Below are 72,089 nucleotides of genomic sequence, written 5' to 3' on the forward strand. Positions count from 1 at the left end.
AGAGAGCTGAGTTAGGAGACCTATCATCTGTTGCATTCAAAAATAAAAATAGATGAAAAATTCTTTACTGTGAAATCTGTAGGGAAGCAAATGAAAACAGAGGGGAACGTTGGGAGGAGAACATGCATATGCGTGTGTCTGTGTGTGTTTGTTTATATAGCACGGACTACAAGCTATGATCTTCTCCAGAACAGAAGATAAAATGGCAAATGAAATATAGGGCAATAATTCTGAGACTAAGGCAAAGTTGCTAGTTTTAATATATGCCTCTTTGCAAGGAGATAGGCCATAACACAACAATAATGAAATATAAATGACCTACATAAAAAAAGATAAAATCAAGTAATTACTGAAGCGTCAGTTCTTTACAAAATAATTGGTAATGACCTTTTGATAAAGAAATCACTTTTGTGATATTGCTGACAGTACAATTTTCATCTCTGAGACAACATAGCAGCTGGCCCTAAACCAGGCAAAGCCCTGTTGGAATTCTGGAACTGAGATCTGAAGAAATTTGTTAGTATTGGCAGAATGTGAAAGGTGGCTGGGGTCATATGACACAAGCCTACTCTGAAGAATGCTATCATTTGTCAGCCACTCATACCCACCACTCTGATTCTGCTGTTTGTAGTTAATGCATGGACACAGCTGATCAGCACATCTTCAGAAAGATATTTACACTAACACAAATAGATTTTGTACAACCAGTCTTTCTACGATCAGAGTTAAGGAAAGATGCAATTGTAGGAGCTCTGGACACTGAAATTCCAGAGAACAGTCCTTGACAGAGCCATCTTCTCCATCCCACTCTGCCAGTATGCCTCAGTCAGCTCTGACCACACATAGGCATGAGATGGCAGTTCATCCACTATACCCATTCAGTCTTTGACCTCTCTGCTGGGACCGTCATTTACACCACCTGTTTGAATTGTAGCTTTTGTCATGTTGGCCAGCCTGTGTGCAGTTAGGAACTGTGTTGAGATCATCAGTTCATTTCCAGTAGGCCACTGGACAAGCGTGAGAGGTAAACAACTTTGTTTATTACCTATCTAGCCTGGATTTAAAATTAAAGGGTTCAAAATATCATGGCCAATGTCCTTAGGTGTACTGTCCTCTATGAAAACTTCTGAAGAGTCTGAATGGGGGAAGAAGAAAAGGGCAAATGTATTTAATGAGAACCACATAATGCCAAATGGCAGGAACAATCCCATACAAACAGCACTTATATTCCTCCCCCACATTCAGTGAAGGTATCTCCGTCACCATTGGAAAGCTATTCCTCATTCTCATAACTACTCTTCTGTTTGTCTCACCAGAAGAAACCAACATGCAGAGCTTTTCTGTTGGTGATGGTACTTCACAAGAACATAAGCTATTCAAGGAACTTAGTGAGAATGGCATTTTACTTTTGAGACATGGTATGGCTCAAATTCTGTTTTGCAATTCACATGTGCAACTGCAGCTGAAATCAACTTGGTTGTGCTGAAGTCAAATAGGTTGTACTCCAGTGGGGTCGAATTTGCCTTTATGTAACATTAAGTCTGGTTCTTCTGACTTGATAAATCACTTTGTTTCATAGAAGATTTTTTTCATAGGCCATGATTTACATTCAAGATGCCAGACACTTCCATGAGAATTGTAGGTACTCAGCACCTTTCAAAATTAGCCACTTATTTCTGTGCCTAAATACGGATTTTAGGTACCTAACTCTAGGCACCCAAGTCTGAAAATTTTAGCTCTGCTGTACTGCACATGAGGTTTAAGATCCCTTCACTTCTTACTAACTTGTATCATTATGAACAACCAGAATAAGCTAACATCATCAGTGAACCATTCCAAGGAATTAGCAAGTGTTCTTGCAGGAAATTGTTTTCTGTAGCTTTAACCATGAGTATATAGTATACATAGTCTTCTTTCGCAGACATTGACCTGTTTTCAAACATCTGCTTTATTATAGGCAGAGCTAATAGCAACACCTATAGTTAAGGTTGCCTGACACTTCCCCTTATAAGATCCTGTTTTCAGTTGCTTATAACAGTGCCAAACTTTAACCCTGGAAGCTGACATCATCCATGTTGGGTGTCGCCCTCAGGCTGAATTTTCTTTTATAAAGTTCCAGCTAAAACAGTTCAGCTGATTCTGAGAATGAGATTAGGGATTATGTAAAAATGATGTTAAAAATATCTCACAACTGTTTCATTGAGAAACCTTGATGCTTTGGAGCAGAAAAATGAAATTTGGGAGAGGGGTTGCCCTTCCATCAAGGATATGCCTTTTGCTGTCCCTATGAAAAATCACCCAGTTTTGGCCAGGTTATCGGCCTTTGAACAATCTCAGTTGGCACATGCTCACTAGAGACTTGCAAAGAGCTTGGCACCTGAATTCTCAGAAGGTTCCATCTATATTAAGTATACTCCACCCCAGGGCTGTAGAGACTGAGCAAACTTTTTCCAGCAATGGTTACACTGTGGCACTGGACACCCACTGGAAGGCTCGCTCCCAGACAGCCTGGAAGAGAAAGCTGCCTGGCTCACATGCAGAGGAGAAAAGAGCCAGACCCTGGGGGTAAAGGGGACGGCAGAGGGAATAGATTGGGTCAAGGAGCTTGGGGCTGGAGACTGGGACAAGGAGCTGGGCGGGGGGTGTGGGAGCCGAATCTGGGACTGGGAGTTGGCGCAGAGAGACTGGGGCTGTCTGGGCAAGGAGACTGAGAGCCAGTCAAGGATGGAGGGAAGACAAACGGGAAGGGAAGCCAGTGGATGAAATGGGACTGGCTGGGTACAGAGACTGTGGCAAGGAGCCTGAAAGTGGTACTGGAATGAGGAGCAGGAGGGAGAATGGCACTGGGAGCCGTGGTGAGATTCAGACTAGGAACTGGACAGAGAATCCAGATGGGGAGACTAGGACTAGCTGGAAAAGGAGACTGGGATTGAGATGAGAATCTGGGCCGAGGGAAAGATGCAGGATTTGGACAGTGACCAGCTGGCGAGAACAAGGGAGTACACCTGCTTTACACATCTTTATCAGGTGCAGCATACTCCTCTGGGTGCCAATGTATTGGGTGCAGGGCCTTGACCTTGTTTCCATCACACCTTCTTTGGAATAGGGACAGCAATTTATCCCTGGCCCCTAAGCAAGCATAGAAGACACTTTGAATGCATCCCTCCAGCCCCCACAACTACTGTGCACCCAACTAAAGGCTAAGGCACAGAATGGCACTCAGTGTTCCAAATGATCACTTTTACTGAGCTTTTGTGGAAAGCTGATAAATCCCCTGGCACATCTCCTGAACACACCGGCTCGCTCTCGCTTGAAGAGAAGGAAGACAGGAACATACTTCACAGTGTAACTCCCTTTTCCCACTGGCAGTCCCAGTTGTGAAGGTTTACAAAATGCAAATATGCCACAAGGTTTAATAACAGCTGCCAACCAAATAGGTGCCATGGTATCAGCAGATTTCATGAAGCACGTTAGAGAGAAAAAAATCCATCTCAGCTCAACTAAAAACATATTAACAACAACAAAATCTATCCATTTCACGCAACAGACCTTTAAATACACCCACAAACTCTCCATCCCTCCCCTTCCCCTAAAGAAAAAAAGATCTTCACACTTCCTCTAATACCAGCTGGTTCATATAAATTGCAGAAGTTGCACAAAAACAGTTACTGACAGTGATACACTAAACATAGGTTAAACCCACTATGATCACTGTCTGTAGGTATCTAGAAAGTTATAATATGTATAAAATAAGAGAGGCACTTAGTTTTATAATGCAACTATGGAAGACAGTTACATTGACATATTGGCCAAGAATCAGGACGTCTGTTACGAATGCAACTATTTCCTAAGCCAGAGCTGAACTATGCACAATTCTAGAAATTTTTGCCCCAACTGTCTTGATAAGATTGTGCTTCTGAAAAAAATTCCTCCTGAATGTTGTTAAGCACCCTCAATTACTTTGACTACCAGATGGTGTTTGGGTCCTTAGAGGATTGGGTCCTTTAGCACTGAGGATTGTATTTACCACTGTGCACATTGACAACATGGCACAAAGCTCTTCAGGACAGAAACCATAGTGAAGGGTTAATGTCTAGCTATTCCACCTGGAAGCAGGCGGGGCACACCCTGACTGTTTCCTAGGAGCAATGCACACATTGCTCTATCCAAGGACAAGGGCTAGATATGAACCCTGAGTACTTGATTGTTTGGACAGCAACTGTGGGAGGTTTCTTTAGCCTGGGCTCAAGGCCTGAGAACCAGGATTGTAGTAGATAGAGGATGGTAACTAAGCATATGAATCAACGTCATACATTCCTTTGTGTAGCAGTGTGTAATGCTTAGGGGGAGAAATATAATAAAAGGAGAAGGTGGAAGGCAGGGGGGGCAGAACAGCCCATCTCCGCTGACCAGCCTGTTTGCTTGCATAAAGCTGTGTTCTGTCTCATCACTGAACCGCAACACCATAGCTTTTGATATCTTTGTACAATACCTAGCGCATGTTGTGTACTGCTCCAATATAAATAATAGTATAAAGGAAGATGTGGAGATCTACATGCAAGGAAGATCACAAAGTTTTGCCTGTGTCCAATAGCCTATTCCCACTGATGAAAATGCCAAGTTATAATTATAATAGTAAAGATTTAAAATCTTCCCATACTTCTGTGAATAAATCAACCTCTAATTTATGTGGGTTAAGAAGAAATTTTCCCCATGGGCAGATTATTCCATAATTGCAGGGTTTCTTGTACCTCTTTCTGAAGAATCAGTTACCAGCCTTTGCCAGAGACAGGATTCCAAACTAAGGATCATTTGTTTGATCCAGTCTGGCAATTTCTCTGTTCCTATAAAGTCACAAGTGTTTGTGCATATTTGAATTTCCCGGTATTCAGAATTTAGGGTGGCATTTTCAAAAGCTCTTATTGACTTCCACGGGAAAAGAGTTAGATTATTGCTAAGCACTTTGGAAAATCATATCCTTATTTTTTAAAATTAAGTAACTCTATTGAGGTTGTTTTCCTCTTTAAATTATCAATACATATTTTCAGTACAACCTTAGCCCTAGCTTCACAGGGGGAAAATACTATGAAAAAAATTCAGAAATGCAGGAAAACACTGAAAAATGATGATGATCTTTTTATTGCATTTTATTTTTAAAAAGAAAATCACTTTTGGGCTGAGAACTTGCGCATGGTATCCACCTTCTTCCCAGATTAAATTATTCTGTAAAACTATGACCCAGGAGAAAAAAAAGAAAGAAAAAAGGTTTGTCGTGAGCAACTTTCAGTGATACGCCCTGCTATTCTGGTAATAATGTGCTCTGAAGCCCAGTTTAAATAAATATCTGATGTAAGATATTAAATGAATTAAATGAATACATTTCACTATATAACCATCTACAGAACCAACATTTAAGAATAAAACCCTTCTTAAATGAAAAAGAACTAATGATACCAGAGGTCTATGTCTATAAATGGAGACAACATGGCAAATTATGATAATAATGAAGAACATTACAATAAATGTGCTGTGTATGTACCAACTAGTGTTAACATTATGAAACCCATCTTCTCTGAGTGCTAAGTATGAGAAAGGGATGGAGTCCTCAAAAGAAGGTGCTTCCCAGCAACTGCATCATACACACAAAGACAGCAGTAAGTCTTGGTTCCAGGAGGAGGTGAGGAAATGTAGGTGGGACAGCATAGAGGAGTTTGCATGAAAATACTGCCCTTGCTCTTCCTGCTCTGTGGGTAAAACAGACGACTTCGCCCTCTGGCAACACCTTTTATGAGTACAACTGTCACATACTATTTAAATAAGTGTACTTCACTCAGACACCAAAATGTGTTTGCGTACGGCACGGATGAGTGAGGCTACTCTTCCCCATTTGCATTGAATTTGCTCTGTTATGTTGAACTTGTTTGTCCAGCTCTCCAGAATGTCCTCAACATCCATTGACTTTCAGGTAGTTGAGGCCAAACATCACCTGTTGTGAGGTGTTTGGCACCTGTCAAGATTTGTGTGTGTACTCACCAGTTTGAGAAGTAGGAAAGGTTTAAGAGTAGCAGCCGTGTTAGTCTGTATTCGCAAAAAGAAAAGGAGTACTAGTGGCACCTTAGAGACTAAAGACTCTTGTTTCTTAATGGTGGGGAGGGAAAGAATAACCCCCTTTTTTGATTTCTTATCCCTCTTCTGAATGCCAGTGAAACCTTCTTGAGAGTTCAGCATTGCTTCTCTTTTTGTTTAGAACCATTGGCTTCCAGGCCCAGGGATAAAAAAGTTCCAGGAAAATCAGGTTTGCAGATGGGTGCTCTTTAGTTCATAGAATCATAGAATATCAGGGTTGGAAGGGACCCCAGAAGGTCATCTAGTCCAACCCCCTGCTCAAAGCAGGACCAATTCCCAGTTAAATCATCCCAGCCAGGGCTTTGTCAAGCCTGACCTTAAAAACCTCTAAGGAAGGAGATTCTACCACCTCCCTAGGTAACGCATTCCAGTGTTTCACCACCCTCTTAGTGAAAAAGTTTTTCCTAATATCCAATCTAAACCTCCCCCACTGCAACTTGAGACCATTACTCCTCGTTCTGTCATCTGCTACCATTGAGAACAGTCTAGAGCCATCCTCTTTGGAACCCCCTTTCAGGTAGTTGAAAGCAGCTATCAAATCCCCCCTCATTCTTCTCTTCTGCAGGCTAAACAATCCCAGCTCCCTCAGCCTCTCCTCATAACTCATGTGTTCCAGTCCCCTAATCATTTTTGTTGCCCTTCGCTGGACTCTCTCCAATTTATCCACATCCTTCTTGTAGTGTGGGGCCCAAAACTGGACACAGTACTCCAGATGAGGCCTCACCAATGTCGAATAGAGGGGAACGATCACGTCCCTCGATCTGCTCGCTATGCCCCTACTTATACATCCCAAAATGCCATTGGCCTTCTTGGCAACAAGGGCACACTGGTGACTCATATCCAGCTTCTCGTCCACTGTCACCCCTAGGTCCTTTTCTGCAGAACTGCTGCCTAGTCATTCGGTCCCTAGTCTGTAGCTGTGCATTGGGTTCTTCCGTCCTAAGTGCAGGACCCTGCACTTATCCTTATTGAACCTCATCAGATTCCTTTTGGCCCAATCTTCCAATTGGTCTAGGTCCTTCTGTATCCTATCCCTCCCCTCCAGCGTATCTACCACTCCTCCCAGTTTAGTATCATCCGCAAATTTGCTGAGAGTGCAATCCACACCATCCTCCAGATCATTTATGAAGATATTGAATAAAACCGGCCCCAGGACCGACCCTTGGGGCACTCCACTTGATACCGGCTGCCAACTAGACATGGAGCCATTGATCACTACCCGTTGACCCCGACAATTTAGCCAGCTTTCTACCCACCTTATAGTGCATTCATCCAGCCCATACTTCCTTAACTTGCTGACAAGAATACTATGGGAGACCGTGTCAAAAGCTTTGCTAAAGTCAAGAAACAATACATCCACTGCTTTCCCTTCATCCACAGAACCAGTAATCTCATCATAAAAGGCGATTAGATTAGTCAGGCATGACCTTCCCTTGGTGAATCCATGCTGGCTGTTCCTGATCACTTTCCTCTCATGCAAGTGCTTCAGGATTGATTCTTTGAGGACCTGCTCCATGATTTTTCCAGGGACTGAGGTGAGGCTGACTGGCCTGTAGTTCCCAGGATCTTCCTTCTTCCCTTTTTTAAAGATTGGCACTACATTAGCCTTTTTCCAGTCATCCGGGACTTCCCCGGTTCGCCACGAGTTTTCAAAGATAATGGCCAGTGGCTCTGCAATCACAGCCGCCAATTCCTTCAGCACTCTCGGATGCAACTCGTCCGGCCCCATGGACTTGTGCACGTCCAGCTTTTCTAAATAGTCCCTAACCGCCTCTATCTCCACAGAGGGCTGGCCATCTCTTCCGCATTTTGTGATGCCCAGCGCAGCAGTCTGGGAGCTGACCTTGTTAGTGAAAACAGAGGCAAAAAAAGCATTGAGTACATTAGCTTTTTCCACATCCTCTGTCACTAGGTTGCCTCCCTCATTCAGTAAGGGGCCCACACATTCCTTGGCTTTCTTCTTGTTGCCAACATACCTGAAGAAACCCTTCTTGTTACTCTTGACATCTCTGGCTAGCTGCAGCTCCAGGTGCGATTTGGCCCTCCTGATAACATTCCTACATGCCCGAGCAATATTTTTATCCTCTTCTCTGGTCATATGTCCAACCTTCCACTTCTTGTAAGCTTCTTTTTTATGTTTAAGATCCGCTAGGATTTCACCATTAAGCCAAGCTGGTCGCCTGCCATATTTACTATTTTTTCGACTCATCGGGATGGTTTGTCCCTGTAACCTCAACAGGGATTCCTTGAAATACAGCCAGCTCTAAGTTGTACTTAGAGATGGTCCCTGTTCCCTACATGTATGTTATCTACAGGTTAAAGAGCAGGAGCACTTAGCCATTCCAACAGGTGTTTTAAAATGATCTATGTTTATTGATCTACAAGCTTTACATACAGACCCATTCCATAATGCTGTAATTTGCATGTTAATATAGAAGTTCATGCCATTCCTGCAGGTGGAATGATGCTCTGGGTTCCAAAGCAGTGTTCTCTAACTCAGTGATACTTTACTGACAAACAGCTCGACTTCTTTCAGTGCTGGATCCAGAACATTGCTTCATCAGCCCAGGGATCAATCAGACAAGAGTTTGGTGGAGGTTAATGTCAACAACAGAGAGCTCTCTTTCTCAGATTCTGCATTGTTTTCCTTAAGCCTCAGTACTTCTGAATATCTTTGGAAACTGGCGGGAATCCTTACTCCGCTGTTTAGCATTATGTGCTATTTGTTTTTTGCAGAAATAGCTGCTAATGCCATGGCATGAAGTTCTCATCTACATGTGGCAGGTCCCTGCAGGTGCTACATTAAAGGGGCAGCTGGAAATCAGTTTTCCAAAGGATTAAAACTCTAAATCTGTGATGAAGGGAGAGTACTTTTAAATCAGCCAGTGATCAGATCTGAGGGCCAAATCCAATTTTCATTCACATCCATGGGACTTTTTCAACTGATTCCAGTAGCAAGTGGACCACACCTCGTATTAGAGTATTGCTAAAATTTCTTATTGGGCAGGCTTCTTTTGCTAAGACACTGAGAAAGCAAGATGGGACAGGTTATTGACGGGTAATCCCATGTGTTCCCTTATTCCGAAGCAAGATGTACCATGTTGGCCAACCCACTAGGGACTAAACCAGGGACCTCCAGAGGTGCTGTCACTTGAGCTGCAGCTCTCTGTGGTTGTAATACATTCATCTCCTCTGTGGACCAGGCACCAAGGGGAACCTGTAAAACACACTCACCAGTGGGTTACAGTAGCATCAAGGGTATCCGAAGGAGCGAGTTAAATGTGGGAGTTAAATGCAGCCAGAATCCTCATACAACGGTGCCTGCCTCCCTTAGAGTTAGCCACCAGTGGCCCTACTCTCCAGAAGAACACTTTCATTTTCTATTCCACCAGCCTTGCTCAACCCATATCCTCCTACGACCCCAGTTACTGGGAGAGGGGAATCCCATTCCCGTCAAGATGTAAAGTATTATCTATGCCTTTATTGTTCTTGATCATTTAAACTGCAGTAGCAAATCAGGATTGGGGCCCCACTGTATTGGGTGCCGTACAAACACACTGTGGCTAACTCTGGCCATCAGCAGAGCCCGCTCTACCACTTTTGCCTCCCCAAGCGGCGAAGCAAAGAAAAAAATAAAAAAGGAGCCGCCGAGAATCCGAGTACCGCCCCTTCAGATTTGCCGCCCCGGGCACCTGCTTCCTGAGCTGGTGCCTAGAGCCGGCCCTGGCGCTCATATCCACCAGTCTTGAGGTATTTAGTGTCTTTCTTAAAGAGCCTGCAATCAAATGATTTTTTTAAAGCCTTTATTTTTTTTTAAGTACATCTCTAGCTCTGAAGGTGGCAGAGAAAAGCTTGGAAATGTGAACCCTGCATCCAGGGACAACAGCAGAAGACAAATAAGACCCCAAAGGGTATTTTTTAAAATCTTATGATTTTTTTCACCCCTTCTCGTGATTTTGGAGGGCCTGATTCATTGTTTTTTGAAATGCTCAGTGTTGGCAATACTGCAAACATGCATTTAGAAACAGTCCCTGCTCAGAGTTCTTAAATGCATCCAGGCTTTATGAATATTATTGCCCACTTTCTCTGCCTAAAGAATTAACTTTTTAATACCTTTCAATTTAATTATACTTTTTAAAGCGCAAACTGTTTTTATTCTAATTCCTATTCCCAACTGTGTACAGAAATTAAAACGCTAGTAAGATCCTCAGCTTTATGTATAGTAGCTTGATTCAAAAAGCATTCAAGGGAAGGAATGGGTAGTTCACAGTCTTCTTCCAGGGGAAAAAAAAGATGCTTTAATATTTTCAAGGTGGAAACTAAATTACAAGATGCCCAGGAGTGTGCAATAGCATTTCATTGTTTGAGTTTGGAATAAAAGACAGATAATTAGGAAATTGGGAGTCTATTAATTTTCCAAATTTACTCATGCAAGAAGCACTGAGCTATGGTGATATTTGCTTACCTCGTCATTATGCAAAAATATATTAGCTAATTATTTTGACTAATGCAATTAAGATATGCATATTTAGCATAAACTATACAATAGAAATGTTACAGTCAGCAATTGCTGGGTTGCACTCATGGGCAGCAGAGAGGCAAAAGTCTCGGCATAGTCTCTGATGGTAAACCATAAGATTGCTACAACTCTGCCTGAACTGTTGTTATTAGTTCTGTTGCGCTAATTAATTTACTTTACAGCATGACTAGGTGGCACAGCTAGCAGTGGTATTAATTTTTGTTATGAGACACCTGAAGATGTCAGCTTTGGGCAACGGTGTCTGCACCTTTAATTGCCTTAATCAGTGGAAATGCAGTATTTTTTGCAGGGATCCAATTAAGACACTCAGTAGCTCCTTTCTGTGCACTTTATTTTTATGAATATTCCAACTTGTAAGAGTTAAGGAAGTAGTAACCCCAGAAAAACTTTCCTCTCTTCCAACACCAGTGTCAAAACTGTCCCCTTCTTGGGATGAAAGATCACAACCGTTCCTCCCCCTACCTTTTCCATTGTTTCATAATTGTGATGGGAGGAACAAGGGGAGCACTTTTTCAAAGATAAATGCTTTTTAACATGTTTGACTGAAAAATCCTTCTAATTATCTATGGATCCTACTAATTAGCTGCCTTAACAGCTCAGTTTTGCTACCCTTATTCATGTTAGAAGTACCTCATTCCACAAGCAGTGCCATTAACATCAGTGGCACTAACTTGCAAAATAAGGTGTTTCTTAACATGAGTTAAAGGTGGCAGGATCTGCCCTTTACAAGTACTTTCGCTTGGCTTTTTTTTCCCCCCTGGGCTGGGGAATAGTCCTTCAATACACAAAATTGGAAAGAGCCTGTTCTTTCATTCCGGTCCTGCCACTTTCCCCCCAAAGTAACCTTACCTGCTACAATATCTATCACACCATGCCTTCTCTACCGCTGGGAGGGAATTGCACATTCCCCTCCCAAGCCATCATTAGTGCTCTTCCCAGGAACAGCCAGCAGGGAATGAATGAATAGCGATGGACTCTCTCCAGAGACCAAGTGTATGTCTAAGATCAATTATACATAGAGCTGATGGAATAATTGTGGTTTTGGCTCATTGGCCAAACTAAAAAAATCCAAAAAATATTTCATTTCAGGTCAACCAAACTGAAAATTTTCATTGTTTCTTGCCAGAAACAAAATATCGTTTCAGAGTGAACAAAACATTTAATTCAATCTGAAGCCATGTTTTTTTCAGGTTTTGCATTTCATTTTAAATGTTTTTTTACCCTTTTTTTGTTTTTATTTTAAATAAACCTAGCTAAATTTCTAAACAAAGTGTCATTTTGAAACAAAGTCAGAACATTTCATTTCAAAACTGTTGAAACAAAATGTTTCTTTTAAAAAAAAAAAAAAAAAACCCTTTTTTTTCCCATCCAAAACTATTCACTGAATTCGACCCAAATTCACAGATTGTTTTGGTCAGCCTGGAACTGCCTTGTTTGTCGAGTAAATTATTTGTCCAAAAAAAATTCACCCAGCGCTAATTAAACATACTTATCGAGCTAGATTATGACGTTAAGTACAACCCTGGATCACACTGCTGTCCTGAGTCCCTGCTCCTCGGAGTTAGTAATTTGCTACTGTGTCATATCAGCAGTAAATTGCAGTACCTAACATGCTGGCTCAACAGTGCAGGACAATGACCAGGGGAAGATGAAATCAATTCTCTACCCATTCCCTGCCTACATTCTCTGAGGAAGGAGTAAGCAGGTGCCCAGGCCCACTTACTCCTGCATGGCTGGACCCAAGGTCTGGATAGTTGTGAAGGGGTTCACTCACTGTTAGTGCCTCCTTGTGGCTGGACATGGCATAGTCACTCATCCCGTTGGGTACCTCTTGACAATGGTCACTATACCTGTGTAGGTCTTCCTTTACCTGCAACTTGGCCCTGCAGCCAGATCACTTTAAAGTCTCTCTCCTTCTGGAGTAATTAATCCATGAACAAAAAAGCAAGGGGAATTAACACAGTTCAGAGAAAATAGAGGGGAATTAATCCTTCTCAAGGTGCATCAGAATCCGACCTTCTGTTCCTCACGGAGGTGCCACTGGGCAGTGGGCATCTGAGAAGCTCCTACCTTCAGTCATCCCTTTCCTCGAGAGCTGAAGGTCTGGTCTCTTCCATGGTCTGCAAACAAGTGAGCTACTCAGCTGCCTTTTTAAGATGCTCATCCAGCCTGTGTATGCACTGCAGTGGTGATAAGTTGAGCCTGGAGCACCTCTGGAAGCCCTTGTTTTCCAGTGTGGGATCATCACAGTAGCCCATGCCATGGTATGAGAGGGGGTTTTTACAACCACTTTGCTCCACAGATTCATTGTCTAAATTGCAAGTGGCTATTGGTGATAAGTGGTACCCAGGGCTCAACGTACCAGTCTCTTCACACCTTGCAAACTTTTAAACTCTAAAACACAATTGCTTGGAATTTTTGTGCAATTCTGGAGCTTCCTTTGTGTTGTGGATATGTTGCTTTGTGATAGGTGATTTCATGAGTTCCACCCAAGATCCACAAAAGAACGCAACCCATGGGACTCTCTAAATGAGAAGGGTTTCAACTAAAGACGGATAGTCCAAACTGTACATGAGCCCATTTTAATGGGGGTGAGATGTGAACTATGACCCACTGCCCCTCAATGCTCTTTTTATATTCCACTTCCTCTATTCCCTGCTTTCCCCACCTCAGCACTATCCCTTAGCCTATATCAGCTGAGTCCCTACATTCTCTATCCTCTGCATATGTGTTTTTTCCTGTATATCTCCTCTTCTTTGAGTTCCCCCATGGCTTGAGCTCTGTTTTTAATTATTTATTATTATTATTATTATTACTATTTGTATTATTGTAGCACCTAGGAGCCCCAGTCATGGACCACGACCCCATTGTGCTGTACAAACAGAGAACAAAAAGATGGTCCCTGCCCCCAAAGAACTTATAATCTAAGTATAACACAAGAGGTATCACGTGGATACAGACAGACCAACAGGGGAATACAAGAAAACAATGAGACACTACTGGTCAGCATGCTAGCCTGTGATCTTGGCGCACCAGCAGCCTAACCGTTGTCAAGATTTTTACAGGCTTTGTAGCAAATATGAGTTTTAAGGAGGGTTTTCAAGGAGGACAATGAGTTTTGCAGATGTTTATGGGGAGCTTCTCCCATGCTGGAGTGGCAGCGTGGGGGAAAGCACAGAGGTATTTGTTAGAAATTTGAACAAATGGGCAATGGAGGCTGAGATCATGGGTGACTGGAGGTGAGAATCAACCTTTCAGTATGGAATGAGAGGTAGGATGGAGATAGGCCATGATGAAGGGCCTTGAAAGTGAAGACAAGTAGCTTATGTTTGCTACGATAGAGAAGAGGGAGCCAGTGAAGGGATGCAAAGAGCCATAACAGTCCCTCCTACATTTACTGATATTACAGCATGTTGCGTCTGGGTCTTAGCAGTTCTGGCTGCCTCTGCTTAGCCTAGACTAGTTTCCATATTTAGATTGTGTGTACCATGAAGCCTCCCTGTGCAATGCATTTTATTAAAACTGTGAAGGAAAACCTGGCAGCATATAATATTTGAAAACATCAGCCATTCAATCCCAGCAAAGCCTGCCAGCCTTTCTTCTATGCATAGGCCAATCTCCCATTACCACAACCTAGAAATGGTTGGACTAGCAATGGTACTGGGCATTGGGGAAAAAGAGTTCTTAATGACATGGAAGGAGAGAAACCCCTGATGGATTGAAAAATGTGTAGGTAGGAGGATAATTAGGTTGTACTTAAAGGAGGGGAGAGGCCAAGGGTCAAGTCGGGAGGGATGAGTATGTACCTAGGATTTTGCTTACTGTGCACTGAGACCAATGAAGGTTGGGACAGGACTGTGAAAATTCTGGAGTGCTGTGTGGACACCCATGTAACGCAAATATGATCAATGCAGCTCAGATATGTACCTCATTACTGAGTCTGAGTGTTTCAATTTAAAGATCTTCCAGTAACCTGAGCCATAACAGTAAAGAGGAAAGATGGGATGGACAAAAGAAAGGTGAGAAAAAGACAGGATGTAAAGAAGAGGGGTGAGAAAAAGAAGACCTCAAGTCTTATATAAACATACAAAGGTCTGAGGGCTTAACTGAGCTGAACCTTTTTAGGTTTGCTCATCACTCGTTGTGATGCCCATGGAGTCCTTTTGGCTAATTTTGCACTAACCATGTGGACTGTCAAATGGCTCCTGCTGTATTTTGTTGCCCTTTCAAATATTTCTCAAAGAGTAGGCTGTACCATCTGGTGGACAATCTGCCTGTGTGCTACAGCATCATACCTATCACAGTGTAGATGGGCCCAAAGTAACTGTCAGCTCTGCTAAATGCATCTACAGTAAACAGGCAGCTACACAGCATGACTAAGGGCTACTCTATTAGTGGGCAAAGGAGGGATGGGAGCAAAGAGCATTGTCCCTGCATCTCACCCCGTAAAAGGGCTGAACACAACGGGAGTCATTGCATTCCGCAGGGCCAATGCCATGGCCAGTAGTAGCATCTCTAAACAGGACGAAGAACCATGAGACATGAGCAGGACTCTTCTCACCAGCAGAGCTGGCAAGGCATAGAAGGGAGACGAAGCTGAAATCTGTGCTGCACTTGTGCTCCCCAGAGCTCGAGGAGTGCTGGGGGCAAATGGCTTTCAGAGCTCCCAGTGAGGCAGTGGGTTCATGTTGTCTCCACCTGGGCCTGCAGTAACATGCTGCAAACCAGATCCCTGCCCCAGAGTACACAGGACCCAGTGTCACATCTGGGGATGATTCATCTTGAGTTGTTTCAAGAGCCTGGGCAGCGATCTGCTGGGGATCTCCACAGGATGTTGCACTCGTGTGACTGGACAGATGTTTGGCTTTCTTTTGTTTCAGGATATGTAAAAAAAAAAATCCTGCTATAACGTACACTTTGAGCCCTCCTGCTGCGGCTTTCCCAGCCAATCAGCAGGCTGTTCTGCTGAATTCACACATATAGCCACACCCTCATCATTGATACAACAATAATAATTAACAATTCGATCCTAATTTTACAAATGAGGACTCAGACACAGAGAAATGAGGTGCCAGATTGTTCAACAGAACTCAGGCTCACATTTTTAAGTGCTCAGCACCCACAATTGGAACCAGATTTTTGAAAGTACTCAGCTGCCATTTAGGCATCTGAAGAAGGGCCAGATTCTCAAAGCAGCTCAACACCCAACACATTGAGCTTGTCTGGAAATCTAGCCCTACACGATTAGTCAAGGTCACAGACTGAGTCTGTGGCAGAGACAGGAATTGAACCTACCTTACCTTGCAGCAGCATCTCCTATGCCCCTGTCCAATAGTGCTATCATGTGACTGACACCCAATGGCAATCTAGTCAGCCATGCTGTCACTGCTGGCGAGGGGGGCCCTGAGACAAACACAGAAGAACAGTCTCTTCATATGCTTTCTGGGACCCCTGTTCTCCATAGATGTGTTGGCCCTTCACCTTGTCTTCACCGTTCAATCCTCGTAAAGCTTGTCCCATGGCATCAAGGGAAGATGTCTTTAAATAGCTATTAACTATTTCCCCCTCTTCATGATTTTATACAAGAGTGGGAAATAGGGTCTTTATTCCTAAGTGTTTACCACATTCACCTGCTCTGGAGCTACATGTGGAGTTTGGTGTAATCTTTCCTTTATCGTGTCTCTTTGCATTGCTTTTCTTTTAATTTTTTTTTTTTTTACATATTGCACATCCCAGCACACCAGCACTGCTGACTCTGCAACCGTCACCTTCCCCCAATGTCCCCTTTCCTAAGAACTGTGTGTGAACTTGCCAGACAGCGAAAGGAAGGTTTTTTATACACTGAAGAGAGTAAATGAATAAATAAATAAATAGATATATTCTGACTTTTGTATCTTTTGAGCATAGAGAGGCTAGGATAGTCATCTGGAAAGAATTCAAACATCATTTTATGGATTGGGCTCTAATTCTTTAACATTATAACTGCAAGCTAAATGGCTCAGGAGTTATAAGAGAAAATCAATATGTATCACTACTGAACTCCAAAAAAAACTGTATCAGTTTCATGTGTGCGATCCCAGTGCCAAAAGGATTAATTTGTCCACAGCTCTCTCATTTCTCAACAGAATTATATCTAGTTATATAATAAATTGTAAAGGGTGTGTAAGTCTGGGATGTTAAGATTCAGCCTCTGTGTTGGATTGATTGAAAAGAGCACTGCACCAGGAAGGATACCTGGATTTGGGTTTTGCTTTTACATATTCATTCCCTAGTCCCAACAGACTCAAGTGTATCAAAGGGGCAACAGGTTTAATTCAGGGTTTGGGAATTGGGAGGAGATTGAAATTGGGTGGTGACTGTCGGTTCTACAAAACACCTTGTGCCGGTTTATTTATTTATCTGGAGCAAATTAGAATTGTCTCCAATTCCCAAATCCCCTCACATTCTCTTTTGAGGAGAATGCACACTGAAAGGCTATTTCTTAGTCACAGGTTCAGGGTTTAGAGAATGGACTTGCAGGGGGCCCACTGCCAAATGGAATTCAGAGCTCTAAAACTTCTTAACAGCATGTAAAACAAGAGTGCCCATGCTCTGAGATATCCATGGTTACATGTATCCCACTGAATTGTAAAACATGGACTATGACTACTTTCTCCATGTAAAATTCTCCCTCTTCTTCGCATATATCCATGATATTTTTCTTCCTCCACAACAATTAAAAACTCTTGCCCTATCTACACTTACTGGGTATCGATGCTGCTGTTTCCCGTCGACGCAGCACAGTGTAGACACTGCAGTAAGTTGACCTAAGCTATGTCTACTCCAGCTACTTTATTCACATAGCTGGAGTAGCGTAACTTTGGTCAACTTACCACGGTAGTGTAGACAAGTCCTCTGACCCCTCCTCCCCTAAAGTACTCATCCATGTTTTGATTGCATCTCCTCACAATTACTATATCTTTCTCTTCTCTAACCTCCCTGACACTCACATCACCTGCCCCAGTCTGTCCAAAGCATGAACATTAAAATGATCTACCTCATCATCAGTCTGACCATGTCCCCTCTTTGAACCCCTTCAGTAGATCTCCCTTGTCCACCATATAAAGATTTAATTTAAATCCTCACCTTCAAGGCCCTGAACAACTGTACTCCATCTAAGACCTTGTCTCTCATCAGATTCCCTCATGCCCTCTACTCAGCCAACAATGCCAGCTTTGGCATCCTGGTTATTTCTTTATCCCACTGCTAGTTCTCTATCTTTTTCACCTGTCCCTTATGCATGGAAGATCGTTCCAACTCCAGTTTGCCAAATCACTGCCATTTCCTCATTCAAATGCTTCTTAAAGACCCTTTTATGATGCCGCTGAGAAGTAGATTGAAAATATTTTGGAAAAAAAAATCTTCCTTTGGGTATCCTACTGTATTCCGTCTTCAATGTATCCATCTTTTAGACTGTAAGCTTTTTAGGGTCTTCGCTGTGCCTCGTACAATGCCAATCACATTTTTACTGCCTAACAACTAGTAAATATTAATTAATAATGATAAAATGGAGGATGAGGGCTAAGCCCACCGACGGCAAATTATTACTGTTGATGTATTCAACCAAGTATTTTCTATTCATCTATCACAGAACAATACAAATTAGAGTAGAGAGTATAAAAACCCATTCTGTCTCCTTGCTAGTGGAGGATTCTCTATATAATCCATGGATTGTCCCTTATTCTACGTCTTGCACATCTATTGTGGAAGATAGAAGTAAACATGATAGCTATGTTATTGCAGACTTTAAAATTATGTCGAGCTGCCAGTGTTGTTACTCAGTGCCACAAAGCTTGTATGATATAAAAAAGGCGTCTGTCAAAGGAACAACCTTCCATTTAATTTCTGCTCTCTGTAGCCAAGCAGATGACTTTTGGGGGGAAGATATATCAGATTCAATTAACAATGTGAGCTGCTTGCCTCACTGATTTGTCCTGTCCTCTTCCTTCATCTTATTCACTTACCCTTGCAGTGTGTCTACTTCTCAATGTATTACAAAGCCAATTCATCAAAGACAGAATTTTTTAGCCTCAGGAGGGTTCCTAATAGTAGTGCTGTTTTTGCTGGGAGGAACTGATGCAGGATAAGGGTTGCTTCCTCCTGCCAAATTGATTGAGCTCTTACGTCTTTATTAGCCCAATGGTAAGGAGGCGCACTCACGCATTAATATGCACACTGGTTGGTGCAATAGCTTGAGGGGTTTTTTTGCAGGTATTCCTAGAACTCAAATCAGAGTTTGATAAATTTAGGGAAAAAATAGCACTACTGTGAGGAAGATTCATTAGGCAGCAAAATGTTGGTTTTGATAGATTTCCATTTAAATATAAAAACCTGCAAATCCGGTTGTGATCTCAGAGTGCGTGTGTAGCACATCACATATGTCAGCTCCTATATCTTCCAGTTAGATAAAGTACTTAAGTACTTGGGAACAACTAGATTTTGACCGTATCTAGGTTTACAGCATTTTTACTCTACAACAATATAAAAATTCTGAAAACAAAAGATTGTTATAAAAATATCAGGCTACATTCCAACAAATGGGAGGAGAATCTCCTAGCCACCACTAGTTTCTGCTCCCAGAGAACTCAGTGCCATGACTTTTGAAACAACTCTTTCATTTTAGTTTTGTTGAAACATTCACATGGCAATTAGCCTATTGTTAATAATCTTCCTAATATTAAACTAGAGAGAAGCCTGAACAAAATCCTGGATCTGAACTCCTCCAGATGGATGCCTGGATCTTGATCAAGATCCTGAAGAAGCTCAGACCCATCTTTATTAACTGATACTTCAGGTTATGCAGTGGCTTCTTTGTCTGTAGCTCGACAAGTATACCACACATTTCAGTGGAGCACTGTATTTCAAGAGCATAGTTCCACTATAAGAAGATGCCATCTGGACAGAAAAGTGCTTCCTGAAGTCAAGGACCACATCTCAGGAGTGCAAATAGAAAAAGGCCAGTCAACCTGACAGCAAGTATGCCGAAAGAGATAGGGATAAGGGCAACTTTGGAAGAAGAGACGAGACATCCACTTTACAGACAGAGGAGGGAGTTTGCCCAATAAATATTTCACCTTGTTTGCAGTGATATAGAGATCAACATAACTCCACACACACACACACAATAGAACAAAATAAATTGGGCCAGATTCTTAGCTGGTATAATTCAGTGCAACTCCATTGGAGATGATGGATTTATACCAGCTGAGAATCTGGCTCTCTCTATTCATTTTTTAATGTATGTTTAATATGTATGATCTTAAAAATGTTGGGGGCTGATCATCTTAACAATTGCAAGCATGTAAATCCCATTAGATTCAACAGGAGTTGCGCCACACATCTGACAAAAATATCTAACCATAAATCTCTTTCTCATGCTTGCACTCAAGTAACTGATGTCTTCTTCCCTGGTTGCAGGAGTGCGACTTTATAGGGAATTATGCAATATGAATACATACCAAGGAAAGACAAGATGTCTAAAATGGCTGTGTTATCCAAAAGCAGTTAAACTTTTAAGCAATGATGAAAAATGCAGGGAGGCTAATAATGTAACTCGCTGAGGGGGTAGGAAAAAGCTACAGTAAGTGGATGGCTTGAGTGAGACTTAGCAGGTCATCAGTTTGTCCTGTTATTAAATGTAATAGAGTTCTACAAGCGCTACTAACTTTCATAAAAGCACACCCCCATGTAAAAACAACCTAACACTGAGAAATGAGGCGAAACTCACGTAGGTAGAAAGCAGAGAACGCCGTTTTGCTTCTTTTCCCTTTAATTCTGAGAAGAAAACAGGATACAGGAAATCTGGAGTGTCCATGCAAAGCAACAGGCATATTGTGTCAAATGATACAGATCAATGAATATTTGCCATTAGGAGACTCCAGTGGTATTTCTGATTAGAGACTGCCTCGGTTTTTCTCCAGCACAAAAGGGCATCTATGGGGACATTACTGAATAAGGGGCAGTGCCAAGCATGAAGCTTACAGGAGAACAGGACAGGATTTCTCAGCAGCCCTTTCACCGAACAACCCCGGGTTTTGTCACTGGCAGAGTGAACTGGACTCATATCCATGAGCTTTCCCACAATAACAACCCTAAAGAAAGCTTCCGCTTTCCTGAAGATAGTAAATAATATATCTTTTTAATAAGCCATGCACATTCTCACCACATAATACAAGGAAAGTGGGTATATCACCGTTTTCAGAGTGATTTCAGAGTGGGTGGGTGAGATTCTGTGGCCTGCGTTGTGCAGGAGGTCAGACTAGACGATCATAATGGTCCCTTCTGACCTTAAAGTCTATGATTTTATGATTGTTTGTACCACATCATTTTGTGTATGCTCAGTTAGCACAGTAAAGGGCAGATAAGCAACAGGCAGATGGACAGAGATATGTCTGCTTGTCCCAATAGATTATATGGGCTCCAAACCAGCAAAGCACTTAAGCATGGCATAATCCTATTGATGACCTAAAGATCCATCTCTAACAATTCATGTAAGCAGCAATATTTGCTTCCCAAGTCCCCAGGAAAGCACATAAGCACATGCCTGATTTCCATAGGACTACTCCCATGCTTAAAGTTAAGCCTGTGCTTAAGTGCTTTGCTGGATTGGGGTCTTGGGGAGCAAGTAATGATGCTTATCAGAAATGTTAGGCATTGATCTGTGGGTAACAGAGAGGTTGCAGATATCACATACCTTCAGCACAAGTCACAATCCCTTATGCCCACTTTCTCTGACGTAACATCACATGTATGGCTGGATGCAGACTGTTTAGCTCTGTGTCCTGCATTCCACGCTGTCCATTTGGCACCACCCAGTTGTGTGGGGAAAACACAGCTCCTGCCCACACGGATCTGTAACAGCCATATGACACATAAGCTTGTTTCTCTGTCTGTGAAGTCTGAATCATTTAAACTCCCTTAGCAAATGCAGAGCAGATGATCAGCAATCAGATTCGCTAGTAGAGTTTCCATTTCTATAATCACCTCAAAACCAATCATTAGCATGTGTAATCAATTACAATAACTATGATAGCAATAATAATTAGTAATTAGTAATAATGTTTAGTATGTGGCTGTCACAGAGTAGCCAGCCCCTGTGAGTAGACCAGCTCCCCTTAGTCAGAGTAAATGAGCCCAATAGGGCCAATTAAGGGGGGCAGGACTATAACAACCGTATGCTTAGACAGCGAGGGTGCATAGTGCTGAATGTGCATGCCCATATTGTGTGGCTTTATGCCAGGCATATGAAAGGACAGGCTGTGCCTGAAGAGGAGAGTGGAGCTAACTCCTGTGGTGGGTCCCTGGTGCAAGGGGCCAGGTGCCCAGTGCCAAGGAAGATTGGCCTGGACCTGCTGTAACTGACGAGTAACAGAGCTAGAGGAGAGCAGAACTGGCTGAATAAGGACTGGCTGAGAAGGGTCAGCTGAGGAACTGTGTTTGTTTTGCTTATGTTTGGACAATAAACCTATTGAAAGGGGACCAGTTGGAAGCTGGGAGAAGCCCTGCCGTGACATGTCTGTAGCACCTTTCATCCAGTTATCTCAGAACATTTTATAAGCATCAAATGATTAATTCTCATAATATCCTTATAATATGTGTTTATGTAGCTATAGTTACCACTGTGGTGGGTTGGACCCCCCTTCTGCGGTACCACCTGATGTGCTGGGGTCCCACTGAGCCCACCTGTTCCACCAGCCTGGGCTCCCTCACCCTGTCCTGCTGTGCCAGGTACACACACACACAGGTAGGGACACGCCCAGCTGTAGAATCACACAGACACTGCAATCAGCTCTGTGTGGGAAGACTCAGATCGGGGATTGCCCAGCACTCAAGTGCACACACCCTCTGGAGTGTAAACCCAAAATGATATTGTATTGTGCTATATAGAGATCTATACAGTGTAAGCTCATGGAATTGGCTCCTTCCCTGGATGTGGAGGAAGATATGCACAGCCTTTTGCCCTCTCCCCCAGTTATGAATTGCATAAACTGGGTTTTAGAATAAACAAAAAACAACTTTATTAATTGCAAAAGGTAAATTTTAAGTGATAAGGGATAGCAAACAGAATAAAGCAGATTACTGAGCAAATCAAACACGCAAACTAGGTTTAATACATTAAAGAAATTGGCTACAAATAGTAATTTCTCACCCTAAACGTTGTTTTATGCAGGTTGCAGAGTTTCTTGAAGGTAAACTGCCTGATTGCAGCCTAAATTTCCAGGTATTCCTTTCACAGGCTGACCTTTCTCACCTGGGCTCAGCCCCTGCTTCCCCCCACACCCAGTTTAGTTTCTTTGTTTCTTCAGGTGTTTTCAGCAGTCTTCCTTCTTGGGCAGGGAGCCAGCGGAGAATAATCAAGATTAACTCACTTCCCAGCCTTAAATAGGATTTTCATATGGTGTGAATCCTTTGTTTCCCAGTTTGACCCCCCCACCCGCTCTTAATGGAAAAACACTAGAAGTCCAATATGGTGTCCAGTACCAGGTGACATGATCACCTGACCCTGCCGTGGTCAAAGCAGCATCCCAGTAAACTTCTCAGGAAGGAAGGAGATTAGCATCTTCAAAGTCCTATTGTACTTCCTAATGGTCCATCCAGGCTGTTTGCATACTGTCTGGTGGATGTACCCCAGGTGAAAACACAGTTGTAATTATTACATAGTCAACACTCCTAACTTCAGATGCAGAAATGATATATGCATATATATTGGATAATTACATTCAGTAAATCATAACCTTGCCAATGATACCTCTCATGATCCATCTTACATAAAACATATCTTAGTTATGCCCTATCCATATCATAAGCATATCTCTATGAAGAATACGGGGTGTAGGCTCACAATCAGTTTAACTGGCACTGAAATGCAGCTACCGCTTTGGGGTGTGCAACATCCATTTGACAGCTCACAACAACTACAAAACAATTTAGGCCAGAAGGTGCAGAATTATATATCGTATTACAAGTATAACTAACTCTATTTAAGGGTTTGTCTACACTATGAGTTTATGTCGGATTTAGCAGTGTTAAATTGAATTAACCGCGCACCCGTCCACACAACAAAGCCACTTTTTCGACATAAAGGGCTCTTAAAACCGATTTCTGTACTCCTCCCCAACGAGGGGATTAGCGCTGAAATTGACATCGCCGTTTCGAATTAGGGTTAGTGTGGAAGCAATTGGAAGGTATTGGCCTCCGGGAGCTATCCCACAGTGCACCATTTTGACCACTCTGGACAGCACTCTGAACTCGGATGCACTGGCCAGGTGTACAGGAAAAGCTCCAGGGAACTTTTGAATCTCATTTCCTGTTTGGCCAGGCAAGCACATCATCACAGGTGACCATGCAGAGCTCATCAGCACAGGTGACCATGCAGTCCAGAATAGAAAAAGAGCTCCAGCATGGGCTGAACAGGAGGTACTGGATCTGATCACTGTATGGGGAGAGGAATCTGTGCTATCAGAACTACGTTCCAAAAGACAAAATGCCAAAACTTTTCAAAAAATCTCCAAGGCCATGAGGGCCAGAGGCTACAGAAGGGACACAACACAGTGCCACGTGAAATGTAAGAAGCTCAGACAAGCGAACCAGAAAACCAAAGAATCAAACAGATGCTCCGGGACAGAGCCCCAGACATGCCGCTTCTATGCTGAGCTGCATGCAATTCTAGGGGGGCTGCCACCACTACCCCACCCCTGTCCGTGGATTCCGATGATGGGGTACTCTCCACCATGCCTGAGGATTTTGCGGACGGGGAAGATGAGGAGGAGGATGAGTTTGAGGAGAGCACAAGGCACACCATTCTCCCTGACAGCCAGGATCTTTTTATCACCCTGACTGAAATACCCTCCCAACCCAACGACTCTGGAGAAGAGACCTCTGGTGAGTGTACCTTTTTAAATATAATACATGTTATAAAAGTAAGTGTTTTTTAATGATTAAGTAGCCCTGAGGACTTGGGATGCATTCGTGGCCAGTACAGCTACTGGAAAAGTCTGTTAACGTGTCTGGGGATGGAGCGGAAATCCTCCAGGGACATCTCCATGAAGCTCTCCTGGAGGTACTCTAAAAGCCTTTGCAGAAGGTTTCTGGGGAGAGCAGCTTTATTCCATCCTCCATGGTAGGACACTTTACCACACCATGCTAGTAGCAAGTAATCTGGTATCATTGCATGACAAAGCCTGGCAGCGTATGGTCCTGGTATTTGCTGGCATTCAAGCAACATCCGTTCTTTATATCTCTGTGTTATCCTCAGGAGAGTGATATTGTTCATGGTAACCCGGTTGAAATGGGGGAATTTAATTAAGGGGACATTCAGAGGTGGCCATTCCTACTGGGCTGTTTGCCTGTGGCTGAAAAGAAATCCTCCCCGCAGTTAGCCACGCATAGGGGGTGGGGGGCATTGGTGCTGAGCTGTTCATGTTTGGCTAGCAGGAATCTTCCCTGATACCACCCATGCAGTGGGGTGAGGGGTAAAGCAATCATCCCAGAGAATTGGATGGGGAGGGGGGTTGGTTTGGTTTCTGCTGCTGCATGTTAACAGGAAAAACCACAGCACTAAGTGGCCAACTCATGGCCAACGTGCTTTGCTTGGTATGGGAGAGGAGGGCACTGCTGTTATGAAGGTTGCAGAAGCCGAAAGACTATGGCTTACCATGGCCGCCTGCATTCTGCATCTTATATTGAGTGCCTGCGGCTTTGGTGTTAGAGATCACACAAGCCAAATTCTGTTGCCCAGCCCTGCGTGTGTGATCTCTAACACCAAAGCCGCAGGCACTCAATATAAGATGCAAAATGCGACCTTGTACCAAAATCACTATGTGCTATGTAATGTGAATAGTGTTGTTCACCGAGTATAGCCATTGTTCTATAAAATTTATCTTTTTAAATACTTCACTCCCTTTTTTTCCTCCAGCAGCTGCAAATGTTTCAAGCCTCCCTCCTCCGTCTTTATCTCAGATAAGGCGGCGAAAAAAAACGCCCGCGCAATGACATGTTCTCTGAGCTCTTGCAGTCGTCCGGCACTGACAGAGCTCAGCAGAATGTGTGGAGGGACACAATAGTAGCGTACAGGACAGTGGCCAATGAACGTAAGGAGAGGTGGTGGCAGGAAGATCAGAGGAGGCATGAGGCAACGCTGGGGCTACTGCGGGATCAAACGGACATGGTCCGGCATCTGGTGGAGGTTCATGAACGTTAGCAGGATCACAGACTGCCGCTGCAGCCCCTGTTTAACCGCCCTCCCTCCTCCCCAAGTTCCATGGCCTCCTCACCCAGATGCCCACGAATGCGGGGGGGAGTCTCCAGGTACCCATCCACTCCATCCCAGTGGACAGCCCAAGCAACAGAAGGCTGTCATTCAACAAATTTTAAAGTGGCCTTTTCTTTCCCTCCTACCCTCCTCCCACACCCTACCCGGGCTACCTTGTGAGTTATCTCCCTATTTTTATAATCAATTAATAAAGAATACATGTTTTTTAAATGATAGTGACTTTATTTCCTTTGCAAGCAAGCTGTGATCGAAGTGGGGAGAGCGGGTGGCTTACAGGGAATTTAGAGGCAACCAAGGGGGAGGGTTTTCATCAAGGAGAAACACACAGAAGTGTCACACGGTACCCTGGCCAGTCATGAAACTGGTTTTGAAAGATTCTCTGATGCGCAGCGCTTCCTACTGTGCTATTCTAACCGCTCTGGTGTCTGGCTGTGCGTATTCAGCGGCCAGGCGATTTGCATCAACCTCTCACCCCACCATAAACGTCTCCCCCTTACTCTCACAGAGATTGTGGAGCACACAGCAAGCAGCAATAACAATGGGAATATTGGTTTCGCTGAGGTCCGAGCGAGTCAGTAAACTGCGCCAGTGACCCTTTAAACATCCAAATGCACATTCTACCACCATTCTGCACTTGATCAGCCTGTAGTTGAACAGCTCCTGACTACTGTCCAGGCTGCCTGTGTACGGCTTCATGAGCCATGGCATTAAGGGGTAGGCTGGGTCCCCAAGGATAACTGTAGGCATTTCAACATCCCCAATGGTTATTTTCTGGTCTGGGAAGTGAATCCCTTCCTGCAGCCGTTTAAACAGACCAGAGTTCCTGAAGACACGAGCATCATGAACCTTTTCTGGCCATCCCACGTTGATGTTGGTGAAATGTCCCTTGTGAGCCACCAGTGCTTGCAGCAACATTGAAAAGTATCCCTTGCGGTTTATGTACTGGCTGCCCTGGTGGTCTGGTCCCGAGATAGGGATATCCGTTCCGTCTATAGCCCCACCACAGTTAGGGAATCCCATTGCAGCAAAGCCATCTAGTATGACCTGCACATTTCCCAGAGTCACTACCTTTGATAGCAGCAGCTCAATGATTGCATTGGCTACTTGCATCACAGCAACCCCCACAGTAGATTTGCCCACTCCAAATTGATTACCGACTGACCGGTAGCTCTCTGGCGTTGCAAGCTTCCACAGGGCTATTGCCACTTGCTTGTGAACCGTGAGGGCTGTTCTCATCTTGGTATTCTTGTGCTTCAGGGCAGGGGAAAGCAAGTCACAAAGTTCCATGAAAGTGCCCTTACGCATGCAAAAGTTTTGGAGCCACTGGGAATCATCCTAAACCTGCAACATTATGCGGTCCCACCACTCTGTGCTTGTTTTCCGGGCCCAGAATCAGCGTGCAATGGCATGAGCCTGCCCCAGTAACATCACAATCTCCAAATTGCCGGGGACCATGATTTTAGAGAAATCTGTGTTCATGTCCTCATCACTGCGCTGCCATCGCCTCCTTGCCTGGTTTTTCAGGTGCTGGTTCTGCATAAACTGAACGATAATGCACGAGGTATTTACAATGGTCATAACTGCTGCGGTGAGCTGAACGGGCTCCATGCTTACCATGCTATGGCATCTGCTCAGTCAATCCAGGGGAAAGGGCGCAAAATGATTGTCTCCTGTTGCTTTCATCGAGGGAGGGATGGTTGACTGACGACATTTACCCATAACCACCCGTGACAATTTTTTGGCCTCATCAGGCATTGGGAACTCAGCCCAGAATTCCAGTGGGCAGCGGGGACTGCAGGAACTGTGGGATGGCTACCCACAGTGCACTGCTTGGAATGTCGACGCTTGCCACGGTACTGTGGACGCACACCACCGAATTAATGTGCTGGGTGTGAACACATGCACTTGACTTTATACAATCTATTCCCAAAAATCAACTTCTGTAAAATCGGAGTACTTTCGTAGTGTAGACATGGCCTTAGGGCAGGTCTGCACTAGAAGCACTACATAGGGCCGGTCTGAACAGCGCTTAGGTTGCTGTAACTTGCATCTCTCAGGGGAGTGTCTTTTTCACACCCCTGACCAGTGTAAGTTAGATCGACTTAAACAGTAAGGTAGACCTGCCATTAGTGTGCAGCAAGAGTGTCCACATGAGGAGTTAGGTCTGGTCTATATCACTGGCCTATGTCAGTATTGTTGGAGAGGTTTGTTTTATCACCTTTTGCCCTACATGGCCATTTTGTTTTTACCATGCTGTTGTTGGCCTCCATATTGGGTATTCTCCTTCCCAAAGGTGGGAAAGGTGCAGGTCAGGTGACCACCTGATCTGCCCAGTAACAGCAGAGTATAAAAGGGTGGAGTGCCCAACTCCCCGGGCTGTCCATCTGAGATGCAGGCAGTGTGCCCACATGCGTGGTGGCAGCCACCCCAGAGAGGTAGGCCTAATCTATCTTACGTCTGTACAACCTTCTATTCCCTACTATTCTATTCTATTCCCTTGGACTTGGGTGCCATCTGTTTGTCATCTGTACTGCTTGCACACAGGATACCCATCATCTGCTATCCCTTAAGATCAGAGTCCGCATACTTGCTCCCAGGACAGCATGTCAAGTCGAGAAGACTGAAAGAAAGAAGACCTCAAGATAGTTTACCTGCTGTGTATCCTTCTGTCCCCTGGTTCCAGTCCTGCTCCTGGTGTTCCAGTCCGTCATTCCCTTCCAGTGTCTGCATGTCCCTTTGTCCTATGGAAATGGTGATGTGTTAACCCTTTCATTATCTTTACCTTCCCACCGTGTATTTCAGTTCTGCGGTTCTGGGCTTCAGGCCCACTGTTGTGTAATAACAACCAAGCTGTTATATTCTGTTTAAATCTTACTGTCCCTATGCTGGGGGTTCTAGTTAATAAACACTGCTTGTTTGCACCTTATCTACATGCAAGTCATCCAGCACTAATAAACCCTAATGATAGAAGCAGGGTAAGGGAGCCGACACTTGCATCTTAACTTTAGCCCATCCCTTAAGGCTAACAGAAACAGTTTTGGGCTAACAGGTATAACTACGACACTCAAGGGTGTGAAAAATCCACACCCCCTGAGCGATGTCATTATACCAACCTAACCCCCTGTGTATACAGCGCTATCTTGGCAGAAGAGCTTCTCAGGGAGGTGGATTAACTATGCTGATGGAAGAGCTCTGTCCCATAGGCTTGGTGAGTAGTCATTAAAGCATCACAGCGGCACAGCTGCATCAGTGAAGATGCACCAGTGCAGCGTTTTAAGTGTAGACGTGCCCTCAGTGGGGAGTAGCTGGTGAGCATCAGCTGCTGTGGGCTTTTTCTCCATGTAGACAAGCCCTCCGTGTAATTATTGTTATTTTATTTATTTTCTTGTCTTGTGATAGAGGCGAGAGTCCTCAGTGGGAGACTGGCTTCCCATTGTACTATGTACCGTACACACATTGAATAAAAAGACAATCTTTGTCCCTACCTGAACTTGCAAATAAGGTATATGATGAGAAACAATAGTCAATTATTTTATTATTTGACGCTGCAATCTTTTCAAGCCAGATTACAAAACTAGTGTTAGTGTCAACAAACAGACCTAGGACTGAATGTGCATAGAAATTGCACTGCCTTCTCAATTCTAGATGTGGTGTTGAATGTACAAACAGGATATGCAAAAGATATTCAGCCAAATCATGATCTGGGCATTTTGATGGGACAGGGCAGGGAAGTTGGTATGGTTTTGTGGATAAATAAATTATATCATTCTCCAGGGTCAACCTGGAACCTTGTCTGATCATTAATATTATTGCTTAGCAAAACAGTAGTGATTATAAACAGACTGCCACAAAGATAAGAAATTCTCAAGTTTTTGCAACATAAATAATGAGTTCAGAAGCAGAAAGCATTTTTTTGCACATTTAGGATTCTGTTCCCCCTCAGTATCTTTGCACGACTGTAAATCAGGGGTAGGCAACCTATGGCACGTGAGCTGATTTTCAGTCCTGGCCACTGGTCCAGCGGGCTCTGCATTTTAATTTAATTTTAAATGAAGCTTCTTAAACATTTTAAAAACCTTGTTTACTTTACATACAACAATAGTTTAGTTATATATTATAGACATAGAAAGAGACCTTTTAAAAACGTTAAAATGTATTACTGACACGCAAAACCTTAAATTAGAGTGAATATATGAACACCACTTCTGAAAGGTTGCCAATCCCTGCTGTAAATCCTACTAACAAATGTTTATCACAAGGAGAATAAGCATCATAATTAGAACTTTCTGCTATTAAGAAATTTTGGATCTAATGATATAGGAAGGGGTGTTTATGGTCATTGAATCATTAAATCGGTACTTGATTTTGAGTGAGCGATTAATAAACCATGGAAACAGTGTGTTAAAGTGCATTGTTAATACCAGAGTTGCCCTCCACCAATGAAATTCTAGCGTTAGTAGTATAATTATTTAGATCACTATTTCACTATTATAGTAATAACTATAGATAATTGCACAATATTATCTTTCACAAGAGCATCTTCTCTGCATAAATTAAAGGGTTCAAAAATGCAATGTTTCAAGGCAAAACCCTCCCAGAAAATCCATGGGGAGGATCTGAGATAAACAGCAGAAATGATGACTTATCTTGGTTGCAGCACAGACATGTGGCTTCTTCATCTGTTTCTTGCATAAGGTGATATCTATGCTTAATTGGCCTAGAGGGACAGAGCATACCAGGGCTCCAAAGGAAAAACAAATTGTATGGATGTGTGACCAAAGCTATAGCTGGAGTCCAATAGAATTACATTTGGGTTACAAATAAAAGGAATGTTTACATGACTTCTTTGGTTCTATTTTCATTAACTACAAATAAAGTTAAAAAGTGATTATCATTTGTCCTAAACTCAGATCCTAAGGTTTAATTATGTTTATTATCATTATTATTACTTATTTATCTTCTGTCAACAACTGGTGTAGAACACAGGAAAATACAATATCTGATTCCCCCAGAGCTAATGTAAAAAAAAGGATGGAAAAATAAGAGTACGGGGTGGGAATATATGACAGATCTGTGCTTTATATATCACATCCATTCCATATTGGCAGTAAGGGATCTTCTTTCTTCTCATGCAGCTGCAGTCTCTTTTGCCGCACTGCCTTAGAACATTGAGGAATATCATTGTGGCATATCGTTTTTAGGTCTGATTAAAAGCTATCACATTCCATAAGTTTGGTGTTCTTTTGCACTCAGAGACAAGGTGCTGGGACTTAGACATTCATTCCATTCTAATATGATTAGCTTAATAAAGAGACAAGGTGGGTACATTAATATCTTTTATTGGACCCAACTTCTGTTGGTGAGAGAGACAAACTTTTGAGTTTATGCAGAGCTCTTCTTCAGGTCTGGGAAATGTACTCAGAGTGTCACACCTAAATAGGAGGTGGAATATAATTGTGTAGCACAAATAGTTAACACATATTTCAAGGGACCATTCAAGGTGAAGTAGCCAGTTAACACCTCTCCAGTCCTAGTGGGGAAAGGAGAAAGAGGGGGGGAACCTAGTGGGAGGGGAGTTAGTGGGTTATAGAGTGTGGTAATATGGCATAAATCCAGTGTCTTTGCTCAGTCCATGAGTTTTACTGTCTAGCGAAGTTATGAATTTACAAGCTCATCTTGTAAAGGTGTTGTGTGGGTTTCCTTTGAGGTTGAGGACTGAAGTCAGATATGGAGTGATCACTTTCTGAAAAGTTTCAGAGTAACAGCCGTGTTAGTCTGTATTCGCAAAAAGAAAAGGAGTACCTGTGGCACCTTAGAGACTAACCAATTTATTAGAGCATAAGCTTTCGAGCTCACGAAAGCTTATGCTCTAATAAATTGGTTAGTCTCTAAGGTGCCACAAGTACTCCTTTTCTTTTTTCTGAAAAGTGTTCACCCACTGGTGACATGGTGTTTTTGGGTTTTTTTATCATTTTTCTGTGTGAGTTCATTTGAGAGCATAATGATTGTCTGGTTTCACCGACGATTGTTATCGGGGTATTTAGTGCACTGAATGAAGTTCAACACATGTGGTGATAGGCACATGTAGGATGCATAGATCTTGAAAGGTATGTTCAGGGGGTATTGATCATCATAGCAATGGAGCTATATCTACAAGTTTTCAATCTGTTGTTCTGGCAGGTTCTGGTGACACTGTCAGTTGGTGTGTTCTTGTCTGTGGGAAACTTGCTTCTGATGATGAGCTTGGAGAGGTTGGGAGGACTGTTTGAAGGCCAAAAGAGGGTGTTCAGCAAAGATTTCTTTCAGGATGTGGTCCCCATCAAGTAGGGGTAGGGCCCTACCAAATTCACAGTTCATTTTGGTCAATTTCACGAATATAGGATTTTTAAAATAGTAAATTTCATTATTTCAACTATTTAAATCTGAAATTTCACAGTGTTGTAATTGTAGGGTTCCAGACCCAAAAAGGAGTGTGGGGGGTGGGGGGTTGGAAGGTTATTGTAGGGGAGGTTCTGGTACTGCCCGTACTTCTGTGGTGAGGGCCTGCTGCTGGCTGGGAGCCCAGCTCTGAAGGCAGAGCTGCCACCAGCAGCGCAGAGGTAAGAATGGCAGGATGTGGTATTGCCACCCTTCCTTCTGCGCTGATGCTGGCAGGGAGCTGGCTTCAGAGCTGGGCTCAGGCCAACAACTGCTGCTCTCCAGCCGCCCAGCTCTGAAGGCAGCGCAGAAGTAAGGGTGGCAAAACCATGAACCACCCCTAAAATAACCTTGCGACCCCCTCCCCGCAACTCCCTTTTGGGTCAGGACCCCCAGTTTGAGAAATCCGCCTGTGAAATCTGTATAGTATAAGGTAAAAGTACACAAAACACCAGACTTCACAAGGGGTAGAGAGGGAAACCAGATTTCATGACCAAGAATTTGGTAGGGGCCTAAGTATGGTTGTAATTGTTTGATGCCCTGTATGGGTGCCAGTGTGGAGAGATAGGTGAAAACTAGGGGCATGCAGTCAGATGGGGTTTTATTTCCATATTTGAGCTTAAGAAGTCATTGTAATAAACATCTTCTGTGAGGCAATGTTTTGTTGTGTATATAAAGAGTACATTTCACATCTCTTCTACCATATAAAACAGTGAGGGCTGTACACATGAATGGATAACAGTAACTTGCAGAACAGTTTGCTGAATTAAATTTGAGTGTTTCCAAGTCACAATCAGTGTAACACTCAACATTAACCACTCTTTTAGTCTCTATTTTCATTTTCTTTCCACTTCTAATGGAAATCCCTGCCAGGACCAACAGAAAAGCAGCGACAATTGGAACATTTAAACTAGACCTGAATTTAAACTGCACTAGAAAGAATATTATTGGTTACAAGTAAATTTTTGTTCACTTAGATTTGACTAGCGCTTTGTGTTCTTTTCTTTCTGTCTAAAACAATGAATTTCAGAAAGTCTTTTTAAGTGCTTTGGCTTAAAGAAAATAATAAATAAATTCTGGTCCTAAAATTAAAAATAGAACAAATAAATAGCATGTGTGGCATAGCACACTCTGGGCCTTTATATTTCCATAACTTCTTTCATCTGATTTCAAAGCAAGTTACATACATTGGCTCCCATCCTGCAAACATGTACATATGTGCTGAAAGTTAGGCATGTGTATAAGGTCTGGTCTACATGAGAAAATTAAGTGGGCTTAACTAAATCACTCAGGGGTGTAAAAAAAAATCAGAGGGAAAGAAAAAATTTGAAGGAGAGTGCTCTAACTGCCGAGCTATAGGATATTCTGAAGCAGGGCTCCCTCATGTTTGTTTGGAGTAGGGGGACTAAAACCTGGGTGTCCTTGGTAGGGGCTGGAATCACTGGCCGAGAGTCATTTCCACTTGCTTGCTCTTGTGTGCTTACTCTCTGGCCCAATCGCTCTTCCATTATTTAATCCCGAGTGGAACAGCTTCAACAGGAGAGATTGAGGGGGTCCTACACCATAATATACTATAGCTTAGTAGTTAGAAAGAGTCTAGTTTCTGGAAGACCCCCTGTTCCAATCAAGCAGAGAAGGAAATTGAACCAGGGCCTCTCACATGAGTGCTCTAACCACTGGGCTAAAAGTTAGAAGTTTGGTACCACCTCCATTTTGCGTGGAGTGGTGGTGCCCAATTTATAACTTATAACTCATTCCTGAAAGAAATGCCTTAGGTGCCTAAGTTGCTGGATTCCAAGAGACGGGTTCCTGTTTGTGGACTGTGTGACAGATATGGCAATTTCCTGCAACATCCTTGAAAAACCGGAGTGAATTAAGTTTAAATATTTTTGGAGTCCGCTGTATTAAATGCAAAGGTTATGTATTAATGTGATCTCTGGGAAGTTGTATGAACTTCAGAGGACTATATTGAACAATGGGCCAGACAAGAATGGACTTTTGAGCACACAGTGTCAAGTGGTTTGCCCGTGGAAATTCTGGGAGGTGTGTGTTGGGGAGGGGGTGGAGGGAAATGCAAATTTCTACCACCAGTTATGCAAAACCCAGACTTGTGAAGCTACATCCTGAGAAAGGACCATTGTCTACTTATTACCTGTTCCTAGAATCAGAAGATAAAAGGCCCAACCTGTATAAAGGAAAGGCTGTACTATTCCGGGGTTTCAGAGTAACAGCCGTGTTAGTCTGTATTCGGAAAAAGAAAAGGAGTACTTGTGGCACCTTAGAGACTAACCAATTTATTTGAGCATAAGCTTTCGTGAGCTACAGCTCACTTCATCGGATGCATACCGTGGAAACTGCAGCAGACTTTATATACACACAGAGAATATGAAACAATACCTCCTCCCACCCCACTGTCCTGCTGGTAATAGCTTATCTAAAGTGATCATCAAGTTGGGCCATTTCCAGCACAAATCCAGGTTTTCTCACCCTCCACCCCACCACACAAATTCACTCTCCTGCTGGTGATAGCCCATCCAAAGTGACAACTCTCTACACAATGTGCATGATAATCAAGTTGGGCCATTTCCTGCACAAATCCAGGTTCTCTCACCCCCTCACCCTCCTCCCAAAAACCACACACACAAACTCACTATCCTGCTGGTAATAGCTCATCCAAAGTGACCACTCTCCCTACAATGTGCATGATAATCAAGGTGGGCCATTTCCAGCACAAATCCAGGTTTTCTCACCCCCCCACCCCCATACACACACAAACTCACTCTCCTGCTGGTAATAGCTCATCCAAACTGACCACTCTCCAAGTTTAAATTCCTGGGTGTTTGTTCTCAGCTAAGGCTGCTATGAACTTATAACCACAAGAAAAACCGTTTGGTGGGGTTTGAAGAACTGACTCCTACCAGAGCCCTTGCTGGATTTGGGGATTTGGATTTTGGTAAGCTTATTAGCATGTGTGTAGGTTCTCTTATTGTTTTTAATATGTTTTCTCTGTAATGCTTTCATGTTAAGAATAAAGGTAATTGCTTAGAAAGAGCTGTGTGGTAACTTGTAACTATTGGCAATTACGTTGTTCACAGCCTTCTAAGAGAAAGCAAAGTGCAGATGCTGGCCTGTTTAGACAGTCTGGATCGCTGGGAATATCAGAATGTAGGTGAGGAACTGTGCAACCTGGAAAAAACCCTGGTCAGGAGATAGAGGCATAGGTCTCTGTCCAGAAGAGGTGACAGCTGAGGAACCAGAAGCCTAGAATGTGTGCCCTTGGTGGACCACAGAGGAAGAATACAGGTGTGGTTTCCCAGAACTGTGACAGAGTACTAAGCAGGGATAGGTACCTCCCTGCAAGTACCTCCCTGCAGCCCAGACTTAGGTGCCTATTTCAAAGAGAGGAACAGGGATTAGCGCACTACCCCTCTCATCAGCATCTGCCATTGGCTAGTTTAGTGTGGAGCCACCTACCATGCTGGCTTTTCTGGATCACATTCTAAGGTGTTTATCTCTCCTTATGTATTGCATAGGGAGTCTAGGCATCTAACTCAGGCTTTGTGGAGCACAGTGTTATTCCTGTGATTTTTCTAGGCACCTAAAAGTTAGGCACTGTGACATTCAGCATTGCAGCACCTAAGGCTCTTTGTGGATCTGGGCCTCAGGTATGATCCACAGAGGGGCCATACAAGTACCATAGATGAGTAAGTATCCAAGTGTGTGTTTGCTGGGAGGGCAGTGTGAAAGCCTGAGCGAGTGCCTGATTGGTTGGTAGCCTGCAGGGGGCGGGCATTGGGGCTGTCTGTTTGTTTGTTTCAGGGAAGCCTGGCTGTTTAAAAATAGCCAGAGCTCCGCGAACCAGCTGAGCAGCGGCGAACCAGCTGAGCAGTGGGGAACAGCAGAGCAGCACACAGCAGGACTTTGCCTGGGAGTTCACCTGGAGTGAGCCCAGTGAGGCTTACGTCTTGCCAACTTCTCTGAGGAAGCTCATAGTAGGAAGGTGATATGGAAGGGGTGGGGTTCAGCTGTTGTAACCTGCACTGTATGTGCCATGTTTGTCTTTCTTCCACAGGACAGAAGCGACTTTGTCTGTACAAAGTGCAAGCTGGTCTCCATATTGGAAGAGAAGATTGAAGGTCTGGAGCAACAGATAACGACGCTGCATTGCATACAAGAATCTGAGGATTTTCTGGACAAAAGTCAGGATATGCTTCTACGGGCACAAAGCTCTAAAGATTTAGAGCAGGGTGCACAGCGGAGCCAAGAGGCCAGTGAAGAAGCTTGGCAACATGTGACCTCCAGAAGAAGAAGGGGGAATGTCCGGGTTCCAGCAACGCAAACACAGGTAACTAACCGCTTTCACGTTCTCTCCACAGGCACCATTGTGGAGAGTGGACCAGATGATACGTCTGGGGGGAGAAAGCAGAAGGAGACTCCGCTGGTTGGAAGGCATGAGATGCACTGTCCTGAGATTGGGGGTTCCACGACCACCACTCCCAAGAGAAGGAGGCGGGTGGTGGTGGTCGGGGACTCTCTCCTCCGGGGGACTGAGTCATCTATCTGCCGCCCTGACTGGGAAAACCGAGAAGTCTGCTGCTTGCCAGGGGCTAAGATTCGCGATGTGACGGAGAGACTGCCGAGACTCATCAAGCCCTCGGATCGCTACCGCTTCCTGCTTCTCCACGTGGGCACCAATGATACTGCCAAGAATGACCTTGAGTGGATCACTGCGGACTACGTGGCTCTGGGAAGAAGGATAAAGGAGTTTGAGGCGCAAGTGGTGTTCTCGTTCATCCTCCCCGTGGAAGGAAAAGGCCTGGGTAAGGACCATCGAATCGTGGAAGTCAACGAATGGCTACGCAGGTGATGTCGGAGAGAAGGCTTTGGATTCTTTGACCATGGGATGGTGTTCCATGAAGAAGGAGTGCTGGGCAGAGACGGGTTCCACCTTACGAAGAGAGGGAAGAGCATCTTTGCGAGCAGGCTGGCTAACCTAGTGAGGAGGGCTTTAAACTAGGTTCACCGGGGGAAGGAGACCAAAGCCCTGAGGTAAGTGGGAAAGCGGGATACCGGGAGGAAGCACAGGCAGGAATGTCTGTGAGGGGAGGACTCCTGCCTCATACTGAGAATGAGGGGCGATCAGTGGGTTATCTCAAGTGCTTATATACAAATGCACAAAGCCTTGGAAACAAGCAGGGAGAACTGGAGGTCCTGGTGATGTCAAGGAATTATGACGTGATTGGAATAACAGAGACTTGGTGGGATAACTCACATGACTGGAGTACTGTCATGGATGGTTATAAACCGTTCAGGAAGGACAGGCAGGGCAGAAAAGGTGGGGGAGTAGCACTGTATGTAAGGGAGCAGTATGACTGCTCAGAGCTCCGGTACGAAACTGCAGAAAATCCTGAGTGTCTCTGGATTAAGTTTAGAAGTGTGAGCAACAAGAGTGATGTAGTGGTGGGAGTCTGCTATAGACCACCGGACCAGGGGGATGAGGTGGATGAGGCTTTCTTCCGGCAACTCGCAGAAGCTACTAGATCGCACGCCCTGGTTCTCATGGGTGACTTTAATTTTCCTGATATCTGCTGGGAGAGCAATACAGCGGTGCACAGACAATCCAGGAAGTTTTTGGAAAACATAGGGGACAATTTCCTGGTGCAAGTGCTAGAGGAGCCAACTAGGGGGGGAGCTTTTCTTGACCTGCTGCTCACAAACCGGGAAGAATTAGTGGGGGAAGCAAAAGTGGATGGGAATTTGGAAGGCAGTGAGCATGAGTTGGTTGAGTTCAGGATCCTGACACAGGGAAGAAAGGTAAGCAGCAGGATACGGACCCTGGACTTCAGGAAAGCAGACTTCGACTTCCTCAGGGAACGGATGGGTAGGATCCCCTGGGGGACTAACATGAAGGGGAAAGGAGTCCAGGAGAGCTGGCTGTATTTCAAGGAATCCCTGTTGAGGTTACAGAGACAAACCATCCCGATGTGTCAAAAGAATAGTAAATATGGCAGGCGACCAGCTTGGCTTAACAGTGAAATCCTAGCAGATCTTAAACATAAAAAAGAAGCTTACAAGAAGTGGAAGGTTGAACATATGACCAGGGAAGAGTATAAAAATATTGCTCGGGCATGTAGGAATGAAATCAGGAGGGACAAATCGCACCTGGAGCTGCAGCTAGCAAGAGATGTCAAGAGTAACAAGAAGGGTTTCTTCAGGTATGTTGGCAACAAGAAGAAAGCCAAGGAAAGTGTGGGCCCCTTACTGAATGAGGGAGGCAACCTAGTGACAGAGGATGTGGAAAAAGCTAATGTACTCAATGCTTTTTTTGCCTCTGTCTTCATGAACAAGGTCAGCTCCCAGACTGCTGCGCTGGGCATCACAACATGGGGAGTAGATGGCCAGCCCTCTGTGGAGAAAGAGGTGGTTAGGGACTATTTAGAAAAGCTGGACGTGCACAAGTCCATGGGGCCGGACGAGTTGCATCCAAGAGTGCTAAAGGAATTGGCGGCTGTGATTGCAGAGCCATTGGCCATTATCTTTGAAAACTCATGGCGAACGGGGGAAGTCCCAGATGACTGGAAAAAGGCTAATGTAGTGCCAATCTTTAAAAAAGGGAAGAAGGAGGATCCTGGGAACTACAGGCCAGTCAGCCTCACCTCAGTCCCTGGAAAAATCATGGAGCAGGTCCTCAAAGAATCAATCCTGAAGCACTTGCATGAGAGGAAAGTGATCAGGAACAGTCAGCATGGATTCACCAAGGGAAGGTCATGCCTGACTAATCTAATCGCCTTCTATGATGAGATTACTGGTTTTGTGGATGAAGGGAAAGCAGTGGATGTATTGTTTCTTGACTTTAGCAAAGCTTTTGACACGGTCTCCCACAGTATTCTTGTCAGCAAGTTAAAGAAGTATGGGCTGGATGAATGCACTATAAGGTGGGTAGAAAGTTGGCTAGATTGTCGGGCTCAACAGCTAGTGATCAATGGCTCCATGTCTAGTTGGCAGCTGGTGTCAAGTGGAGTGCCCCAGGGGTCGGTCCTGGGGCCGGTTTTGTTCAATATCTTCATAAATGATCTGGAGGATGGTGTGGATTGCACTCTCAGCAAATTTGCGGATGATACTAAACTAGGAGAAGTGGTAGATACGCTGGAGGGCAGGGATAGGATACAGAGGGACCTAGACAAATTGGAGGATTGGGCCAAAAGAAATCTGATGAGGTTCAATAAGGATAAGTGCAGGGTCCTGCACTTAGGACGGAAGAACCCAATGCACAGCTACAGACTAGGGACCGAATGGCAAGGCAGCAGTTCTGCGGAAAAGGACCTAGGGGTGACAGTGGACGAGAAGCTGGATATGAGTCAGCAGTGTGCCCTTGTTGCCAAGAAGGCCAATGGCATTTTGGGATGTATAAGTAGGGGCATAGCGAGCAGATCGAGGGACGTGATCGTCCCCCTCTATTCGACATTGGTGAGGCCTCATCTGGAGTACTGTGACCAGTTTTGGGCCCCACACTACAAGAAGGATGTGGATAAATTGGAGAGAGTCCAGCGAAGGGCAACAAAAATGATTATGGGTCTGGAACACATGACTTATGAGGAGAGGCTGAGGGAACTGGGATTGTTTAGTCTGCAGAAGAATGAGGGGGGATTGAATAGCTGCTTTCAACTACCTGAGAGGTGGTTCCAGAGAGGATGGTTCTAGACTATTCTCAGTGGTAGAAGAGGACAGGACAAGGAGTAATGGTCTCAAGTTGCAGTGGGGGAGGTTTAGGTTGGATATTAGGAAAAACTTTTTCACTAGGAGGGTGGTGAAACACTGGAATGCGTTACCTAGGGAGGTGGTAGAATCTCCTTCCTTAGAAGTTTTTAAGGTCAGGCTTGACAAAGCCCTGGCTGGGATGATTTAATTGGGGATTGGTCCTGCTTTGAGCAGGGGGTTGGACTAGATGACCTCCTGAGGTCCCTTCCAACCCTGATATTCTGTGATTCTATGATTCCATTAAGACTAAACTACCCTTCACAGCTGACACACTGTAGGAACTCAAGAAGTGTTCAGGTTGAAATATATCTGTTGCTGTTTTACACTATGCTATTTCCACTATTATGCCAACTAACATAGCACCTCTTCAAGTCTCTCCATATGATTTTCAAACCATGCTTTGCAAACATTTTAGCACCCTTTTGGCCTACTGCAGTGGTCCCCAAACTTTTTTTGTCATGCCCCCCCACCCCCTTACCCATAAAGGAACCTGTCTGCACCATCACCCACCTCGAACCCTGGCAGGAGCCACAGCTGGGAGTGGGATTGGAGCCTTGGTCGGGACCTGGGGCTGGGAACGGGGCCATGGTCGGGAGCTGGGGCCAGGAATGGGGCCATGGTTGGGAGCCCAGGCTAGGAGTGGGGCCGCAGCCAGGGCCTGCGGTCAGGCTGGGAGCTGAGAGCCAAGGTTGTGGATGAGGCCGTAGGTAGGGCTGGGAGCCAAGGCTGGAGCTGTGGTTGGAGCTGTGGCTGGGAAGGAAGCTGAGGCCAGGGCCAGGAGCGGGAGGCCAAACTGGGGCTGCAACTGGGGCCACAGTCAGGAGCAAAGCCACGGCTGGGTCCAAGAGCAAGGTTAGGGCCCAACCTGCGGCTGGGGCTGGGGCAGGGCCAGAGCACAGCTGGGGGCAGAGAGAGCCTGAGTGGTGCTTCCTCCCCACCGCCCCTGGGAGCTGGCCCGCAGCCCATTGTGCTCCCCTGAACTTTCCTCTGCACACCCTTGGGGCATGCGCCCCACAGTTTGGGGACCACTGGTCTACTGGGACACATGCAAGGGCTTTTAGGACCCTTTAGGTCTGGTGGATCTGAGCCCCAAATTTAGCTAAGCACTTAAACACCTGTTTAACTTTAAGGGCATCCCTATTCAGCCAAACTCTTCAGCATGTGCTTAATTTTAAGCACGAGTTTAAGTCTCACTGAGTCCCTGTGAGAATTGAGCACACGCTTAAACTTCAGCACGTGCTTCAATGCTTTGCTGAATCAGGATGAGGTTTACTCACATGCTTAAAGTTAAGTTACGTGCTTTGTTGAACCGGGGCCTTGGTCTTTAATCCATTCTTGATCATTCCATATTCTCTATTATACTAAAATCCTCTGCCCCTTAATTCATTTTAAAGGCCTCAAGGTCTAGTACCTGCTTTTTTTGCACTTCCCATTTCTAGCACCCTTTCCTAACAGGAATTCTGGAGCGTGGCACTGCCGTACTTTCTTAGGAGTTATTTGTAACCAATAGTTGGTACAGAATTTTCAAAGGAAAATGTGATTTTCACATCGACACTGTCCCTTTAATGACATGAAGGGAGCAGTTAGTTAAAAGAAGTGTGATGCTCAGGGCGTGGCTGCATTTCAGTGGCGTCTGATGTTATTCCTGTGCACGATTTGTAAAACACCTCAGAATCTTTCAGGATAACCGGCACTCTGTGTGAATGTAGGTTCCCCTTTTTATCAGTCTAGAACTCGAGAGATTGCCATTTATAAATTAAAATGGATCTATTACATGAGAGATTCATGTAAACCAATCTTACAATTTTTATCCTGCATAAACTAGTCTGAGCTATGCTGGTCATACAGGCCAGGAATTGGCAGAGCTTATTAAAATGAAGTTCGGTATTGAGGTGGCTAATCCATCCAGCGCTCTTCTATATTTCTAAAGAACTGTGTGAGTGAGCAGAATTCTCTCTATTGCCGATATCCTGTAAAGGGCTGTATCCCAGGACAGCTGCCCCCTGGGAAGGAAGAAATTTGTGACCTTGTTAAGCTGAGCAAGCACATCAGTTGGTAGAGTAAAGATACTCTAAGCATTTCCTCAGCTAGAAAAGAGGTCACAATGCAGCCCTGCTGGCTGCTGCTAGTGGACAATACACAGAGGTCTAAAAAGAAGAGGACAGCCTAGCGTTTTCAAGTATTCATGCTAGAGCTAGGATAGTTATCTGTAGTAACCAGCTATGCTGGAAAATAACTTGCACTGGCAACGTCCTTGCTTACATTTAACTGTGTAACTGAAAAAAATAAAAACTGCCCATTGCTGGGAAGGTTTAAATTCTCAACAGTTCATAGACAATTCAGAGTGTCACATAAATAAACAAGCAAGTTCTGCCATTTGCTACAAGAGAAAGGTAAACTTGAAATGATGTGGCAAAGAGTTAGGATTTTGTAAGAATAGTTTTCTTTAGGGTTTACTTTGCAATTTTGCCTAATTAGTCTCCAATAATTAATGCTGTGAGTGTAACGGAGATGTAATCAGAAAAATGCTGGTATGTAAACCCCATGGAAGCAATACATCTTTTGATAGTAATGATTATGTTCTTTTTTATTATTAAAGATCCCATTAAAAAGAATTTATGATTTCCCCATTTGTGAGAGAAATAATAAACATTACATTGGCTGCTCTTATTTTTGGTATTGAGCAACAGGGTATGTGTAATTAGCCACAGTTAAAAAGAGATTTTGTCAGGAAGGCTTTTGGGGCACATTACAAGCCAAATTACAGCCCAATAGATTTTTACATGTGGAAATACAGTACCAATAAATTACTCAAACACAATTGTTTGAAGAAATGTTTGGATCCTGCAAAAAACATGCTAGAGCAGGAAACAATGGAACCAAGGGACCGATTACTAGTTGGAAGACACAGACTTGTATGCACAAGGACACTTGAGCAATTCTTTCATTGATCTGTTTTCCAGGGAATTGCCTTACTTCCTGAAAATGCACTTTATATGGTTGTTAAACAATGCCATCCATCAGAGCTATACTAAAATCTGGCTCCTAATTGGTATTTGACTGAATACCAGCCAAAATTCTGGTAAAAATTCTTTCTCTAGCTAACTTTTCACTGTTGTTATTGGTTTGAATTCCAGTAGCACCCAAAGGCCCCTTGTCTGAATCAGGGTCCCAGTGTAGAAGCACATTAGGAAGAGATAGTCCCTGTCCTGAAGAGATTACAATCTAAACAGACCAAATCAAAGAGCAAAGGAAACGAATGCAGTATACAAGCAGAGAGCCCAGGGTCCCTGGCATACACATTTTTAGATCCATGATTTATTTTGTTTTTAAACATAAGATATCCCCAGCTGCCCAGCCACTGCGGTCCTAGCAGCTGCTTCTTTTCCCCATCCTACAAACTGGGTCTGTCCTTCAGAGATGGCTGGAGTGGGGAAGGTTCAGGCGTCAGGCGTCTTGAGTTACCATGGATATTCCCTAGGACCTAACATATTAAGGATCTTCCTGATGCTGTTGTCTGGGGGCACTGGGGGTGCGTCCCTGATCAGACAGCAGTCTCTCAAATTCAGAAGTCTTGGTGGGCAAATGTTAGAATTTCCACACACACAATTCATTTTGTCCCAGTCAATTTTGGGCTCATGCCAGCAAAGTTCATGCGTGCATGAAATGCAAGGTTTAATTACTCAAACTTTATTGCAAGGAACATGCAAGGATCATGCAAGTTAATGGTACTCTTGTATATTCCCTGCATGAGCTTTCTGTTGTGCATGTGTGATCCTTGCACTTTTGCTTGTACGGGTGGATGCAATTTCAGTGTGTTATGCACAGGTATCAGAATCGTTCCACAGTGATTGCAGGTGTTTGTACATACCGTGTGGGAGCATGAAAGTGCAGGCACAGTTTTACATAAAGCTACCTGGAGGCTAAAGGCTGAAAATGCACCCCGATATCTGTATGGATTTTTTTCATGTCTGCACCCACCCACACCAGCAAAAATACAAGGTCCACACCTACATGATGCAAGGATTATGCATGGAATATGCAAGAACACTCTTAACTACGGATAACACTTGTGTAACACCAACAGACCCCGGTCATCGTCGGGATCAAACCTGGGACCCCTGGAGCTAAATGCATGAGCCTCTACTGCATGACCTAAAAGCCATATGGCTCGTAGCTAAGACTGTAGCAGACCCATTAATCTCTAAGTGATCTCGGTGCCACTAGCAGGGACAGAGCACCACACCCAGGTGTGTGGGTTACATACTTCCCCTAGCTGAGGACGCGCGTGCCAAGCTTCAGAGATTTCCTAGGTGAAATCCCGGACAAGCCCCCACTTGTAACACTGACAGACGCCAGTCATCGGCGGGCAGGATCGAACCTGCGACCTCTGGAGCTAAATGACTGAGCCTCTACTGCATGAGCTAAAAGCCACATGGCCCTTAGCTAAGGCTGTAGCAGACTCATTAATCTCTAAACGCATGGCTCAGTGCCACTGGAGGTGACAGAGCACCACACCCAGTGGTGTGTGGGTTACATTTGCATGTTCCTCACAATAAAACCTTGAATAACTGAACCGGGCATCCTGCCCTGTTTTCTGGGAATATGTGTTTGACTATTAGTACTGATCATTTCAGAAGCCCAGGAGGGACCTTGCTCCTGTGGGATAATTGAAGGAGCACAAAGTGTTGAATGGAAAAGAGGCAGGAGACAGTTAATTCTGATGAAGCCTGCAGGCTGGTTCAACACACATGACCTCTCTATATCATTGCTATCAAGCACAAGAAAGGGTTTAGGTTTGGAAAAGGGCTGCAGCAGCATGGCAGAAATTGTTACATGGTGTTTTACGACACTGGTTGCTGGTTACAGCAACAGTAGAACCAAGCGGTTATGAAATACGTTTCAGCTGCAGAGGAATAACCCTCAGGGAAGCAGATGTATCTGGTAACAGCAAAGTACGGCGATAGTGGTCATTTCCAAGGTTTTGGGGAGACAGTCCCTTGATAACATTGGTTAGGCACTTCAGCAGCCAGAAAAATCCCTTGGAGCAAGGAGATGACCCCCGCAGCTTAATCACATTGGTAGGGACTCAACACACCTTCTGGGTTTGCCTTTTGAGAGGCCGGTATGACTATGACCCCAGGTATCAGATGTTGTGCAGTTAGTGTAATTTTTATTGGTTCTCTGATTTCTTGTCTTCAATAAAGTTGCAACCTTTTCCTACATCTTCATTTAAGGGTATCTTGGGACAATGGTTTTGTTTGATTTTTTTTATGTTGTTGTACTAAGCAGTCAAATATAGCACGTGACACAAGTATCACTTCCTGCTCTCGCCACAGTTTGGCTTCTAATTTAGCCACAGACCATTTTCAGTTACGCAATATCTGGCCTTATGCTGCAATTAGGTTTTCCAGACCGATCGTTAGATTATGCATCTCCTCCCTGTTTGAATTCATCCGACCTACACACTGATTAGTGAGACTTCTCGCAAACATACCCTTGCTAGTAGTCAGTAAATGGCTGTGATGGCGTCAGCATTGCCCTCGTGGGGAACTAGCCCTCTTTCCTAGCTGGCAATAAATTGTCACAGAACGTAGCAGCCAGTGAGGGAGGAAACGAAAGGAGAACTGTTAAAAAATGCTGAATGTTTGCTCTTTGCTTTTCGCCACAGAGACATCCCAGGGGTGTTGATAACGTTCTGCGGAGCACTGTGTGAACACCTGTGCGTTGCAAGCCTGTAGTTCAGAGGGGACTGACTGCAATGCTGCAGTTGGGGGGAAAAGGGCATCTCAGAGGTGGGAAATCTCGATGTGGTGTGAGAGAAAAGAAACCCATCAATACAAACCAGGAATTAAAGGTTGCCTACGGCGACAGCTACAACTGGCAAAAACAGGACGCTTAATTCACCTATAACAGCAGCTGCAACACCTATAGCAACAGTGGCTGCTGTAGTGTGGTGCAGGTAGGCCTAAGTGTTGTAATCACCATGCTGGGGTTAGATAAGGTGCTGGTTAAAACACCTGAGCCCTGACTACTCCACAGCTTCCACAGTTTCCAACAGTGGTGAATTGCAGCTATGACGATGGCTACTGTAGACAAAGCTTATGAGAACTCAGCCTCACTTTGAAAGCTGAGCTGTGTAAGCCACCAGAATGAACAGGGAAATTGGTCCGATGGCTGTGCTCTTGATTATCCCACGGGAAACCTCTCCTGCCTCTAATAAATGCCTGAGGGACCAAAGAAAGCATAGTCATTAAGTCAAGATGAGCGTGTCCCTTGTAAGAGCAACAACTTTATAAATGACCCCCTACCTCCTGACATAGGTGCTATTCAGCAGCACCAGACCACACTCTACACATTTAAACATACATAAATATGAAACCTATCAAGGGGGTCTGAGGAGAAAACAAGACGGGGGAGGTAATTATGGGGTGATGAAAATGGGGGGGGAACAGTTTTATGATGTCGTTTAAAGATGGTTGGAGACGGGGAAGGATGCTTCCACATGCTAGGACAATAATAGTGCCATCACCCACTGCCTTAAAATGCAGTGCTGGGACTCCAAATATTGATGATGTGAGTTCAGACACCCATTAGGATACAGATAGAGAATATAGTCAGCGTCCACACAGTTAAGGGCTCTAAAAAATCAACAGTTTCTGTTTAAAGGCAATCCACCACTGTATAAGAAATGTATAAGCACCTGGCTAATGTGATGCAGTCACAGATATGGAAGGTAACTAGCCAAATTGTTGTTGCATTCTAGACAAGTTGCCAGTGCTGGATGGGCCATGACAATCCAGGAAGAAGTCAACCGCATTGAGCTTACTAGTCATGAGTTACCTGCGCAAAGAAAACCAATCAAATGCATGGAGCAATCTGTAGAAAGCAAGCGGCTGAAAGAACACAAGGCCTGAACTAGTGCCCTCAGTAACTAGGACAGAAAAAAGGAGCACTAACAATGTCTCATAACAATGACATCTACCCTGACGAAAGACTTGTTTTCCCAGGGTTAGAATAAGGTAGTTCCAGTACCTAGAGCTGGCAGTGTTCTCCAGTCATTTCTCTAAAGCTGAGTTGCAGGGTCCACAGAGCAAGCAGTGTAAAACTGTGTACTATCACTCAGCTGATGAGACTCTACACCGTCTTTAGACATGATTCACTCCCCTAGGTATAGTCAGCAATTCCACTGTCTACTCTGAATAATGATCACTGATAAGGCTCATACTGGTGCACTTATTCACAGAGCAATAGAAAATAGCACCGTTACAGTGATGCTGTGAAGGCCTCCAGAGTTATGGCTGGGATGAGCTTTTCCAGAATAAACTTCAGTTTTCTGGGATTTTGGTCCTGCCACAAATATTCAGAAAGAAATCTTTTAAGCCATTTGGAAACTCAAAACAGATTTATTTTTATACCCTCACCGGGGCAGCCATTTGCAATTGCTCAAAAAGCTCCTAGATTTTAGCATGCAGAATCAGCCTGTATGCACAACAGATGTATGTAAATCCGTGCTTTAAATCTGGTTCACTATCTTTTGGCCCAGCAGTTCGGTTTATGCAAGGGATCCAGGGGCTGGATACTATGAGGTGCTGAGCACTCTGGTCTCAATTCAGCAACCCACTTCAATCACTAAATAAAGCAAAGGACATGCTTAAGTGCTTTGCTGGACCTTGGTCAGAGTGCTCAGCACCATGTAGGTTGAGTGATAGACTGAAATAGCTCAATCTGTTTAGCTTAACAAGGAGAAGGTTAAAGGTGACTTGATTACAGCCTGTAAGTATCTAGGTAGGGAACAAATATTTAATAATGGGCTCTGCAGTCTAGCAGAGAAAGCTGTAACAGGATCCAATGGCTGGAAGTTGAAGCCAGATAAATTCAGACTGGAAATAAGGTGTAAATTTTTAATGTGGAGAGTAATTAACCATTGGAATAATTTACTAAGGGACATGATGGATTCTCCATCACTGACCATTTTAAATCAAGATTGGGTGTTTTTCTAAAAGCTATGCTCTCGGAATTATTTGGCCTGTGTTGTACAGGAGGTGAGAGTTGATGATCACATTGGTCCCTTCTGGCCTTGGAATGTATGACTCGAGGACCTGAAACAAGCAATCACTTGAAACAGAATAATAAATGGGCATGAGCTGCTGCTGGGGAAATCTACAGGAGAGAATATAATTGAATAAAAGATACTCACACACTTATATGAGCAGTTATGGCAATTGTAGCATTTATTGAGCAGTCATAGCATGCCTTTCTGTGTACAATGTATAGAATTTGTTCAACAGCAATTCAGCTGCACTAATTGCATGGGCAAATGCAGATGCACAAATGTATGTAGTCATATGGGCCAAATTTTCAGATTTGGATCCATTAATTACTTCCACAATATTTGCACCTGCACCTGCAAAACATGTATTCGTAAAGAGGCACCTGCTTGTTCAGATCAGTTCATTGCATTCATATGTACCTGACTGTGCACGACATTAATCAGTTTGCAAGGGCAAAGGCTGGATTTTGCTTTGTGAGTGCAGTGTGTGCATGGCTCCAATTTACAGGTGCTCCTTGGGTGCCTGCATTTGAAAGTGTCTTTCTGGAAAACCATTATGGGGGGAAATCATTTTAAGATCTTTCATGACCTTTGGAATTTTGTTTCAGGCAAATTTCCATCTATAGCTGCCCTGAATTCTTTGCTCATTGGAAGCTCAGCTGAAAGGATCTGTTTTATACTGTAGTATTTGCTGTGGATCATAAAACAATGCATACGTACCTTCAATTTATTGTATGGATTGATTTTTTTTTCAATTTCAAAATGCACAAGCACGTTTTTTTAATGATGTGCAGTCATGAATTCGGCAGACTGCTTAATTCCATATACTATAAGGATGTAGCAGGGAGCCTTTTCCATTGTGAATCGAATGGAATTTGTGATTTGCATGCACCTTTTGAGTCAAAATCAAACATTTGCCCTGGATTGGCCCTGGTTTAATTAAAATGATGAGAATGTGTGATATGCTTTTGGTCTAAGGCAAAAAGGATGCACAGTACTGAAATTTGGAACAAACATAAAAAAAATTGAGAAATGCATGGTTGGAAGTGATAAGAAATGCCAAGACTATGTATTACATGGGATCACGGGATGAAAATAGAAAATATCCTAAAAAAATTCTGGCATACTGTGAAACGGTTGTAGGAAGGTTTGGATAGGATTACATGCTTTATGGATAATGTCCCTGTAACTAACACTATAGATGTTTGTAATCTTTGTCAGTGTCTTTCTGTACAGCTGATGGGGCTGCTCACCAGTGCTAGCAGATTTCCGACCCCCCCCGACCCCCCCCCTTCTGACTGGATTGTGGGGAGGGGATACACATTGTATCTTGAAGGGTTCTGCTTCAAAAAATTGATGGGTATCATAAAATTAAGTTTAAAAAAAGCTGAAAATATTTCTCAATGACCACCTTTAGAAAGGCCAAGACTATGTATTGTTGTGTTATACAGGAAGTCAGACTGTGGTCACAATGGTCCCTTCTGGCCTTGGAATCTATGAATCTATTAATTTCAGATGGGATTACACTGACGTAAAAACCAGTGGAAGTGCATTCAGAATTATGATGTATTGAAAACTATGTTATAATTACAAGCTATCACTTTAAATTTGTAAGGGGTTTCCTGATTCTGCTTCCAGGGCAGGGGGCTCCTTAGGGAAGCATGTGATCTGGATCTTCCCCAGTCATTCTGCAAAAGAGCCAATCTGGGGCAAGTTGGGTTGAGTTGTGCCTCTGTGCCTGAGGTAGCAGTCTGCTATCTCACTTTGTGTCTTCGGTGGTTGTGTGTTAGATTTCTAGATTCTAAGAAATACAGTGTTACACTGCAACCTTCCAGGAAAAGGGTAAAGGTTTGTTTCCCCTAGTTCTTCATGTGTATGCCGTGAATTTAACAAGGACCAAGCTGCATAAATCCCAAGTAATGCTAAAAGTTCAGGTCAGAGACTGAGGCACCAAAAATCCCAGTTAGCCCAAGGACTGAAAGCCTGAAAAATAAACAGCAAAGAGGTAGGGTTCTTGTCCCTAGAGGTGGTGCTTCCTCATCAAACAGGAGGCATGGCAGCATGGGAGAAGCTGGAAATGCTGTTGCCTAGACTCGGTCTCTAGAGCTGTCAAGCCAGCACCTTTCACCTGCATTAAGTTCCCTGTTAAAACATTTAGTGTGCATAACCCTAAAAAGTCAGTGCAGATTATTACAAAGTTGCTACCCATTCATGCATCACTGTACAGACTTATAGACACTGTTGCCAGTGTCCCTGTCCCTTTAGTAAAGGATGATCAGACATCCTAGGATGCCCAGTGCAAATCTAGGCTTAATGTATATACAGTATATTGCCACAGGTCAAATGAAGACAGAGAAGCATAAACATCCCATCTTTGAAAAATATGCCTTCTGCAGCCTCCAGGCTACTCACAGTACCCTGAAGGACTGTGCTCTTTGCCTAGAGACAAGACAACCCCAGAACTTAATGTGATTTTTATAAGAGATGCCCTCCCCGCACATCCCTGCCCTGCTTTGGTTTGATGCCCAGACCATCTGGTCACCCTATAGCTCTTTTTTATTCTCCAGGAGTTACATTTTTTCAGCATATCATCAATTGCAACAGATGAGCTGCAACTGCTAGCACCACTGAGGCAGTCAAACATTTACACGCACTGTGTATCTTCAGCCAGATCCCACCCACATCCTTCAACACAGACATATTGGGGTACCTTTTCAGTGTGGTGCCTGGGGATTTCACTGTGTTGATTGTAGCTGAATGGCTACACTGCTGCTCATTGAAATTAATTGTACTCTGGTACATGGGAAGCACTTGTTATTTTGAGACTATTTTTTTCCTGTTAGGTACTTTGGGCATCCTAAGCAGCAGTGTCTGATCTTCTCTATCACTACTGCCTTTGAGAGAGGGTAGCTGTGGGGAAATGGCTCCTCTGCATCTGTATTTCTCCCCAACGGAACATCATGGGGCAGTGTATTATCAGTCCTCCTAGCCACTCGTGCAGAGGTGGGCAAACTACGGCCCACGGGCCACATCTGGCCCGCAGGACCGTCCTGCCCGGTCCCTGAGTTCCCAGCCAGGGAGGCTACAGCTATGTCACCACGCGGGCAGCACGGCTTGCGCCTGCCCACCTCCCAAGCTTTCCAATAAGCCAGTCCTGCCACTCTGAGCAGCATGGTAGCGGGGAGAGGGGGTTGGATGGGGCACACGTTTGGGCAGTCAGGAGACAGGTAGCAGGGGGGTTGGATGGGGGGGAGGTCTCAGGGGGGTCCTGGGAGGGGGGGACAGGGAGCAGGGGGTTGGATGGGGGTGGAGTCCTGGGTGGGCAGTTAGGGGTGGGGTGTCCCAGGAGGGGGCGGTCAGGGGACAAGGAGCGGGGGGGGTTGGATGGGTTGGGGATTCTGAGGGGGGCAGTCAGGGGGTGGGAAGTGGGAGTGGGCAGATATGGGGTGGGGACCAGGCTGTTTGTGGAGGCACAGCCTTCCCTACCCAGCCCTCTATACCATTTTGCAACCCCGATGTGGCACTCGAGCCAAAAAGTTTGCCCATTCCTGGACTAGAGGGCTAATGAGGAAAAATGCTTGCGATACACTGAGGTTACTGATGGGACCCAGCTCTGTCTCCATCACACCTGACCCAGACACATCTGCACCTGGCAAGGAATGTGTGACCTTTTTCTCTTTGATACAGGGAACCTTGCTATGATTATCCATGCCTTTGTCACCTGGAGATCACATTGCCATCATGTGCTCTATGCCAAACAGAAGATGACGCTAGTGAGCAATGTTGAATTTCTCACCTGGGATACATTGCATCATTGCTCTGGAACATGCACAGACTAGCAGGAAGTTTCTGAGTGGAATTTAAAGCATTGGTAGGGCTAAGTCGTAAGTGGTTTGGGATCTGATTATCCAAGAGACCTATCCCCACCCTCACCAGGGCCAGACTGCCACAGTTGAGATGAGTAAGATGTGCTCAAGCTATAGAATCTCTCTGATAAACGAGGGGGGAGAGTCTACCGGTAGGTCATTTTATGTGAAGGTTCCTCAACTTTGGGACTCATACTCCACCTTGATCTGCCAGAGCCTAAACTTAATCTTCCAGGCATGTCCCATTTCGCCCCTCCCCAGGCTTTTGTGACGGCTGGCATGAGCTGATGAATGGAAGGGTTTGAGCTTATTTTCCTCATATTAACTGGTGGATGTCTATTTATGCATCAAGGTCACAGGAACAGACCTTCATCGTGTATGTTGTTTTTTTTTTAATTTATGGGATGGGCACCCAGAGCACAGCATAGGGGCCTAGGAAAGTTTCCAGCAATCTAAATAAAATACATAAATATTTATCACAGGAGGGAGAGCAGGCTTCATTTCTAGTAGGTTCTGGACCCATCTTTTGGCACCCACTTTTGGACTTCCTGCCTTGTCAGGACCTGCCTCACTATATGCTAGATCTCCCAGTCTCCGTCAGGAAAGTGAGACAATGAAGCTCACATTTTCACTAAGATATGTCTCCATCAACATAAGGAAGGGGAATTCTGAAGTCATTCTCCAAAAAAAAGTCTCCTACAGGGCATGTTAAATCGCTACCATCATGCTATTGGGCTGACCCGTGGAAATGAGGCTCTGGTGTGTAGGGATGGGGACACGAATTCAAACAGTACCATACTCTGAGGAAGACTCATGTCTGCAGAGGTCAGAATAGCACGAAGCAGAGCACTATACCATGCCATGACCCAAAAGGCTATTTATAACACTGTCACTGATGAAGCAAATTGAATTTTAAGTAGATTTGTCTGGATTAAGATTTTCTAACTGAAAGTGTTATAAAAACAACTTATTATCATTATGATTATTATTTGTATTACCATAGCACCTAGGATCCCATGTCATGAACCAGGACCCTACTGTGCGAGGTGCTGTACAAACAGATATGAATAAAAATGTTTTCAGGACATTTCGTTTTTACTCTCTATGGAAACGAAGTTATTTTTTTACTTCAGACATCTTCTGTGGAGTGTCCAGAACCCAAAAAACAACAACAAAAGTTACACTTAAAGCTACACTTGCTGATCAAATCTGGACCCAAATGCTGAGTTTTGTAAAGATCAGAATGAAGAACAATCCATTGAGACAGCTGCTTCTGGAAGCCTAGAACAGGAAGTCTATAGAGGAGGAGTGGGATGATCAGCAAGAGGGAAGCTTTTGAAATTTAAAAAAAAAGGTGGCACAGAAGCACCTCAGTGAATGATTTAGAGACTAAGGACAGGTCTACGCTATGGAGCACAGTTGACCTAAGTTACGCAACTCCAGCTACATGAATAACATAGCTGGAGTCGACGTAGCTTAGATCAACTTTTTGCGATGTCTACACTGTGCTGGGTTGACAGGAGAAACTTCGCATTCCGATGGAGTACTGGAGTCGACAGGAGAGTGATCAGTGGTTGATTTAGCGGGTCTTCATTAGACCTGCTAAATTGACCCCTGGTGGATGAATTGCCGAGCGTTGATGCCCCAGTAAGTGGAGACAAGTCCAACATCTCTCAATCAATGCAAGCTCACATGGGGTGGGGGTGTCCTTCTGCAAGATGATCTTCCAGAGGCATATGCTTCAAAAGCATACAAAACACTGACTAAACCACAACAGAACTATGCACAGATTGGAAGAGAAATGCTGGCAATTGTTTTGGTTCAGAGCCGTTTCACGAATATGTTTATGTGCAGAGATCTGGTGAGGCAGAAACAGACCACAGACCTTTGGAAGCCGTATCACAGAAACCATTTTGCAAAGCACAATCTGGACTTCAGAAAAGGATCTCGAAATTGCAAATGTACTCCCTGAGGGCCAGGTTGAGCTTTTAGACTCAGGCTTGAGTCAGGGACAGTGGGCATTTGTACTGGACCCGGGGCAGCCGTAGAATGGAAATTATGCCTTGGAGTCAATCCTCTGAGCACAATCCCTCTGCAGCTCTTCATTTCCACACTGAAGCTAATATACTGCATCAGCCCATTACCTGAATACACTTCCCTCCAAGCTGTAACATGAGGAGGCAGAGCCGTGGCTCAACCTATTCCCAGCCCTTGTCCCACCCTTCACCCACTTCTTTCTGAGGGGCTCATTAGGCCATTGCTCTTCCCTCTGTGTCTAGCCAGATCTGGATATAGGGTAACCAGACAGCAAGTGTGAAAAATTGGGACAGGGGGAGGGGGGCTATAAGACATCTGGTCACCCTCTCTGGGAAGGTCTTATGTGCCCATGCATAGATGGGCTGAGCCTTATTCCCCTGCGTGGCTGCATAGGATCCAGCCACAGTTTAGCCCTAAATATAAAATCCAGGCCCAGCAAGGAGCTCCTAATCACAAACATGCTTCTAGGAGCATGTGGAAATAGTGAAGGCAAGGAGTTGCAGGAGCAGAGACTGAAGTAAATGTGACTCAAATACTTACCATTTCCAAAAGAAAAGCTGACAGCCTCAAATGAGGAATACCAAATCACCTCAATTTACAAGTGTTTGAGAGAGAAATTCTATGTAGATGCTCACAGAGAAAACCCAGGCACCTCCAGCTTTAGAAGCTAATTGGAATTGTCTAGTTATTATGTAATCCTGCCTTGGATGCAGGGGATTGGACTAGGTGACCTCTCGAGGTCCCGCCGCTATGATTCTATTAAATTGCTGAATATGAAGTGCAAACGACTTTACGCTGTGGTATCACACAGCCTGAGGTCGATATTGCTAAGTGTGCCACACAGAGCCCACCACAGGTTTGAGCAGGGTAAGAATGGAGTCTGACATGTCCTAATCTGGCTAGGTATGAACGTTGCCTTATTGAAAATAAGGTATCCAAATGTGAAATCTGTAATACAGAAAACAGAATCTAACAGAACCACTAAAACCGCATGAGATTCCTCATCCCCTTTGGTCCAAGGTTGTTGCGGGTGTATTTGAATTAATAAGTAAGATTATCTCATTAGTGGACTGCTAGTCACATCTTTTGGAAATCAAGCTGCTCCACAGCACATTTAGTGGCAGGGTAATAACACATTGTACCTCACCATTTACTCCTCCTGGGATTCCAGATGAGCTAATAACTGATAGTATCCCATAATTCGCAATTGACTCATTTTGGCAGTTCTCTGCCTAGCACACCATGTCAAGCACAGTCAAATGGCTGAGCAGAAAAGTCAGTGCAAATAGCAGATAACTTGATTTTTATAATCTCTTGCAGATTCAAGGGATCCAGACTTATTGGTAGTATTGTTAGAATATTTCAACACACCTCAAGTGCTTTATTAAGATCACAGGTTTAGAGGTTAAAGAACAAACACCTTAGGGCAGACAACGAAGCCAAAGATATTTAACTCTGAAGTAGTTACACTCTACACTAACATGTTTCAGAGTGGTAGCCGTGTTAGTCTGTATCAGGAAAAAGAACAAGGAGTACTTATGGCACCTTAGAAACTAGCAAATTTATTAGGGCATAAGCTTTTGTGGGCTAAAACCCACTTCATCGGATGCATGCAGTGGAAAATACAGTAGGAAGATATATATATATACAAAGAACACGAAAAAATTAGTGTTGCCATACCAACTCTAACGAGACTCATCAGTTAAGGTGGGCTATTATCTCCGACTAGTTTTTGAATGTTATAATTCTTGACATCTGATTTGTGTCCATTTATTCTTTTATGTAGAGACTGTCCGCTTTGGCCAATGTACATGGCAGAGGGGCATTGCTGGCACATGATGGCATATATCACATTGGTAGATGTGCAGGTGAACAAGCCCCTGATGATGTCGCTGATGTGATTAGGTCCTATGATGGTGTCCCTTGAATAGATACATGGACAGAGTTGGCAACGGGCTTTGTTGCAAGGATAGGTTCCTGGGTTAGTGTTTTCGGTGTGTGGAGTGTGGTTGCTGGTGAGTATTTGCTTCAGGTTGGGGGGCTGTCTGTAAGCGAGGACTATCCTGTCTCCCAAGATCTGTGAGAGTGAGAGATCTTCCTTCAAGGTAGGCTGTAGATCCTTGATGATGCGTTGGAGAGGTTTTAGTTGGGGGCTGAAGGTGATGGCTAGTGGCGTTCTGTTACTTTTTTTTTTGGGCCTGTCCTGTAGTAGGTGACTTCTGGGTACTCTTCTGTCTCTGTCAATCTGTTTCTTCACTTCAGTAGGTGGGTATTGTAGTTATAAGAATGCTTGATAGAGATCCTGTAGGTGTTTGTCTCTGTCTGAGGGACTGGAGCAAATGTGGTTGTATCTTAGAGCTTGGATGTAGACAATGGATCGTGTGATGTGGTTTGGATGAAAGCTGGAGGCATGTAGGTAAGAATAGTGGTCAGTAGGTTTCTGGTATGGGGTGGTGTTTATGTGACCATCGCTTATTAGCACTGTAGTGTCCAGGAAGTGGATCTCTTTTGTGGACTAGTCCAGGCTGAGGTTGATGGTGGGATGGAAATTGTTGAAATTATTTCCCCATGCTAATTTTTCCCTAATTCTAAGGCAAAATCTTAAGGTACAAATGAGGTTGTAAATACATATCAGGAATGTAAGGGTGGGGGAAGATCCTGAAAGACTATTGAGGTTGGTAAAAACCATTGGAAACCCAGGACATTTTAAATTACAGCAAATCTTTTCCCCTATTGTTACTCACACCTTCTTGTCAACTTATTGACAGATGCTCAGTAAGAGTCAGAATAACCCTTTCATCTATCCAAGCAGTTCAAGTGCCCTACCCTGACATCCCTCCTAGATGTTTCTGTTACAGGGGGTGGACCACTCAATAATTACCTCTTCTGATCATTCCCTCTGGGGCATCTGGTATTGGCCCTTGTTGGAAGACAGGATACTGGGCTAGATGGACTTTTGGTCTGACCCAGTATGGCCGCTCTTATTAATATATTGGCTTTCTTAACTGCAAGCATTGTTTTTTGTTATGTTTTATTTGCATTTGGATTTTTAAAAAAGAGGACGATGTAAGCATAACCATTGATCTCAGCAGACACTGGCCTTTGCCATGTGTTGGGATGTAACCTTTTGTAACCCTGTCCCGGATAATGTGAAATAGAGACCAGACTGCTGTGAGACACACACATGGAAGATGTTTAAAACAGTCCTGCAGGTCTCAAGGAAGAGAGAAAGATGGTGGTTTACAAAACTGTGATGGGAAAAAGCACAACATAATGTTCCACTGTTTGGGCTAGCAATACACAACTATTAATGTAAATCATAACATTTAAGAAGTGTAACAAAATAACCAAATGTTTTTTTCAAACCTTACCTCAGTCATGACATAAGTATTTCAAGATGTTCACTAAAGTATTACAAACCACAGTGCGGGCTATCAATCTGTCAATGAACAGCACAAGCTTTGGTTTTTCAAGTGATATTTGAAATCCTAACCCCATAAGAAAATTAACTCCGGCAATAACATCCTGTTTTCCACAGAGAGCATTCAGCTTCCCTAGCAGTGGGAAAATGCTGTTAGAATCTCCTGCTGTAATTGTACTCCTCGTTCCTTAGCAAGGTATGTAATGCAAAGCCCCAAGAACTGAGCCCTTCTGTTTTACGCTGCACACTGATTTGGAAGCAAATATTTTTCCAGCAACATCACCAGACTGAAAGCATTCTGAGACTCTGAACCCTTCTCGCAACATTGTTTTGGAAAAACCTGACTGATTGAATGATAGTAGATCTGTCAGTGACAAAAGCCATCTCTGACCATTTGGTTTGGACACGTTAACTCACTGTGTCTAATAGTTCTGAAAGTATATATCCTTTCAGACTTCAGCCAACCATAGTACCCTATGCCTTCGACGCTGGCATGTGAAGCATGACCTGAACCAATACAAATACAGAATGGGCCAAATTCTGCTCTCAGTTGCACCGGTGTAGAAAAAAAAGTAACCACTGAATTCAATGGAATTGTTTGAGATTTACAGTTTCTGCTCTCAGTTGCACTGGTGTCAAAAAAAGTAACCAATGAATTCAATGGAATTGTTCTAGATTTAAGGTTGTACAACTAAGACCAGAATTTAGCCTTAAGTGGTCTTTGCTTATCACATTCTTCTCCACTCTGTCACACCAGTTTCATGCCAGTGTAATTCCACTGAAGACAATGCAGTTACACCAGTTTGAAAGAATGGAGAATCACACCCAAATTCCAGTGTAAATAACTTCTTTTTCAGCATTCACTTAACTTGATTTTTTCTTTTCTTCTTCAATTGAGAAATATATTCTTCCCCAGACTGGGATCTCTTTAGTGTGCCATATAGTGGAGCCATAACCTTCTGTGTCAGTATGCAATCCTTTAAAACACTCTAATACTTCATTGCTATATACTTGCTTGCTACTCTATTTTGGGGTGAGGGATGGAAAAATGCATTTGCCACAAGATGGCACTGTTTTGTTTTTTCTCTCTAATAAAAAGCCTTCAGAAACTGAGCACAGTATTTGACTAAAATATAGCAAAATTTAATCATGTACCTTTTACCATTAAAAATGTCCTGATATTAAAATGGTGACTTATATTAGATTTATTATCGTGTTATAATTGTATTAGAAATTTTATTGAATGAACACAGAGTATTAAAATATACTCATACATGCCAAATACAAAGCAGTTACACTATATAAAAATGAAAATATAAAAGTCAGATACATAATTCCTATTCTAATTATGTTGTGCTGCCCTGTAGAGGTAAAGCCTGCTTCAGATTCACATCTCTAAACAGCCAATTCTTCTTAGTGTATGCGCAACATGCCTCCGCTGGCTCGTGACCAGATTCGTCACCAAATTTGGTCTGCTGGTTGGATCATTAGCTTTCCCAGCCGAGGCCGGGTCCTGACGGGGAGTGTGATATCAATGTTGTTCCGGGTCCATATTGTACCACAACATGAACTAAACTAGGGGCCAAATCCTGGAAATCCTACCCACTGAAATCAGTGGGATTGTCTGGGTATGTAAAGATACTAGTGACCAAGGGCTTGCGGGATCTGGACCTATAACAGTAAGCATTTCCCCTTCTTTGCAATTTACCTGGGATGAGCAGGGCTTGTAAACCATCTTATTTTAGTGGGGTTATATTTTGTTGAAGGGAATTTAAAAAGCAGATGAAATAATGCAATTTAATTTGTGACTTATTAAAAATCATGCCACTGATTAACAGGCAGAATTCCTCACTGATTTCAGGTTTCAGAGTAGCAGCCGTGTTAGTCTGTATCCGCAAAAAGAAAAGGAGGACTTGTGGCACCTTAGAGACTAAAAAGTTTATTTGAGCATAAGCTTTCGTGAGCTTGTGAGCCAATGAAGTGAGCTGTAGCTCACGAAAGCTTATGCTCAAATAAATTTGTTAGTCTCTAAGGTGCCACAAGTCCTCCTTTTCTTTTCACTGATTTCAGTGGGGATTGGTACTTAAAAACTGATGGAATGATACTGTCCATTATTATTATATTTCAAATGAACGGGCAAGATCTTGAAAGGTGCAAAGCTTCTCCAGAGAGGAGCTGAGATTCCTCAATTCCCAATGAATTCAACTCTTGATGGTTTAACATACCATGCTACAGCTTTTTAGTTCCCTTTCTCTGTAGTTCGGAGCCACATCCTGCAGACTTTTCTTCCTGTGCACCGTCCTTAATCATGCAGAAAGTACCACTGAAGTTTCATAAAGAAGGCACGTTTTGTAAAGAGCCCTCTCTGCACAACAAAACAAGTCTACTCACAGAACTGTAGGCTAGGCACTTGCTGCTTTATTTAACTGCATCACCATGGGAGGGTGATCTCCCACTGACAAAACAGGATTTTAAAAATCTTAAATGGATTAAAAAGTAGCTAAATGACAGATCTCAAATTGTAAATATAAAAGGGGTGTTTCCAGCAGGGTCCCACAGGGATCAGTTCTTGACCCTGGACTATTTAATATTTTTATCAATGACCTGGTAGAAAACATAAAATCATCACTGATAAAGTTAGCAGATGATACAAAAGTTGGGGGAGTGGTAAATAATAGAGAGGACAGATCACTGATACAGAATGATTTGGATTGGTTGGTAAGCTGGGTGCAAGCAAACAATATGTGTTTTAATATGCTTAAAGGTAAATGTGTGCTTCTTGGAGCAAAGAATGTAGGTCATACTTAGAATCATAGAATCATAGAATATCAGGGTTGGAAGGGACCCCAGAAGGTCATCTAGTCCAACCCCCTGCTCGAAACAGGACCAATTCCCAGTTAAATCATCCCAGCCAAGGCTTTGTCAAGCCTGACCTTAAAAACCTCTAAGGAAGGAGATTCTACCACCTCCCTAGGTAACGCATTCCAGTGTTTCACCACCCTCTTAGTGAAAAAGTTTTTCCTAATATCCAATCTAAACCTTCCCCACTGCAACTTGAGACCATTACTCCTCGTTCTGTCATCTGCTACCATTGAGAACAGTCTAGAGCCATCCTCTTTGGAACCCCCTTTCAGGTAGTTGAAAGCAGCTATCAAATCCCCCCTCATTCTTCTCTTCTGCAGGCTAAACAATCCCAGCTCCCTCAGCCTCTCCTCATAACTCATGTGTTCCAGTCCCCTAATCATTTTTGTTGCCCTTCGCTGGACTCTCTCCAATTTATCCACATCCTTCTTGTAGTGTGGGGCCCAAAACTGGTCACAGTACTCCAGATGAGGCCTCACCAATGTCGAATAGAGGGGGACGATCACGTCCCTCAATCTGCTCGCTATGCCCCTACTTATACATCCCAAAATGCCATTGGCCTTCTTGGCAACAAGGGCACACTGCTGACTCATATCCAGCTTCTCGTCCACTGTCACCCCTAGGTCCTTTTCCGCAGAACTGCTGCCTAGCCATTCGGTCCCTAGTCTGTAGCTGTGCATTGGATTCTTCCATCCTAAGTGCAGGACTCTGCACTTATCCTTATTGAACCTCATCAGATTTCTTTTGGCCCAATCCTCCAATTTGTCTAGGTCCTTCTGTATCCTATCCCTCCCCTCCAGCGTATCTACCACTCCTCCCAGTTTAGTATCATCCGCAAATTTGCTGAGAGTGCAATCCACACCATCCTCCAGATCATTAATGAAGATATTGAACAAAACCGGCCCCAGGACCGACCCTTGGGGCGCTCCACTTGATACTGGCTGCCAACTAGACATGGAGCCATTGATCACTACCCGTTGAGCCCGACAATCTAGCCAGCTTTCTACCCACCTTATAGTGCATTCTTCCAGCCCATACTTCCTTAACTTGCTGACAAGAATACTGTGGGAGACCGTGTCAAAAGCTTTGCTAAAGTCAAGAAACAATACATCCACTGCTTTCCCTTCATCCACAGAACCAGTAATCTCATCATAAAACTTCCACAATGGGGGACTCTATCCTGGAAAGAAGTGACTCTGAACAAATTTGGGGTTGTGATGGGTGATCAGCTGAAAGTGAGCTCCCAGAGCGATGCTGTGGACAAAAGGGCTAATGCAATCCTGGGATGCATAATGGGGGAATCTTGATCAGGAGTAGAGAGGTTATTTTCCCTCAGTATTGGGCACTGGTGAAACTGCTGCTGGAATACTGTGTCCAGTTCTGGTGTCCACAATTCAAGAAAGATATTCGATACATTGGAGAGAAGAGAAGAACTGCAAGAATGAGTAAAGGACTGGAAAACATGTCAAATAGTAAACATGTCAAATAGTGATAGGCTCAAGGAGCTCCTTCTATTTAGCTTAACAACGAGTGGGTTAAGGGGTGGCTTGATTACAGTCTATAGGTATCTACCTGGGAACAAATATTTGATAATGGGCTGTTCAGTCTAGCAGAGAAAGGTATAACAGACTCTAGTGGCTGGAAGTTGAAGCTAGACAAATTTAGACTGGAAATAAGACATATATTTTCAACAGTGAGGGTAATTAACAATTTACCAAGGGTCGTGGTGGATTCTCCATCACAGGCAATTTTTAAATAAAGGTTGTTTTTTCTTTCTAAAAGACGTGCTCTAGGAATTATTTTGGGGGAGTTCTATGGCTTGTGTTATACAGAAGGTCAGACTAGATGATCACAGTGGTTTCTTCTAGCTTTGGAATCTACGAAAAGGAAGTAAGGGAAGGGTGGAGCATGGCTTCAACCTATAATAGTCTGAGTAACCCAGTTAACCCACTGATGACCACTTTGCTACAAACAGCAGGATTGGACCCTATATTTGACATTGCTAAGTATTTTTTAACTGGTCTTTGTGCTCTATGTTTCAAACTCTCTATAGCTACCAGGGACCAGAAAATTTAGTCTGCAGAAGCTAATTAATAAAAATGGCTTAACTTATGCATTGTTAGGACCATTTTTTGTTTATTGGCCTAATGGAGTCCACAACCTTCGCAGACTGAAAAGGAATTACTGCTGGATTTATAAGCTTTGCAAGGACTCCTTAAAGGACTTAGAATTACTTTCTGAACTAGTAGACTCCGTCTGGAGCTTGTAAATCCTGCATGGATTCTTGGGGAGCATTACAGTGCATTATTGCTACACAAATGTGTCTCAGGATTTGCCAGGGGAATGGGAACGGAACATGGAGTGACTGTGTTTTTATTGCAGACTTTGTTTCTGTGGATAGCTGGAGGTGGCAAGGTGTCTGTGATTGATATTATTTAAATCAACTGGTTGAAGGTGTTTTAGTTATGTCATATGTCTCCATAGTAAGGAATGGATACATTTTAATAGATATCAATAGCAATATTCATCAGCAATTTTCATCAGTACATCTCAAAGTGCCTCACAATCTTTGATGTATTTATCCTCACAACACCACTGTCAGGTATTTATCCCCATTTTACAGACTGGGAACTGAGACAAAGAAAGGCTGAATGACTTGCCCATGGTCACACAGGAAGTCTGTGGCAGAGCAGGGAATTGAACACAGAGCACTGAAGGCCTAGGCTAATGCCCTAGACACTGGACCATCCTTCCATTTATTCAAAATCAGTATTCTAACCATCAAAGTATTACAGAGTGATTATTCTTTATTCTTTCAAAAACAAAGGAAATTCTAAAGAAAAATCTTAAGGCACAAATGAGGTTGTAAATACATATCAGGAACGTAAGGGTAGGGGCAGATCGTGAAAGACTATTGAGGTTAGTAAAAACCATTGGAAATCCAGGACAATTTAAATTACAGCAAATCTTTTCAAAAGTTAGAATTTCTAGAAATGCACAGCAAGGTGACCTAAACAACAATGGCTCTGTCCCTACCATGTCTGGCCTACAGCCTGTCCTCTTGTCACACTTGGATTCTGCTCTAAGGAGCAGCAGTGGGTTTGGGATAGGAGGAAAGAGCATACTCCAAAATCATTACCTGGACTGGAATGTGAGGGATTAGGCTCCCTTCCACACATTGGCCCTTTGAGACTGGAATGAAACATATGACAGATGGTTTTAAAAAAAAAAAAAAGCAATTATCAAAGGGGAAGATTTTGGAACATTTCCTTTGAAATAAAATTTTGTGTAGCTTCTCTAGCAGCTGAAATAATTTTCAGAACATCTGATGAGAGGTTTTAGTGCTTCATTTCCTCCTCTCAGTAGCCAAGCCATCCGTTTGCAGATTGTCTGTGACACATCTAGTCCTTTGTTTTATTGCTGTGGGTATTTTCCATGGGGTAAGAGGAGAAGCAGATATTGATGGAACAGAGACCACAGACTCCTTGGCCATTTGAATGTTATGTTTGTGAAATACTTGATGCCTTAATGGAAGGTGGAAGAAATATATTCTGGACTGCTTTATGCTCAGGAGGATGAAGTCATGTATTCCTGTCCCCTCTTCCCAATGTTTTCTCTGCCTTTCCTATTGTTCCAAGACCAAAAAAAAGGATCAGTCAAGTAACTACTTGGCCCCCTTATCCATCAGTGCATTGTAAAGAGTAATAGATTCACAGTTTTTAAGACCAGAAGGGACCATTAAGATTGTCTAGTCTGACCTCATGCATAACACAGCACACAGAACCTCACCCAGTAATTTCTACATCAAGTCCATAACTTACGTTTGAACTATACCATATATTTTAGAGAGATACCAAGTCTTAATTTAAAGACTTCAGGAGAAATGGTAGGTAAATTGTAAATTGTTCCAATGATTAATTACCCTCACTGTCAAAAATGTGAGCCTCATTTCTAGTATAAATTTGTCTAGCTAGCTTCAGCTTCCAGCCATTAGAACTCTTTCAGCCCCTTTCTCCAAGAATTCTTGTTTGGGTTATACCTCCATTGCTTCTGCTCCCCTTCCATGGTCTAGCACTTAATCACATGTGTGATGTCACATTAAGTTCAATAGGACTGCTTGTGCAAGTGCTCTTAATGTAAATAATGGTGGCAGATAGTCCCTTAAGTGGCACAGTGCTCAGAGCTTGAAGATCCCTATGAGGACTGAAGATTTTTTAAATCAGCATTTGTGAGATTTTAAGGACTAAGAAAATGAGAGACTTGTGCAAACTTTAGTATACTCTGCTGCAGCAAAATAAACTCCCTTCATTTTCAGTATCTCAGGACCAATCAATTAACCAACCTGAAATCTGATGAGTGGCAAAAAATGTTCCAAGCTGCATAAGGAATGTGGCCATTGTAATGATCTATTCTGGAAGGATGTGTCAAATATTATCTCCTAAAATAAATTTGTTTGCTTGGTTCTACCACAAGAAAGAATTTTCAACACAAAGATTCACCCTACCCATTTACCCTAGTCCCAAATGAGAATTTGTAGGTCTCAATTCTACAATTACCTATTGCTGGATTCATAAGATAAGGAATGACAAGATCAAAATAGCCAGAAATTAATATAAACAATTAACCAAATTCAAAGGTGAGTCTATGTGAGTCTAAGCAATTATTTAGAAAAAAAATCTAGCAGGAGCCTAACTTGGTGTCACATGCATCTTCTTCCAACAGGTTGTGGCCATTTTCCTCCACTGCATCATCTCCCTCCCAGCAGACTTTCTTTCACTGGAAGTCCTGCATGCTGCATAATGCCAGAAGCAGCTGATGGCTGAATCTAGCTCAGAATTTCTAAAATGGGACAAATACCTCATGCACCAGAAAATAGCTGAGAAATGAATCCTCTGTACCAAGAAGGAGGAATACAGGCTCTTTGCATTTTCTGCTTGTAGCCACTGAATCTCTCCATTGAGTATCTAATGGAAACTTTCGATATGACAATTTGTGACCTTTCCTTTTAAACACAATGAGTCTTGGAAAAGGGGATAACAAGGCCTTGAATGAGATTAAAGGAGTACACTTCGTCTGATGTGAATGTTGCTGGAAAGAAATATTTTAAGCTTCCACCGAAGGGGAGATTTGAGGCCTTTAAATCTCTTAAGCCTTGTTAGTTAGGGTTGATTCTCAAACTTCCCTCCAGCGTTATAGTTCCTTCCTATGGATGAGAGGGAAAGAACTCAAAGGCCTGCCAGACCAAGTGATAATGGTGATGGCTCAGCTCTAGAAGATGACTGATTCAGATGCTTCTTAAAATTTGTAACATGCCCGGCGGTAGAAAGTAAGTGAAACGATTTGGACTCTTTTTCATTCTCCATCAGTTCCTTTCTCTTAAATATCCACTATAAGACTCTGAAAGCTGAGACTGTTCCAAGATACACTCAGCATAATTCTCTGCAATGTGAGAGCACCTTTAATATTAGACATATTAGACACAGATCTAGCTACATTAAAATAAACAAGCTTCCTGCTGATATAGCTATTCAGGCTGCAGCAAGTTCCCATCACTATCCAGGTCCTGGTGATACTCAGCAAAAGAGTTCTTTTCTCACTAGAGCGCCAATCCAACCACCACTGAAGGCTCTGGGAGGCCCTAGTTACCTAATCCTGTTAATTGTTATTACACCAGGATCGGGGCCCCAGGACACTAGAGGCTGTAGAATCACTTACAAAGACATAGTAGCTGCCTGAAAGAGCTTAAAAATAGAAAAAAACAACAAATAAGCCCAGGGTTGGGGAAATTGATACATATATAGGCCAACTGATTGGGGCGTTGATTGAGCAGATCATGTTAGTTCCAAGGGTTTTTCTTTTTATAGTAAAACAAAGTCTAGCCAAGTTACAGCTACACAGGCTTCATGAGGGACAAAGCTAGCATGGAGATTATGGATGACCTGAATTTTCAGTTACTATTATCTAAATAATGGAAGGGCTTTTCCAGACAGCACAGAACTGTGAAAAAAGATGTAAAATACCAACTAATGGGTCTAAATGTTACAGAAATAACAGGAGAACCCCATGAGCTCTCACCTTTTTGCCCAAAAATATTACATAAGAACCCATAAAACTAGAGGAGAGAAAGGCTGGTGCTAATAAAGACACTAAACTTATATGAGACACAGTCATTACACTGAAACTATGGAGGCAATATTAGTATGGGAGGGAGGCCAATCTTTAGGGGATGCATGATGGAAGTCCATCACCAGCACACCAGGCCTAGATCATAGAATTCGCCACATTGCTCATGCTGACCCGTAATTGAAAATCACGGGAGGATTTCTTTTCCTGCAGTCAGAGCATGTGCAATAACAATTCATCTTTAATCAAGAGCAAAATAGTCTTGGTGAAATTCTGCTCAGTTACACCCATCCTACTTCATATATTTAGCCCTCTACCTAGTCCAGCTGAAGTGATTTAGAGAACATTCACACTGGAGAATCTTATGAGATTACAGAAAGCAAGGGCACCCATAGAAAAATAATTCCCTCAGCCAATGATGGGAACTACCTGGAGGATACTGGGGGAGCATGTGAAAGAAAGAGAGCAAATATTTTCAAGGAAAACTTGAGGAAATACAATGTAGAAGTCAGAAAGCTTAAGAGGAAGTTTGAAACAGGCCTACTTTTTTTCCCTTTCGAAGTCTCTTGCTTAACAAGAAAGGTTTACAAAGGTTATTTACTACCTGGATCACATAACAGAGGTCAGTGTCCACTGGCTTTAGTAGTTACCTCTACACTAGGTGCCTCAAATTGAGCTGCCAAATATTGAGGTGCCCAAAATTAGTAGACACTTGAAAAATTTGACAGAGGAATTTAGGGCCTGTTCTGATCGCAAGCCAATGAAAAACAGGAATAACCCCCGGTGGAACCAATAGAGATGCACATGGTTGAAAACCTGGGCAGATTTTGACTTTAAGGTGATAATTTGGAGGTTTATCATGTATGGCTGAGTGTATTTGTAGTTTTGTAGGATATTGCAATGCAGAAAGAAAAACTACTAAAGCTTTAATGTGAACAGACACTCCGTGTTTTGTTTTTTTGTATTAAAGAAGTCTTAGGTAAGTGAACTCATGTACGTGATGGAAGTCCAGGAACAATCAATCTCTCTTGGGAGAAAGCATAACCTCCATGTGTCTGTTCAAGTCTAAGAATTTTTCCATTTTGTTATCACTCTGATGTAGGCCAATCTGTGGTTTCCTAGAGCTGAGATAAACTAAAATAAATACGATTTAATCAAGGAAATTCAGTCATGAAAGATGAGTATGAGGGGGGTCCTGTTTGGAAATACAGTAAATCATTATTGAGTTCCCTGTTGAACTACACGGGGAACAGAACATACAGAGAAGTGAATCACTCCAAAGGCATGAGGTTCTCATTTAAAGTTTTTATGCCTGTCATCTTTATTCTTTTTCTCCCTGCAATGAAGACTTGAATCACAGTCTTCATCTATTTCAGTCATGGATTATCTGATAGGACCCCCAAGGAAAATGAAAACCATGTTAGGCTGTTGAAGTGTGAGTATTGCTTCTTTAATCAATGCACTTAGGTTTGTGTGTCTAATAGGTCATTGTGTAAGAAAAGGTAGATCGCATAGGAATGGATTTCTGATCTAGTAGAGCTGAGCTTTTTGCTCAACTGGCAAAAATCACAATCCAGGTTCTAGTCACACCTCTGGCATCTCCCTGTAAATTCAAGTATAAAGTAGCATTTTATGAGGTGGGTAGTAGCCACAGGTGGCTCCTGCTATACAGAAAATCCAACATGGCACCCAGGCCATCTTCACGTTGGCTCATTAGACTGTCTGGGCTGAATCATTTTGTTGCATCCGTATCGTGTCAGGCTCTTCATTGCTGGCATTGCATTGATTTTTGGCTAGGACATGTTGACAGGACCATATTCTGTCTTTGTTATCACATGTGCGCTTGAAAATAGCCTTGCGCCACCAACAAAGCCCTAACTCAGCAGGAATCCTTCCCTTGGAAGTTAAAATGACTATAAGGCAGCCTTGCATTGCCTTCCCTGTATGCAGATTCCAGCTGCAGTAACCACATATACAAATCAAGTGTGCACCTGGGCTACACAACTGCGTGTACATGATATGTGTGCTATTGAACATATGGGTCTTTTAGAAACTGTGCTTTTAAGGTTAAAATTTCCTAACTTGGGTGCCTAGAGTTAGGCATCCAAATTCATATTTAGGAACCTAAAAGAATAGAACATTTTTTTTCAAATGTGGTGATCACCCACCCTTTCCATTAACTTCAATGCGTCCTGCAAGTACTGAGCACCCCTTCAGAGTGGATAATTCATTTGGGTGCTTAAATATAGATTCAGGTGCTTGACTTTGGGCACCCCAGTTTGAAAATTATGGTCTTATTTATAGTTTCTACCACCTTGTAACAATATAAGAAAAAACTAATGTAAATGTTATCTTCATATAACAGCCTCTAGGGTGAAGTTTAAAAGATGTGAGTGTGCCACTAACAAGATTTTCTTAAACAGTCAAAAGTCTAAGGGGCAGATCCTCTGCTGGTGTAAATTATCATAGCTCCATAGAAGTCATCCACTGACTTCAGCGGAGCTGTGAAAATTTACACCAGCTGAGGATCTGCCCCTTGGTCAGGTTTTAATACATTACAAACTCTTAAGATGCAGCGATCGTTATTCATAAAAAAATCTCACTCTGACTCCAACTTATTGGTCAGAGTATGAATGAGCAACATCAAGGGGGGATGTGGCATCAGCATATCTTAAATGCCTGATTTTTATCTTTTCTTTTATAAAAGAAAATGTTCATTGACTTCTTGATATCTTTGCCTGCCAGTCAAATATTACTGATTTGTTGACATCAGAGAGATTTCTATTTTCTGGCAATTTGTACAAATATTGACCAGTTGTAGTCTGTTTGCAGAATAGCCATATTCTCCCAAGTGGCCATAGCATTATATACAATAATATCACTAACAAAGGGCCTGAGTCTTTAAGCATTTTCTATGAGCGTAGCATTTATTACTATGTAGTCCTTTTCACCAGTAGATCTCAAAATGCTTTTCAAAGGAGGTCAATGTCATCATCATCCAATATGCATAGTTAGTGAAGGACCGTTGTGCCACCCAGATTGACCATGATTGATGGCATCACACCAGGCACCATGTAGTGCAGTTCCCAGATCTAGCTCAATCCCATGAATCCACAGATCTATGGGGCAGTCCCACCAGGTAGGGTCAAGGGGTGCATGCCTGCATGCATGGATGGAGAATTTGAGAGCACAGTGTGCCAGGGTGGTTTTTGGCAGTATCATTATCCCCATTTCACAGATGGTATTGTTTTCATGTTACTTCTGCATCCCACAGCTAGTGCTACATTATGGGGTTCTTTCCAATGGCCTCAGGTTTTAGCTTCTTGATGTGCCACACTGTCCACACATGATGTAAAATTTCTACTTTATTAATCATGTACTCTAAGGAAACTTTGATTTACAAAGTCAGCATTGGCTCTTACATCTCCCTTATGGTACGATGGCAATATTTAAACATTCATGGTGGCAACATTAATAAGGCTTCAATGACACAGTTAAACAGGCTGCTACCACAACAGCTCCAGATCCCTTATGAAGCTATCATTGTTAAGTCAGTTTCCCCCAGCCAAATGCAGATAAACAAACAAGAGGCAAAGAAAAGAGGAAAAGAAGAAAAGGTGCACCTAATGGTTAGATGTGAGTGGATGGCTGTAGGGTTGTTAGGTCAGGCTGAGGATTGTATTCTCTCTTGGTGAGGCAGTACCACCCTTGTCCACAGATGTCATGTCAGGCTGAAGGCCAGGGAGCTGGAAACAGGATCCATTTGACAAGTGAAGTTCCTTGCTCTGTCCCAGCAGAAGGACCAGCCATGGTAGTATCAGACAAGCAGACAGGGACCACCACCAGGGCAGCTAGTGTAGGTTGTCAAAGCCCAGGAGATACCATAGCCTGATGTTCGGTTGACTTGACATGCGTTAGACTTGCAACTTCCAATGGAAAACAAGAAAAGTAAATGGAAAGACCAATAAATAAGGAAAAGGTCACCCCACACTGGACTCCTTTGGGTTTTACATCTTTCCTCCATCCCTGGTTTGCTACTGGCCACATAGTAACCATGGAAAGTTCCAGGACTTACTGTCCACAAACCCTCAGAACCATCAGGACCTTGACTTGCCTGCAAAATGGTTACATTTTTGTATAGTCTTGGCAAACTTAATCTCTAAAGAGTCGGTGTAACTATCAGTAGGAGTCTGATCTGGAGGATGGTGTGGATTGCACTCTCAGCAAATTTGCGGATGATACTAAACTGGGAGGAGTGGTAGATACGCTGGAGGGGAGGGATAGGATACAGAAAGACCTAGACAAATTGGAGGATTGGGCCAAAAGAAATCTGATGAGGTTCAATAAGGATAAGTGCAGGGTCCTGCACTTAGGACGGAAGAACCCAATGCACAGCTACAGACTAGGGACCGAATGGCTAGGCAGCAGTTCTGCGGAAAAGGACCTAGGGGTGACAGTGGACGAGAAGCTGGATATGAGTCAGCAGTGTGCCCTTGTTGCCAAGAAGGCCAATGGCATTTTGGGATGTATAAGTAGGGGCATAGCGAGCAGATCGAGGGACATGATCGTTCCCCTCTATTCGACATTGGTGAGGCCTCATCTGGAGTACTGTGTCCAGTTTTGGGCCCCACACTACAAGAAGGATGTGGATAAATTGGAGAAAGTCCAGCGAAGGGCAACAAAAATGATTAGGGGACTGGAACACATGAGTTATGAGGAGAGGCTGAGGGAGCTGGGATTGTTTAGCCTGCAGAAGAGAAGAATGAGGGGGGATTTGATAGCTGCTTTCAACTACCTGAAAGGGGGTTCCAAAGAGGATGGCTCTAGACTGTTCTCAATGGTAGCAGATGACAGAACGAGGAGTAATGGTCTCAAGTTGCAGTGGGGAAGGTTTAGATTGGATATTAGGAAAAACTTTTTCACTAAGAGGATGGTGAAACACTGGAATGCGTTACCTAGGGAGATGGTAGAATCTCCTTCCTTAGAGGTTTTTAAGGTCAGGCTTGACAAAGCCCTGGCTGGGATGATTTAACTGGGAATTGGTCCTGCTTTGAGCAGGGGGTTGGACTAGATGACCTTCTGGGGTCCCTTCCAACCCTGATATTCTATGATTCTATGAGTCCTGGCCCCCAAATCAAATCTAAGGAAATCACACACCTCAAGGTAACTCTGGTTGAGGGCTTGGTGAAGGAATTACTGGATGAAATTCTATGGCCTGTGTTATGCAGAAGTTCCGACTAGATGATCAAAATGGCCTGAAATATCTATGAATCTATGAAAAAAAGGAGATCAGGCTTTCCCATGATTCCAAGGAAATTAGGAAACGACCCAAAGGCCTAAAACTATCACAGTCTCTCGCCTAAAAAAAATGTTCTGTTGGTGAGTAGGTTCCATTATGATGTTAGGTTACACTTCTGCAGTAGAGTCTGATCTTTCTATTAACCACTTTAGTACGTCAGAATTGCTATGCTCAATAATTGCTAAATACACTGGAGTCTTAGCTCACAGTATGATTCTGAAGAAGCAAATTCTCAGATTTTCTGAGGTGCTGAGCACATCTGAAAGTATACGATCCA

The sequence above is a fragment of the Lepidochelys kempii genome, chromosome 5, assembly GCF_965140265.1.
Source record: "Lepidochelys kempii isolate rLepKem1 chromosome 5, rLepKem1.hap2, whole genome shotgun sequence".
Taxonomy (NCBI): domain Eukaryota; kingdom Metazoa; phylum Chordata; order Testudines; family Cheloniidae; genus Lepidochelys; species Lepidochelys kempii.